Source organism: Myripristis murdjan, chromosome 9 (genome assembly GCF_902150065.1).
Source record: "Myripristis murdjan chromosome 9, fMyrMur1.1, whole genome shotgun sequence".
Classification (NCBI taxonomy): Eukaryota; Metazoa; Chordata; class Actinopteri; order Holocentriformes; family Holocentridae; genus Myripristis; species Myripristis murdjan.
The window spans coordinates 28,309,222-28,381,103 of record NC_043988.1 but is presented as its reverse complement, the minus strand read 5'-3'; the positions used below and the strand labels follow the sequence as shown (position 1 = coordinate 28,381,103).

The window sequence follows — 71,882 nt, the reverse complement described above, 5'->3', positions numbered from 1 at the left end:
TTCGGCAGCATCTTTGTGATTTTTTGAGCATTCGTCCAGAGACAGGGTGACATATTTTAGGCCATTTTCGTCGTGGCGAATGCTGAAGGAGTCGGCCTTTAATTTGCGGTTGCCCTCGTTCGCCCTGCGTCCCATATGAAGCTGCACGTCAAACCAGACTTTACAGACAAGCCCCCAAGGTGTGTCTGAACTTCGTACCTGAAAGTGCTTCATCTTCTGGCAGTCTGCCTCGGTTATGGCTTGGTGGTGGGAAGATTTGTCACGTCCTTCTCGGCGGAGTTTCTTTACCACACCGGCGAAAACATTGTTGCTGGTGGTGAATTCAGCCTCCTTTAACAGACACCAAGCAGCTCCTCCGACCACTCATCCAGGCTCAGGCCACCCAGCAAATCAAAATTCACCACGAAGTCTGACATTTTGTTGGCAAAAGTCTTGAAACAAATGTGACCTAACGAGTAAGTTGAGCGCAGAGTAGTTGGTTGCTAGGCAACGCTATGTCCGTTTACACTGGCGCAGGGATATTTTGTGCTGCGGTCTGCCAGTGGGTTACACTGATTTTACAACGGCATGGAACGCGGCTCAGCCAATCACATTTAAGGATGGGAAGCACCCGTTTTATAATTTCAAATAATAACTCGCTCTCATGACAGTTGTTGCCAGTTGCCAAGTTCAGTTTGTCCAAACAGGGAGGCTGAGAGACAGAGAGAGCTGTTGATGGTGACAGAAGTTTAATGGTAATGTTAAAAAGTTGAAGCTTTTTTCTTTTTTCTCCTGTACCCAGGTTGCTTTTACTGTAAGGAAGCCACAATAAAATTCATTATCAAAATTCAAACCGCTCACTTTGTTTAAATACTTTTACTTTTGCTTCTAATACTTAAGTACAGAAAATATCAGAAAATTACTTTTGATACTTAAGTACGGTAAATGTCAGGTACTTTAAGACTTTTACTCAAATAATATTCTAAAAGGTGACTTTAACTTCTACCAAAGTCATTTTCTGGTAAGATACTTGAACTTTTACTCAAGTATCGCTTTCATATACTTTATACAAGACCGGATGGCGATATTTATATTTATTGTAACTCAATTACTGTTGGCCTGTCTTTTCCTATTCTATTCTCCTGTTTTTCTATTCTTGTCTCATTTCAGACGTATTGTCTATTTGTTTGCATTGTTTTGGACCAGTAGCTAAAGTGGTTAAAATGATCAGTTCCTCACTGCTGTGCTGAGTGTGCAGCTACACAAAAAATGTCCACATTCATCATGTGGGGGTTTTGTGTTTATGGTGAGAGAAGGCTGACTCATTGCGAAACTCAGTGCTGTTCATACTTAGGAGTGTGAATACTTACAGTAATGTTTCAGGGAGAGCAAAATTCCCTTTTGAAGGAATGCGTTCGGCTTTGCTAAAGATGCAGGGTGACACACCTCCAAGCCACCGTTCCCAGGCAGAGAACACCATTCCTTTGTTCCTTAAATATTTGATAATTACTCCACGGAGTGCACTCACTCCCCCGACATACCACACCACGCATTACCTTTACATGCTCTCTCTACTGTGAAAAATATTCCACCCCTTTGAGTCGTGTGGAGTCCGAGTAATCACACACACACAGACACACACACACACACAAAAAAAGCTATTTCATACGAGGAAAACGAGTGGCTGGAGTGTTTATTGGCGGCTCTGTTTTTGAGATGCAAAGCGTTCTGCGGGGGTTTATGTGTCTGGTTTATGTGTCTAGTTTAAATGTTAGCTTCTCAACGTTACACTGAGGCCTTGCCTGAGGTGCAGCCAGGAAAAAGGGCTGAGTTTTAGTGAGTTTGGGAACTATGTGGCCTTTCCCTCATGAGGGTTTCCCAAGGGACTCAGTAATTCCAATTCTCCTCGATTATCCATCCATCTTTCCCTCTCTCCTTCATACTGGGTTTCTTCTTCTCACCACCAGTTCGCTCAAATGTTCTCCTCCCTTTCTCTGTCCTTTCACTTTGCACATACTCTCACTTTTCCTTTCTATACCATCATGATCTCATTCACTGTCCATCCTCCACCGTACACCCTCCCTCGCTCTCTCTTTTCTCTTTCCTTCTGTGCTGTAGGTCTGCAGCTACCAGCCAGGAGTTTTCACTCCCACACACCCAGTGGCTGAGCCATGAGTCAGAGGTCCAGGGCTCGTTTAATTCCCAGTGCAATTTTACCCCGAATCTACTTCTTTTTACTGAAACTTGAAACTTCCCATGAAATATATTAATAGTCTTCACCCGTGTTCATCTCTCGCAAGGCCTAGTTTGTTGCTTAAAGGCTTTTGAGTGAAGAGTTTGTCTAATATAAACCTCGCATAAATCCTCACCAAGATGCCCGGTGAGACTGCCCCGATTACTGTGCTGCTAGTTTTGATCATCAGCCAAAAACAAACAGCCTTAAGTCGCTTAATTCAGGAAACCGGCTAAACAAAAAGGCATTCACCGCTGCCATCGTTTGCGTGATGATGCAATTAAGCGCACAATATTCTCCAACATTGCATCATTTCCCACAGAATAAGGGCCACCACCTAACATTACAGCTTAGGTGCGTCACCTTTTCCCAGTCACAGCCCATTTCGCTCCAATTTTGGCTTTCCCACTCCTTTTCACAGTCCACAAGTTGGCAGTCCAGCCTCTTTTAACCATTCTTGGGGTCTTTTTTATACGTTGCGCTGTGAAGAGGGACAGGAAATGGAGCGAAGAGAGAGACGTAAAAACAAAATATGAGCCAAGATTAAGACACATGTACTCATACTTAATGACTTGCTCACTTACTGGTGAAGGACCAAGCCACTCTGAATGACTGTAATAGCCTTTATGCATCATAATAATGAAACCAAACTTCATTTATAAAGAAAATTTCTTAACAAGGCCACAAAAAACAACAAAAGAATAAAATTAAAGTCAAGAAGAATAAAAACGATGTCAGTGATAGAAGAAAAAAAAGGAATAAGCCTGAGAAAGGATAAAACCCCTCAGAGTCATGTCGAGACCATTAAATTAATGCAGCACCTTTAAATGCCTGTCTTGAATGTGATGTTTTGATGTCAAAAGTCTGCAAAAAGATAAACAATGGAAAGAAATGCTCTTGTATTTTAGGTCATGATGGGGTAAAAGTGTTGCGCTGTCATTATGAGGCATTTCTAATTTCTATTTGTTTGAGAACTGTGAATTTATCTTTCTTCACCACATCATAACAAGGTGGGGTGCCCTCCTCTTGGAAACTGCATAGTCTGCCTTTCTCTTTTGTTTTTTATTTGTAGATATATGCAAATTGCTTGCATTTCACCCCCGTCGTCTTCATCGCACCGTCTCTCGGCCTCAGTTTGGGTCCATTCACTGAGAGATGCTGAACGTGATATTGGTCCTCGCAGCGCTCTCCCCTGACGTTGCAGTGATACTGGAGATGTGATGTGAGAGGCCAGGGATCACTGAGCAGCGGGGACAGGCTGGCTCCACGACCCAGTTGGATTGTGGGTAAATATCTGCAGCCCAGTCATGGGAAAGAAATAGCTACATGTCAAGTCTCCGAGCCGGGGTTAGTGATACAGGCTTAAACACTGGAAGGTCACTGCCGGGACTGAGGGCGACTTTCTCTCATAAGAGGACTTTCTCTGTCTCTTTTGTGTTTCTCTTCCACTTTCTGTTTCTGTCTCTGCACGTAAACACACAAATACTGCCTCGCTTTTCTTCTTTTTTCCCACTCTCTGCCTTAGTAACAAAAATATTTGCTGGAAAATAACCGTTTGCCTGCGACCTTGATGCTCGCTAGTTTATTATTGAAGGATCTAGTGCCTCTTAAAGTCCTTACAGTGTGGACAATTTGATCCTGAGCCTCAGTGCTGTGTGTGTGTGTGTGTGTGTGTGTATGTGCATTGCTTGTTTGTGAGTGTAATCTCATAATTGTAGTTTGCAAGAGGGAAGGAAGGGTGAGGATTAGTACTCCTGTGTGTGCTGCTGTGTAATGTCTGCATGAGAACGGTGTGGGAGCTCGTGACACACAAAGAAAAGGGAAACCGGGCTTTGAGCGGGACAATGAAAACACCTGATGGGGTTTGTGGGACGCCGAGCGCTGCAGAGGATGTGCTGGAAAAATTAATCCACACACATTCCACCCATTTACGGCAATCAAACACAACTTGGATTTTTTTTTTTTTTATAGCGCTTTACTCTGACATGTATCTGTTTTGTGAAGAGCTTTGGAGGATAGATATTTAGTCTATATATAGTCTTTTTGGAAACTTATGACTTTTCCTCCCCCACATTTCAAAGACAAATATTCCTCTTTTGAATCCACTACATTTCTCTACATTACTCGTTACTTTTAAGCACAGCTTTTGTTTTTTTTGTTTTGTTTTTTTTTTTCTTTTCCAAAATGTGATTGGCCACAGGCTGCTTTCCTCACATGAGAGAAACCAGTCACATTTCCTGCTTTCTACTGGGTTTAATGTAAAAGTGGAAATCCGTCATACAGCTCTAGGAAACAAGCGCAAGCCAGAAACCAGCTTAAGTGAGTAAAAGTAAAACGCATCCGTTCCATTTTGTAAGTGACTAACTCGGCAGTGGTGAGTACATTTGTCAAGCGTCAAGCGCTCATCGGGTGGTCTCAGAGATTTACGAGGCTCTGTAAATGCATTGTGAAAACAATACATTGATATTAAGAAGAAAATGTACTTTTGAATACTTGAATGCAGTCTGTGTGAATCACCCAACCATATCTGCATCATCACTGGTCTGTTTTCAGTGTATGACATTTTTATACAAGTAAATTTGTGTTTGGATTCTCTCTGTTTCTCCACTTGGTTTAACATAATATCGATTCAGTCCATAGTTCTTAGTCCAGTTTATGAAAGCTGCTCTAAACACAAATAGTCTGGTTGGTCTTTCCATGGAAAAATCCACTTGCACTCAGGAAATAATGGTTTTTTTTTCTGTTTCTGGCAGCAACAAAAACAGTTTTGCATTGCTTGTGCTTGAAGAGGAGGATGATTAATGTTCTACTGAAGATGCAGTTAAACTTAGTATAGTTACTAGGAACATGCATACACACATTTAGGCAGTGCTGACAAGATGTGAGCAACAAGGCTTAAGTTAAGCGAAGTGTGTGAAAAAGCACTTTGTCCAAAATGTGATGTCCACAGTTTGGAATGGGATGCGTGCCTGTCGCAAACAAACCATTGAAAGCAACCGCAAAAAGCTGCAGCCGCCACGCAAAGCACATCCTGTGTGATCATTGCAGAGATGCACAAAACTTTAAGTATCAACCAGCGAGTCAGTCATGGGGACACTGGACAAAGTAATTAAAGTAAAATCCTTCTTTTCCCTGTCATTTGAAAAATATGGGTCTCTGTGGGCCAAAAATGCAGAAATCTATAGTTTCTATTTCTGCCATATCACTCAGGCCTGTTAGTATGCGCTATTTGTCTTGGGTAAAACTTCCTATACTGATAATCCATTTTAACCTGATACCGATATGATACTAAGACTGATACCTGGTGTCAGTGTCAGTGCATTCCTAGTGACCATGGCTGTGTTAGAGATTACTGTTTGACTGACAGGTGATCACAAAAATGGCCCAGCAATAAACCTCAACCGCTAAAGATTTTGCAAACTAAAACAAAATAAAGTACGAATCTTGTGCTTCACCACATTTTCATCTCAAAAAATACACCACACACACTGAAAAATAACCAGAACAATCCATCGGTCTATAGATGCCATCTGATGAGAACGAAGGGGCGGCATGAGGAATTCCAATCAAAACAATGGCTCTTGCAACAAAATAGACGATAAGCAATAAAGTACACAATCACGGAGGGCATACTTCCTCCTCAGCAGCGCCCAGCGTACAGAAGCACCTACTGCAACACTTTTCCCAGCGGCATGTACACAGCCGAGAGGAAGTAAATGTTTTGTTTGCCGTGATTGCGCTGCCCAGCTTCTTGTGCTAAGAGTCTCTTATCGTGCTGTCCTGCTCGGGGTCTCACCTCGACCTGCCGGATAAAAGATGTCTCTGCCCTTCTGTTTGGCTCTCTGCAGAATTCCCTTTTCACATGCATGAAAATCTGGAGCAATTCACATAAATTATAGAGCTGGCAGCTATTTTGCTCATGTGCTTAATCCTGTTCTTAAATCAAAACAGCTATTTGAGGCTCTAGCTCCCGTGTTGTTCACAGGGTACTTGAATATCCACGCACCCCCGCCTCTGTCCAAACACAGCCAAACACTGTAGTCCACACATATAGACCTGTTTGTGTGTCTGCTGTTATCACTCAAAACCTCCTCATGACAAGACCAGCGGTGGGAAATTCATAGCCCATAATTGGCCGGCAGTAATCTCTAAAGTACACCTGTGAGAAAGCACGGGAGAAACAAAAGGTTTATTACACCTTTTTGACTGCTAATAGCTGTAAATTACCACGTCGTCGCTTATCACGTCTAACCAAACAAGGACTACTGTATTACAAAACAATCCATCACCGAAAAAGGAGTAAGAATTTTCCCATCACCAGCTCAAAGGTATCTTTGATGAGTGATAATGTCTGACTTGTGTCTAATGGGGTGGCTGGAGTTTGCTTCTTAGTCACATGTCTTGGTAAGCTCTCCTTTGTCACTCCTGTCGCTATTTGAGTTTAAACCCACCTGAAACTGATCTCTGTTTCTCCTGTTGCTCTTAGTGAGCTAAAGTTGGCTAGAGTTAAACTAAAGCTGCAATCAAGGATCTTTTTCCAGTAGTAAATCTTAGTATATTCATCATTATCAGAGGTGGAATGGGTATCACAAACTGGTACTCAAGTAGAAGTTCTGCTGTAAAAATCGACTGCAGGAAAAGTAAAAAGTAGCTCATTTAAAATGTAATGGGAGTAAAAGTCACTGAGTTACGTTTTAAAAACAGTAACTGTGTTAGCTGTGATCTTTTCCATGCAGTTAGAAAAGGATGGCAGTACATGGTTCAGAGTAGAGCCTTTTAAAGGTGCATTGCAAGAAATTGTCAAGGGTTAATTGAAGTGAGGACTTCTTAGTCAAATGTGGATTAAGCACCTAAGCAACCCTAAGCACCTATATGATGGTTGAATCTACATGATTCTCACCATCAGGCCAACCCTTACTTATTCCACATTGCTTTCCAGTTGAGCCTAAATGGTCCTTTATCGTGTAGAGTTTATTGGAAATTTGTGGGGGAAAAAAGTAGAATCCACGAAGTAGAAGCCGATTCCTCTTCTCATCTTTTCTGACTGAGGGTTCATTTTATTGAGAAAGGTTCCACAATTTGTAATTGATCATTTGCTCTAACGGATCTGATTTAAAATGTAGTGAAGTACAAAACTCAAACAAAATAAAACTAAAAGTAAAATTACTGACTTCAAATAAGTACAAGTACACACAAAATCTACTTAATTACATGAGTAAATGGAATTAGTTACTTCATGATTGTAGTTAATAGGATCATTATTGATTTGGCAGTATGAGAGACACTCTTCCTCGGCCACTCTTGCAGCAGCGCTCACAATATTATTGACTAATTTCATAACAAAAGTTACAGTCACTTGAACTCAAGTCACCTGGTGTGAGGATGCCATTTTTACTCAAGTATGAACTCTTTACAGATGCCAGTAAGGCAATGGGAACCGAGTCGTACTAGCTAAGAGCTTTTTTTTTTTTATTTTATTATTTTTTTTTTTTTATCGGCGCCACCTGATGACTACTTTATGAATCCCAGATAGAGTTCTGGACAAAATACGCCCACATGGTCAACTTTAGGGTTATGGCTGGGTGTGGGACTTTTTGCTGATGTCATATCAAGACTGTTTTAGCCAACAGGCAACAGGCACAATGAATTTTATGAGCAGTCACAGGAGGATGTGTATTGTGATTCACCAAAGCCATTTTTAGGATAAAACAATACTATCACTTCTGATAATATGATAATGTGTTGTATGATAATACAACACTTTTCCTGTGGTGATCTGAGATGTTCCCAAGTGTAGTTAGTTGACAATTAAAGAGAGTCGAGCATTAAGGAGAGACAGAAAAGACAACCTTGCTGCCTGTAAGCCAGATCATATTTCAGCAGCATAAGAGCAACCTTCTAAGACCACATGGCTTAAAAATCTTATAGACTAGAACAATACGAACCAACATGAAATAAAAAAGTAATAAAAAATAAAGAAATAAAAAAGTAATAAATAAAATAATGCCAAATTAAATAAACCAAAAATGAAAATAATCACTGTCAAAAACCTCATTCATAGATTAAGGGTCTTCATATTGGTACTGAATCTCTGTGGTATTTTCACAGATAAACTAAGTAACCCCCACCCCGTCCCCCATAATCCCTGGGGAAAAGAAGGAACGAAGTGTTTGGTGGAGGATCGACTGAGTTTTAATTTTGGGTGAACTAGTCCTGTACTGTACAACTGTGTTTTGTTCATAGCAGCAGCATGATAATATCGACATTTACAGGACTTGATTGTTGATTGGCTGCGACAATGTTTGAGAAAAAAAAAATCAATCAACATAATTTCACTAATGATACATTGTCATATCATGATATCTCATGTTTGACTGTGGTATCCTGTTATGTTGAATGAGTGACTCTTGTAAATCCCATTACACCTGAAGCAGAAAGGCCTCTCTCACAGCTTATTTATTTGTTGGTCTCGATTTAGTTTCCTACTCATGTTGGCATGCACGAACACGCTGTGTCTCAAGTCTGTGGTCGACTTCAGCTCACATCGCCGTCCAATATCCCCAGAAGGCCTGAGGTGGAAATCAGATGTCTCGAGCACATGTGCAACAGGAAATGGCCCGCTATTCCCAGCAGTGGAGCGCAGAATTAGTGTCGCCACAGAGCTGTGATTCATACAGTGCAATGCCTAAGAGAGTCAAATCATTATTTATGATGTTGCAGGCGCTTAACTGGAACCACACTTTGAACATCGCTTAACTTGGACGATACAGTCAGAGAGGAGTAGATGATTAACAGCATTGTCACTAATATTCATGGCTGATAGTGGAAAGAAAAAAAAAATGGCTGCTGGTTTACTGCCGCCCTCTGACATCCAAACCTCCAACTTCCAAGTCCAGGAAAAGGTAATCGAGAGATTCATATCAGGGCCTATTACAGCCTCACATCTTATCGTACTTTGATCAGTTTCCCACAATGTGACCACTGCACATGAAGTTCCCTCGGTCTTTGTGATTATATTCAAAATGCTGAAACCGTGCGTCGGCCTATGTGGAGCAGAAATTCTTGTTTCCCTGGCCACGGTACCTGCTGCCATCTATCTCTGAGACCATCAGAGTCCTGTTTCATTCATCTGACACCTGTCATCCTGTTTCATCTCAGTCGACGGTTTGTTTCCCCTCTCCATTCCTGCAGCACAAAGGAAAAAGCCTGAAGGCTATTGGCCATTGTTTACCATCCAACCCCATCTCTCTCTCTCTCTCTCTCTCTCTCTCTCTCTCTCTCTCACTGTCTCACTGCGCACAATCATTGATGGGATTTTTTTTTTTTTTTTTTAAAGCAGGAAGAAAATTCCTTTGGAGCCTGGGAAAAACTGTTACGTGTAGAAACAATATTGATGCTTCTGTTTACAGTTTGGCATTCACACAGAGACAGCGGTTTCACTGGCACCTTGTAGAGTTTTGGGTTACACCATGTTTTGGGTCTGAGAGTCAAACTGTTCGTTGCCACCAATACATTTACACTGTTAACGGTGTATGGCAACAAACAAGTATTTTAGAGGAGTAGAAGGCGACAGGCACACGACTTCCTTTGTCCCTTATCAGTTCCCGCAAATATACAGTTCCAAAGAAAAAAAGTCAGTTCAGACTACAACACAGACTAACCACATCTGATTTAATTAAAAAAAGAGTCACCATTTCAGTCACAAGGACTTTTTTCAAGACATGTTTTGACACAAGCAGATATTTACCTCCACACAGGATATGAAACTATCTCTTGGGACATGGGGGGCACGTTAAGACGTTGACACTGTCCAGAGCTGCTTGCATGTGACAGCTGGAGAGAGAAGTGCATCTTACAGGGAAGAAAAATAGTCCAAATAATCGAGGCGGAGACTGTTGATCATATCAGCAAGCAGCTGGTATATTTTTGCATGAACTTGTTTATCCTTGAAACAGAGATTTTGCATACAGATTTTTGTTAAAAAAAAAAAAAAGTTCAGCTGTGCTAAATATTTTGCTCATTGTGTGACTGTGCAGCGGCAACAGCAAGGAAGTCAGCCCCGGATCCCTATTTGTCCGATTTAAGTCAGCCCTGTAACTGCAGGCTAACAGATTCGTAAACAAAGAGGGCTATTTTTACTTGTAATGAGCCCAGTGCTAACCTTCTGTGCAGCCTCTTAGGATCTCAGTCTGCCCGGCCTTTCAGAGTCACTGAACTGTGCTGGAATGCCCAAAAGGGACAGTTAGACTGCCATGTGTCGTCCCTTTCAGAAGTCCCACCAGCCACCAGGGTTCAACCGATATGGCCGTTTGATGATACTGATACTGTTGCTGATGCAGATATTTTTGGACTGAAATTGCCGATAGCCAATATTTCATGAGGAGAGAACACAAGGGGCTTGCAGGAGTGCGTCCTCTGTCCTGGGGGGGCACTAAAGGAGAAGAAAAAGGAAAACTGTCACCACTAAAGAGGTAAAAAAAAGTATACAAATGACCCAGGTTAAGGTACTCAAGAGACCTCCAGAGGGCTGCATCACATGGTTAACAGAATGCGGACGTTTCCTAAAACATGGTCCGCACATGTTACTTTTCAAGATATGAAACTATAGAAAGTCCCGCAACCACATCAGTCGCTTCTTTGTTCTCATTCTGAATGCTGACATTTTCAGTTTCAGTAATCTCACAATTCTTTCTGATGTCTTTTAGAAGCTGAGACACAAAAACTGAGACACAAAAACATAGAGTCAAACACAATGCGCACAAGCCAATAAATGATCAATATACCGAGGCGCCCTGTTAACTCACCTGGTATAGTGCATACCACTTATGAAGGCTGAGTCCTTACGGCAGCGGTTAGGGTTCAAATCCTAGCCCAGGCCACTAAAATAAATGAAAAAAAAGACATTAAGTAAGTATGTAAGTAATAAAAATAATCAACATACTTGTGTCAGAGTGAATGCAAGGGCTAGGATGAGCAGAAGTCATGATAATACACATCAAATAGATTAGTAGCTGTATTATATTATATTGAACACAGGTCATAGGAAGAGGGAAGGCATTACTGAATGATTTGTGCTACTCTTTACACTTTATCCATTTATGAGGATTCACAGCAGTCTTCCTCTGTCTTTTTTGCCAGAATTCTGTATTTTTAAGTTGATCACTTCATGCCAAACACTTTGAATATTTCCATGTTTGAACCTCATCAGAAGTAGTTAAGAAAAATCTACAGTTGAGGGTTTTATAACTCCTAACAACACAGCCGTAGCGATATCACCTCCATAACAGGGGTGAAAAAACCCAACTGTCTGATATCTGATTTTTTGGCAAATGCACTGGTAAATCGGTATATCGGTCTAACCCTACGAGCTGCCCTCCCCCTAAACGGCTCGCAGTGCCAGACATTCTGTGTGGGCTTATGCCGGGCAAGTGCTCCTTTAATATTGAGCCACTGGTTTGGGTGCTCTGGTCAACGCCTCCCTCTATCTCTATGTTTGGGAACAAAGGCTCTCACTGTGCGTGGATGGACAATGTTCTGAAAAAACGCGGCGTCTGGCTCTGACATAGTCAACCCGATGGCGATGCGGGCCACACAGGCTCGCGTCCTTTCATTGCAATTACGCTCAGCTCCTCTCCTAATTGTGGAGAGCCGGTTGGAGTGAGGCGAGGGGAGGGTGGAGGTTCGGACTGAGGGCTTTATTGAACGGAGGGATGGAGGGAGGAAGAGAGGGATGGAGCAGGGTCAGGGAGATGGTCGCTCATTAGGGATTGAACAGCTGCCAATCTCCCAGCTGCCTCTGCTCAACACAGGGATTACTGAGCAGGCAGCAGCAGAGGAATCTGAATGTCTTTCACTATCTTTGCTCTCTTTTTTCTTCGCCTCATTTCGATATCTTTTCCCTAATTCTTCGCCCCACTCTCCATCCTATATTCCCATATTGCTCTCTCTGTCTTCCGGCTTGTCAGTCCCTCTCACTTTCACTCTCTGTCTCCCTCACTTTTCCTGCCTTTGAGGTTCCCTGTTGTGCTTCTCATCCCTTTTATCAATTAGCCTCGCCCTTCCTCCTGCGAGTGGGCAAAGGTCAAGAGGGTCAGCGTTGAGTCCAGCTCAGCAGCGAGATCAACACCGTCTCCCATTAACAGTCATCGATGATGATGTTGTGGATGCAGCCATCTGCGGCGTCATGCCAATTAAAATGTGACACGGCCACGTCTGCCGTTAAAGGGATATTCTGTCAATTTAATTCTCCAGTGGTCGTTATCCGATCACTTCCCGGCAGTTTTGAAAGGACGGCATGGGAAAGGTTGTTCAGCTGCTGCGCTTCCCATCTGAGAGCCTAGGAAAGTACCAGACTTTAATGGGGTGTGTGGTACATCGCATGACAAATTAGAGGTTTATTAGCGTTTGTGCGGCGAGTTAATCGAAGCCACAGGTCCCCCGAGGAAGGCCGCGACAGATGGAGAGAAGCGGCACGGAAGGAGGCTTTTAAGAAGGCTGTGAGGCTTCCCACTCCGCTCGGCCACTCTCCGCTTTCCCGCTACCAGCTCAAAACTTCTGTCACTGTTGTGCTCCTTTTAGATAATGATGCAAGCAAAAGGTCTCAAATTGTCTCTGGCTGTATCTTTAACCCTATAAAGCCATTCGTATCATATATGATACACATTTTCAATTCCGTTTTTCGTTTTTATTTTAATCAACACTTGACCAAAATACTGTTGTATACCTTTGAACACTTCCCCTGTTCACCCTGGACCATACCACTAGCACTTCAAGTACATATCATATTTCATACACCAGAAAGGTTGTGTAATAACATATTTTTTTATATATATATTTTTTATTTTTTTATATATATTTTGTTATAGGACTAAATAAAGGGTTCAATTTTTAAAAAAAACTGAATTTTCTGCCAATTCTTTCATAGTTCAGGCTTTATAGGGTTAACCCTGTATCTGTGTCCTCTCCTTTCAGTTTCTTGATCTCAGCCACACAGATTTAATTTCTCCTGTTTTTTTTTTTTTTTTTTTTTTTTTTTTTTGTGTGCCATTTTTTATCATTTGCATGTGGAAGTAGACTATATCTAAAGGTACAACAACCAGGAAATGCATTGTCAGCATAGGACAAGTTCCCATGTCATTCATGCACAGGCCTAGATGATACACTCGCCCACATGTAACTGCAATGGAAACCCTGCCAAGATGTATTTCCCAAGCACAGTAGTTCAATGCTGCACACAGATTCATGTTGAATCCCTCTAGATAATAGGGATAATATACAGATGATAGATTCATCACCAAAATAAAGATAACAAACAAGGAGAAGCATGAAAATAAAGCGTCATTAAATAATATGTCGTTAACAGAACAAGTTTTATCCTCTGATGTTTCACATATGTTTATTATTTCTCACTCACAGGAAGTGTATGTGTGTGTGTGTGCGGGAGTGTGTGTTTCCCTGTTTGTTGATGCTGGACCAGGTCCTTGCATGTCAGGTGAAATGCATGAGAACATTGTTCTTGCTGTGATAAGGTGTAATTCAGTCTTGCTTGTATGTAAGGGTAAGAATCTACGGAAAGCATAAAGTTTTTCCCTCTGCTGAGTTCCTGCCGTGTCAGGAGGAACTGAAAGTCGATTTCCCTGCAAGACGCTCGACAATAAACAAAACACAAAAAACTGAGTTCAACATGTTAGGAGCTGTGTGGACAGAGTCACGTACATATTCATGAACCGCACTGGGAAATGCAACTTTTATGAGTAATTTGTTATTTTACATTGTGACCCACCATAAAAAGTAACAAATTATTTAGAAAGATTTAGAGTTTTTGCCCATTTCAAATGCATTCTGTAGAAATATGCACTGCCAAATGTTTTTTTTAGATCACAGTTCTGATGCTCTGAAGTTCAATTGCATTTATTATTCTATTTTTAAAACAGAATTTTTTTTTCTTTTGCATTGATTTTGGTGTTTTTCAGTTACCAGTATGCTGTCTGCATGAGATGACTTGGGATATTCAGTTTATCATTAATATAAATTAGTTCAGTGCTTCAAAGTGACAGGTGCTAAGTCTACCAGTAGAAGATGATAAATAAGCAATAAAATAGTATAAACAATAAATCAATGAATAACAATAAATAATATTAAAGTTAAGGTTGTAGTGGTTTGAGGGGGGACATTTTTAACTTGTAGTTGTAGAAAATTTCTTGGGCACATGAAAATATATTTTACAAGTTACCACTTTGCTGTTGTTGTTTACAATTCCAGGGCCAGACGTTTTTACAAATATATTTTCCTCTCACAGAAGCATCTTCTAGGCTTGTGTTCGACCGACAGCGCTTCAAAAATTTTTCTAATTCTAACTCTGGACTAATTCAAATAATTACATTATAGTGGCAGGCTCTTCATGTAAACAGTTATCTCTCTTATAACCACATAGTGCACCTTTAATAAAAACAGCTGTGGGGTTATGTAAACATATGCTCCCCACAACAAGTTAACCAGACAGTAAAAGTGGAGATGAATGGATCACTAACGTTTATGGATTTAGTGCGACGGCTCAAAGCACCAGCCCTCGATAAGTGACATGAATTCAGCCGGGCACCAAATCTGTCAAGAGCACTAAGACTCGGCTTAATGTCTCTCTCAACTGATCGTCTGTCTGACTCCGGCAGAATGTGATGAACGTCTGGCATGTGCGACACAAAGGAGACGAGTGGCCGTGTGTAGGAGTCGGTCAATATCACATTTCAGTGGCCCAGTGGGGGCGCTATACTGAAAGGTTAAAATTTTATACTTAAGAAATTGCAACTGGCCGACCATCTCTGTATGTTCTGGCTCTTCCCTAGACTATCAAATTATTGGAGTGACATTTTTAGGGCTTTTTGATTAACGTTTATCAAGTGAGTCGTGTCCCAACCTCCATTACAGTGTTTTTTAGGTGTGCAGGTTAATTTACTTAAACGCGTACAAGGCGACTAACTCTTCTAAAAACATGCAACCTGTCTTCCTTTAATAGTTGCATGACAGCCATAATCCACCATCTCAAGAAAAAAAAAAAAATACTCTCCAGGGCTCCAATTAAATTCTTTAAAAAAAACTGCAAAATTTTTCTAACATAGAAAAAAATATAAGCATGAACTTGATTTGTACGTGTGTGTGTGTGTGTGTGTGTGTGTGCATGAGAGAGGTGTGTGAGAGTGTATTTGTGTTGTCACCACGTCTTTTGTTTGTTTCTTAACTTTATTTGGATACTGGTTTTTCAGTTTGTGTTGGGTTTTTTTTTTTTTTTGCATTATCTTTACTATTGTTATTGTTTTGTTATGGTTATTGGACTATAAAATGGTGAAAATGATCAGTTAAAAGAGTTTAAAAATACATATTCAGTTGTGGCAGATTAGATGTCATTTGATCTGGTTTTGATAAAACTTAGAGGTTACACACATTTTAGTATACACTTGCCTAATACCCCATTTTATTCCTGCATTGTTTGACACAATTTTCAACAATTAACCACTGATTAAACAGTCACTGTGTCATGCCTGGGGGATGATATGTTTACTGGTTCTGCTTTGCTTTATTCTACACGCCAAAAGTTTCAGGCAACATATGAAAATATCTGAAAGCCAGTCTGATACACTTTCCTCTGATCATCTAACTCTGCAGAAACTCTCCACATCTGGTACTACATGCAGGTCAAAACAAACACTACATTCTTTACAACTGTGTTTTGCCTGTGGTTTGACAGCTTCATACACACATATACACACACACACACACACACACATAGCACCAAACCACACTGTGTGACATGTGTCTGCTGAGATGAGCTGTCTCGCACATCGAGACAGTGCAGGAGCTGTGACAAACCACACGTTGGCATTTGAGGCATCGCTTGTTTATGCCCTACGCTGCAACACAGGCCCGCTTTGTGAAACCTGAGCGGAGACAAGTATGTGTCATCTGCTTGATGTTAACTTGTTTTGGGTCCAACAGGTAACATTATACTCTTATGAAAATTCAGCTGTTGCTGTGTAGCTGGTGGTAGAGAGGAGGGGGTTTTCACACCTTGGCTGTGTTGACCTTCGCTTGTTCACACATTGTTGCAAAAAACAAAGTGATACAGCAATTAAAGAGATTTGAAGTTTCACTTTGAAGTTTCACATCTTTTTTTTACATTTCAACATCCAAAAATTCTTCACTTGCTTTCCGAGCTGATTTGATTTATGATTCAGACACTGAGACACATCAAAAACATGCTAGTTCAGCGCTTGAATACAAGAGTTATTTCCTGTTAAAACGTTTTTGCATTCATAATAAAAACGTGCTCAGCAAATCCGGCCTGCGTGATGTTGAGAAATATCTTAGGCTGAGTGCACAGTCCTGGTCGGGCCTGGGTTGTGCATTGTTGCAAAAATATTGACACGGTACTCAAGTATGGTTGGATTTAGCTTTAACAGTGTGAAGGCAGGCCGGGCCACCCTGAGCTTTAGGAGCAGGAGGCCACTCAGCGCCGGCCAGTGGCTGGCAGACATACACGCTGCCGACAGCTGCTGCAGCATACACACACATTCACGCACACTAACACACACACACACACATACACACAGAATTCACAGAAGTCTTTACACACACAGCATGCCATTGTTAACAGCTGGCAGGGGCTTAACTGCTGTATGAAGCTACTGTAGCAAAAAGGGACAAGCAGTGAGAGAGGAGATGATATGACATGATAACCTTGAATATTAGGGCATAAATGCAACAATGTGACACAAATACCCATTTTGATGCTCAGGCTTATTTCATTTGCAAAAAGAAGTGGATTATAGATGCAATCAGTCACTTTTCTCATAAGAGCAGGGGCGGACTTACCATTAGGCAAAACTAGGCTGTTGCCTAGGGCCCCAAGTTCATGAGGGCCCCATAAAACTCCTCATACACTTATGGTTAATACAGTTATTACTTATTTGCGCACATTAATTATGTTTTTGATTAAAATCCTTTCGCTAAAATGTCCGCAGAATGGTTATCGTATTATGTGTGTCTCGGGGCCCCCCCTTCCTGTTGTTTTGTGTGTCGTCTTCTCATTTCAGAGGACCCCATGCCTGCCTTTGCCTTGGGCGCCAAATTTCTTAAATCTGCCACTGCATAAGAGAGGCCTTTCTCTGCATTGTAAGGGAGTGTTGGCAAGCTGGAGCTGTTTATTCAGATTTTGGAGTTACTCATTTACTTTGGTTCATTTGGGCAGGTGAGAACAATGCCATTTGAATTTGGGTGGGCATTTACATGCAGTTCAGTGACCGTGTTGTTTCCTTCGTACGGGACTTACATGATCAGTCATCACGAGAGGGACTGGAGGCGGTCTGATTACTGAACACATGTAAACTGAGGTTTTGAGAACTCAGACTAAGGCAATACATGTAAACACATTGCCTAATTTCTCCCCTTAACCTGATTACTCACAGTAATCTGGCTTCTTGTGTGCATGTAAACGCAGTCAGTGTGAGTCTCGATCCTCTTCTGAGCAAACCTAATTCAAACAAACTACAGGAAACAGTCCCAAAAACATGCCTTTTCTGGGTATAAGGAGAGAGATGTTGACATATGGAGAGCCTAACATAACAAAATTACCTGCAGGCATTCAGGTATTTCTCCATGTGTTTTTCAATGGTGTGAATTTTACTTCTTTAAATTTGGATGGAGTGGAATTTAATTTGTTTTGTCTCCTGCCAACACGAAAATCTTGAACCCCAAAGGATGACACCTTACCAAACCTGATCAGTGAGGAAGCTGCCTCTAAGTCCATCTGACTTTTGTTTAAAGGCCATGTGAATCGGCAGCGTGAACTTTCCACTGCGGCGGGTGCCAAAGAAAGCGACCCGTAGGTGTTATCATGTTCTTTTAAGAACATAACATCACAGAGTGCTTCGCCACAGAGGTAAGAAGGCTGACAGGGAAACAACCAGCGGTTCTCACCAGGAGCTCCGCTTAGGTCTGTTAGAGATGAAAGCTTCCTCGTGCTCCTTCAATTATCACCTAAAGCCACGCAGGACTGGGAGGAGAAAATGACCCATATGCTCCCACACAAACACACATGAGCACACTTGCACAAATGCATGAAACCACAGACATAACAGCGTAGACCCATAATTAATCTCTGCTAGTACCTTGGCTGGGTTTATCCTTACAAATGCATCCTGCGCAACCAAGCTTTGTTCACACCCACATAAGTTCATGTTTAAGTGTAGATCCCAAAGTTTCCAAAGATACCAAATATACCCTGAATTTCAGGGAATTGTGTATAAAATTATGCACACGACATCAATATATTTTTTATTTGATGTAACAGTGCAGCTTAAAAAACAATGGGATAGGATATACAGAACGTATATGTCATTGTTATATGATATTTTTTCTCCGAAATTTGAAGCTACTTAAGGAGAAGTGGAAATTTGAGTTCATGGGGTTAATCAGAGCTTTGACTTTTCCACTGACATGTACAAATGTGATAATGATTATTATCAGGGGGGTGGTTGATGGTTGATGAGACTGGGGAGGAGGAGAGAAAGAGATAAAGAGGGAAAGGGAATGAAAACAACAACATAAGTGAGAGAGAGCGAAAGCGAGGGAAATGAGTGGGAGAACTTGGGTCCCATCCGGGCAGAGCAGGTCCCAGGCCGATGGGGGAACTGGTTGGAGCACTGGTGGAGTTGGGGGGGTTGGGTGGAGAGGAGCAAGGTTCCCATGCCCTGGAGGCCCCTGGGGAGTAGCGGTGGCAGATGTGACGTCTGGAGCCCTGCCTCCCTCCTTCCATCCCTCCTTCCCTTCCTCCATGGTCTGGCTGGCTGGATGTCCCTCTGTCCCTGTCCTGTCTCGCCTGCTGCCAGTCTACTGAGGAGGGGAAGACTCCAATTCATCACTCTGCCTCCGCTTCTCTATAAATAGATACACAAAAGTCCCAACTCAGACTGTTATTGGCCAATAATAGCTGCTAGTTTGCGGTCGCTCCAATCAGAAGTGGCTTTGTGTTCATGTTTCTGAGAATTCGAGATTCATCATAAGATACCAGAAGTCCCGTGTCAAGAGGCCTTGCACTTTTTCCATTTATCTATTCTGTTTTGGTAGTTTCTATGTCTGAGAAAAATTTGGATGGGACTGTGGCTTTGCAGTGAACCGCATAGTGTTATGAACCAGTACCATGGGGAGAACCCATCATAAAAATGATAAAAGAGATGAGCAAAATAAGAAGGCCTGAGCTCAAGGGTTGAAAAGCAGAGTGAGGCAGCGGAGAGAGAAAGAGACCTGTAGAGGGGATACAGCAAGAGAGAAGGAAGGGATCCTCCCAGATCCACCCCGAGCCAGTTTTTCCAAGAGGCTGTCAGCATGAGACAGCTGTGAGGAGAGGCCTTTATCTCACTAATGCACTGTATTACAGCAGGCCCCTTGGAAAAAGCCCTGTGTCTGTGCGGCTGGATGAAAAAGATCCGGATTGGATCCCCTCCTCTGAACAGATTAGGGCCCTGTGAGCAGTCACACATCTGCAGCCGCCACGCTGCTCTTTGAAGCCCCGCGAGTGGCTGTCGACACCCATCAAACGTGATCAGGGGGACGCGGCCTCCGACACCGTGCCAAGGGAGAGAATCTCAGGGTTTGAAGAGCAGCAGGCAGCCGTCTTTGAGGCCTCTTCCCAAGCTCCCTGATGATCTGTAAATAAACATCTTTAAAGTCCCTGAGTGATAAGTGTCGGGCCGGCCTGTGGTGGGTTTTCTTTGGAAATAAGAAAAAAGGAAAGGAGGTGATGACGGCATAACAAATTAAGCAAGTACTTCCTGGATGGATGGAAAACAACCGCTGGGCTAGTCTGGATGATAGCATCGGGAATAGCACAACAGGAAATGACCTCAGATCCTTTGTGAATAATACCAGAGGACTTCAGGTCCTTACTATAAATTGGTTACTGTAAGGTCCATGGTGACATCCTCATTCTAGGACATGGATGTAGTCTCCAAGGACATTTTCTAAGCTCAGACTGTTGACTAGCCATTATTATCTCTGATAAAGAGCTTATGGTTATTAGTTTGTTTGTCTGTCTGTCTATCAGCAAAAACTTTTAATTAATCTCTCATGTGGTGGACAGGTAAGACCTCAAACCAAGGAAATGAGTAAATTTTCATACTGGTATATGCTCCACATCGAGAATAGATCCAGATCTGGGAATTTCTACCAATCATTTTCTCATAACTATGAAACCAACAAAAACAAACAAATCCTAAAAGTATGACTGCAGGGTCAACAAATCAATTCAACTTAACAGCTTAACTCTGAGGGATAAGAATAATGGATTGGTGTGTGACAGTGTTTGCAAATGTGTTTGCTTCACTGACTGGCCTTCCCTTATCCTTTTGAGGTCATTCAGTAAAGCCACATTGGAGACGCCTTGTCAGTGACTATTCAAGCATCTTCGCTGTGACCGAGGTTAATGTGTTTCAGCGATGGGGGCAGCAGCCAGCAGGACGTTAATGATTAACACCGGGACAGATTAATCAGAGCAGGGGGACGAATCCCCTCGTTTCTCCCGGCGGTTTCGCCTCTCAGCTGTGAAATCAAGAGAACAAGGAGGGGAACCCGCCTGTTGGCACCTTGACTCTTTTTTGACACTTTGACCTCACTGAGTGTTCGAGTCATGAGACGCTTCATTGATTTGTGAGCTTTAGCTACACTTAAATTTCACTCAAATCTCCCCTCTTTCAATTTGTGTTGATATTCTTGATCAAATATACCGTTTAAAATACCATCTTCTTCCTCATGGATGTTGTATTGCAGGTCACAGCAGTGAAAAAACCTGTTTCTGTGTGACCTGAACCAACTTTTTCAAAACTCCTATTTACTTTAATCCTCCATTTTGTTCAGTTTACAGCCATTTAATGTTTATTGTCTATCAGCATATGTGTAGCATTAGCAAAGGACTCTAATGATATTCAGTGCCAACTTCTACTAATGAAGCAACTGCAAAAACATATATACATACAAGTTTTTTCATGCTTGTCTGTTTGACAGTCAGATTGCAACATCGTTCCCGGTTCCCGTAGGAAAACATACTGTGCTTCAAGTTTACTTTACTATAAGAAGTTTACTAATTTTAGGGAACTATGAATGTACTTGTAACCATATGTTTTTGTTATTCTTTAAGCCTAAACTGCTGTATGTTTTAGTTTATAGAACTATAAAAGTACTGAAGGATAGCTAAAAGTCAAACCGGTATGCTTGAGGGGACTGAAATAGTCCACTTGAAATTCACTTACACAAATATGAAAAGTGTTATTCTGGTTAAATTCAAGCACTTACTTCTCTTACACACATTTATTTCCTTTCTTTAACACTTATTTGTACTGAGGGTCAGGAGAGGGTATTCCCGTGCGCAGGAAGGTGGAGAAATCATGCAATTTCCACACAGAGAGCACAACGACATGTTACTGTACTGTACTGCAGGTGTACTTCTGGTATCATTAAAAGTACAAATCTAAACTCAATTATGTTCTCTTCAAGTGTGCTTTTTTGCAAGAGCAACAGTAAAAGAAGTATATTTGCTCATTTGTAAGTACACCCCATTGTATTTCAGCTATGCAGTCAATGTTGTTTTTCGACAGAGGCATGCAGGTTTTATGTACTTTCTGCTGGGTTACACCCGACACCCAGCAGAGACGAGAAGATCCGTCTCTGCTTGAGAGACAACAGGGATCCGTTTGCAGACAACTGTCCATTTATAGTGCTGCACCAGCCTGTTGCATGTATTGTATTGAAGCATCCTCTCTCAGATTTTCTATTCACAGGCATGTAACCTCTGCATGGCGCTGAGCTTACATGCCTTCCCTATTGGTCCTTGGGGAAACCCCTTCCATGCAGCACCTGTTACACTTTGCAATGAGAACATCCTTTTGCAAACCAACCCCCGACCCTCACACAACAATACAGAGGGGTTATACTCCCCTGAAACAGGACCCACGGTGGAGAGTTAAGCGGTCTTAAATATAGATCTGAGACCCCGTGTCCCTGTGGAGGGCCCACCTGATACCATTGTCACTGAGTGCATTAACACCCACGCCCACACAAAGCTGAATGTCTGAGGACGGCTGGAGGACAAGGCACCGGGTAGACAAAGGGTGGTTTCTCCGCCACGATGCCTTCTTCTCCTTATCTGCCTACAGGGCAGGGCTTCCCTGTCACTGAAACTCTAATACACGGACCAGATAGAAAGATACCAGCGGCGTCTCAGAACCAGGATCTGCTCCTGCTGTTGACAAAAGGGTCAGATTTTGGCTTCCTCTGTGGGTTTTGTGTCAGATGTTTGGCTTTGTGAAAGAGATATTGTGAGTGTGCTCTGAGGAATTACAAGTAACTCTCCTCTTGTAGACCAACCTCATCAACCTCAGTTGGTTCAGTGTGAAAGTGAGAGTAATAGCACCACTGCCCCCTTCTGGCCATGACACAAAATCAGACTCACTTACAGAGCATGAACTGACCAGGAGGGCCAAGTTTGACTGTCTTGTACCCTTGCCTGTTTAGCATTAGTGTTAGTGTCTGATCTTGGGAAGTGGATGCTGATGTCACTGTAAATATTAAGTACAATAAGCACTGTGGTATCAGTGTTGGCTCTACAGTGACAAAAGGAAGTGTCTTTACGTCTTTATGTTCTCTGTTGCCAGGCCAGACCTGTGACACAGATGTTTGAAAATGTGGTGATTTATTGACTGTAAGTTCTTTTGGACCTTATTAAAGTCTGACCCAATGCTGACAAAATGTACTTTTTAACCAAAACTGAACTCACTGCCTTTTTCTTTGCAGGTCAGAGAAAGTTAGAACATTCCCTGGACTAATTTTCCCCTTTGGGTGGGAAAAAAAAACTTTCCAGTCTTTGTGTTTTTGTGAGCCTGGCAGGCTGGCAGGCAGGAGTGTGGTGCATCCTGAACACGTTCGTTTACGCCCAGGCTGCAGCTGTGTCAACAACGCGGCGTAAGCCATGAACTTCTCAGATACTGATAATCTGTCACTGTATTCTTGAAGACAGACGCAGGTAAAGCGGACGACAAACACTTTTTAATGCGTATAGAATACATTAAGTCTTGCTCTTTGACTGGTTCAATCGTGTCTCTGCTTATAGAGGCCATTCAATTTATACTCTAAAATTTCCAGGAATAAAAGTACACCGCAAAAGTTTGAACCTTAAGTGTGCAGTAAAAGTATGAACCATGGCCAAATCCGGGATCAAATGATAACTTAGTGGCGAATTGCACATGTACTGTGTAATTTACAATACATTTTAATAACCGCTTTGATCATGTTTGCATCTTCATAAACTCTGGTATGTTCCAGTGATCCAGAGGCCAAGTGACATTTAATGAAATTACTTCACGATGGGCTCCACCAGGCCCTCCTCGGTAAGTCACCATATGGAACTGATCTGTGGAGGCTTTGGTAAAGGCCCCTGGCTCTCAGGACAGAGGTCAGGGGTCACCTAGGGTCATCAGGGCCCCATCAAGCTCTTCAGCAGCACAACAGCCTGAGGTTGACTCTGTAGCGTCAGGCAAAGGTTTGTGTTTGAGATTTATTGGTTGAGGCGGATCCTTTCCCATCGAAATAAAACGCCTGACTTCATGATGGTCCGCACACCGAGCTACTCCTCAATCGCTGAGAAGTTAAAACCGCCGCACCAGAAAACCTCATCAAATGTTGACTTCAGCTGGGACAATTTTTAATAGTATTACTTAAAAGAGATGGTTGAGGATCGGTTCTTAATGTAGGAATCAAGGTTTATTGTGCTATAGCAGCGGTTTTGAAACTTTTTTCTTGTTCCAGACCGCTGAATTTACTGTCATTTGGCCACTAATCCCTTTTTTTAGGTGAACTTTCCCTGCGGACCCTGATAGGAAAAGATCTTTGCCTCATGTTACGGATTAAATTGTTTGCACACTGACAACTGAGTTCAAAGTGGTGAGATTAAAACAAAATGTTAAAATATTAATTTATACTTTTTTTGTTTGTTTCATTCTGACTTACACTGAAGAACAGTGTCTGATAAAGGCATAAAATGTAAAAAAAAATCTAGCCAAATTCATCATCGACATTTCATTATGGTTAGGAAACAATAAAGATAAAAGAGATTAAAGACTGCATACTGGATTTTTTTTTTTTTTTTTAATATTTGATGAGTGAAAATTGTCCGAAAACTGATGTGTTCATCTGTGACACTGACAAAGAAAAAAAAAAAAAAAAACTGAGCCCATCATTTTGACTGACAGCAAATCAACTTTGTCTTGTAACAGCTGTCATAAGTCACTGATATTATTTTCTGTATCAGTACTGGGAGCCACACCTGACCTTTCAGTCTATTATGTCTGCAAGGTCAAAAGCCAGTGGTCAGCGTCTGACCCCTGTAGTGCTGACCGACGCACGGGGGAACACAATGGGACACAAAAGACTCGGCTCTGCCCCATTACCGCCACATCCACTCTCCCTTTACAGCTTCCTGGGTATCTGGTGTTGTGCGCCGACTGGATTCCAGTGTTTGTTTCTTTCCCAAGGCTTCCAACTGCAACAAACAAAGGGAAGAGGCAGGCGAGGACAAACACACGGAGGGAAACACGCAGCGCCAGAGCCCCACATTCCAGCTACAGTGTGCGGTCATTATCAGTGATGGCTGGAAACGGTGGGGGAGATAGTTTAGCGAGGCACGGGAAGCAACAGGAGGGAGCAACTAGCGTGGCTGGTGGTGGGCTGTGATTAGTCTGAGCAGAGGGAGAAGGTTAGACTGATATCAAATCCAAACAAACAGATCGTAAAAAATGATCTAAACTCTCATCTATTTATTTAGTTAAGACAGAGTGGCCATTGTATAGTCATTAAACGCAGGCATGAACCATAAACTCTATATAAACTGTTCTCCTCGGAGCCATGTGAAGATAAGCATTAAAGGAACAGTTCATACAAATACAGAAAATATATATATATTTACCTCTTTCCACAGACAGTGCAATGTATTCATCCATATAGCTTCTGTGTGATTTCAATGAGGTTTCCAGTCTGCTATGGTCATCCCAGTACTTGACTAAAAGGGCATTTGTTTGTGGAGATCAAAACATCAGAAATACAGTGGTGGAAAAAAGTTTTCGGACACCCTTAAAATTTTTTTACACAATCTCACAATCTAAAATATTATCATGAAATATTTGTGGAAAAATCTTTTTTGTGTTTCAAAAGGTGTGGCTGCATTAGACACATACAAACAAATACAAATTATATTTTTTTGTTTATTGTTTACAACAAAAACTAACAAAACTAAATTCTTGACAGTTGAATCTTTATCTTCTGGTGTGTTTCCTGCGTTAGGTTCCTTGTTTTAGCCATTTTTGTGTCTGAAGAACTTTCAAATGTGCTGCTTTATATAGACACGAAGCTTGGCAACAAAAATTGTGTCTTTTAATAAAAAAAACGACCTTCATCACTGGTACCAAAATGACCCAATACTCAAAATTTCGTATTTTATAGAACCAATCAATTTTAAGTTTTTAATGGCTTTTTTGAGATTTGTTTAGTATTTTGGCTGTGACTGTACTAAAAGAAATTGCACTTACAAGACCTAAGAGTGATTCTTAATGCAATATTTCACGAATGCATGGGGTGTTCGAAAACTTTTTTCCACCACTGTATGTGAAAGACTGAACAGCAACAGCTCTTTTCAAGGACAATGACAATGATATCTGACATGATCCACAGTCCTAGTGGGCAAATTGTTTTGTTGGGAACTATTTTCTGCCAAAGAACACAGGTATTTATCCATTTCTGATTCATGTTCACTGAAGGCAGAGAGATACAGTTTACAGTTTAGTGTCCTTCATCAGGAAATAGTCCCCTGAACTGAACTCTTTGCACCCAAGTGTTTTGAATTATGTAGAATATCTGTGTAAAGTACTACTACTGAGTTTTTCACATGTGCAAATATTCATCCAACCCCATTGTCCTGGGATGCCAGAAAACCAGCAAACTGGAAACATCACAGAAACTACCTTAATGGATAGATTGTATGCTATATTGGGCATTTTAGGTTAACTGTTCCTTTAAAGTGGAAATGCATGCATGTGTGTGTTTCTGAGTGTCTATTCCCATTTGATTGTGTGAGCACACCTGTGTCGTTCTGTGTGCATAGGTGTTTGTGTGTGTCTGACATGGCCGGCTGCAATCATTCATTTAGCCCGGTGCTCCAGAGCCTCAGGCCTCTAACGTGTGCCTGCTGTCTGTCTGCTGGAGATGCTATCATGTGTGATTAGTGTACAGCACATTTGCCAGCACATGCTCTCTATGATAGCTGTTACAGACATACACACACATATATACACACAAACACAGGCGCACAAGCCTGCGAGCATGCCCTGAGGGGGAAAACCCTGCACCTGCCCCTATCTTTGCCTGCTGTAAACAGCTAAAAAACAAGTGGGTGGTTGCTTGAGATGGATGGGATGGGAAAACAGGATATAAATATGGTGATTTGCACAGACAAGTTCAAGTTGTCAGGGCACATCGGGGCCTTCATACCTGAGGAGAAGAACTACAGTGCCCTAATTAGAAACACTGATGTCTGAACAGAGATTAGCAGGTTGAAGGGGCTGGACCTTTGCCTGCCCTCACACCACCTCGGGGAGCGCAGACCTGCAGGATAACCGATGTAAATGAGCTGTGTGTGAAATGAGGCAGGAGATTGGTGTGGATTACGCCCAGCAGGTTGGAGCAAAATATCACCACTGGGAAGATTCAGCCTCCGTGGTTAACCTCCGCAGGCTCTCAAACCGGCGTTGGTCAGCCCACAAGACATAAGCTTGCTCAGTCAGAACAATGCGGTTCATTTATTTCAGAAACACAATTTTATATTGCTGATAAGTTTAAAATAACAAAAATTAGTCATTGTGACTGCCTCCTTCTTAATAGATAGATAGATAGATAGATACTTTATTCATCCCGCAGGAAATTCGCAGTTTTTCAGCAGTATCCACAGATTACAGATTAAATAAATCAATAAAAAAAGATAAAAAATAAAGAATAAGATCTAAGTACAACAGAATAAGATCTAAGTACAACCCAGTGTGCAAAAAGCAATGTGCAACAAAAAAACCCCCAGAAAAAAACGTGTGCATGGGTGTATAAAATGTGCATTTTATATGGTAATACGGTTTTGTGAAAAAAGTTGCTGCTGTTTATTTTTGATAGATACAACTTTATGCCTGCTCAAATAGAAAATTAATCTCAGAACATATCTCATGTTTCAATGGAAAGAAATTATGTACATTTGCTCTGAAGTACCGTAGTTTTTAGGTGCTGACACTTTTACTCAAATATTTCCATTTTCTGAGACTTTATACTTTTACTGTACAACATTTGAGAGGGAAATATTGTACAGCGCTACATTTATCTGACACCTGTAGTTACTAGTTACTTTGTGGAATACACTTTTACATGCAAAATCTAAATTATGATGACTTGTTAGCGTCGGAAATAGCAAACAATATAAAGAGCAGTTAGATATAGCACCACGATAGGGTTAATGCCTCAGTGATTTAACACTCAGGGACCATTCTTCACAACAAATGCTTTTACTTTGATACTCAACCACATTTTATAGCTAATAGTTTGTAAATTGTAATTGTTGATTGCAGGAAAGTTGCAGCAGCCTTATGGTATTGCTGCCTAAGGGAAAGATTTGAGTGCTTTTTACACCACTATTTGTTTATGATGAGGTTGAGGTGCGGTGGTGTTTGATGATATGAAATTGCAAATGAGGCCAACACTGTGAAACAGGCAGTTGAGGAGTTGTGTGTCAATGTGCAACACGTAAGTGAGGGTGCAGGTAGGAGCCATGGGAAAGAAATGCAGGCCTCCAAGCTTTGACGCTGACGTTGTTGTGACTCGTTGCACGTTAAAAAACAACTTTCCCTGAGGTTCTGCCAGACAAACTGTGAGCAGAAACTCCAACGAACCCTCATCTATTTTGCAGCATCAAACATTAACACCATTCTTCACAACCAAATTGAAGAAATAGTCTTGTTTTTTTTTGTTTTTTTTGGTTTGTTTGTTTTTTCATCTTAGACTTCAGATTTGCTATGTGCAATGATTTTCTGGGTCTCCAAAGGATGAGATCTAGGGAAAATGGAAACCTGCCAGAAAGGGAGCTCTGATGCTATGAATCCTCCCTCAGGTTAAAAGACAATGAACTACACAAAGCTTTGATCTGCGTTCATATCCAGGCAGAATAACGATGGCTCCCTTGACCAGAGCTAATCATGTCTGTGGTGCATTAGTATACTGCAGAGGGAGATGTTTTAGCCACATAGGCACCTTTAATGAGTTTTATTTAGTTACGTTTTATCCCCCTCCACCCCTCACTCACCTCAGCACACCAACTAATACAGAGGGAGGGGCACTACAGGCGAAGAATCAAGCTTCTCCACACCTTCGTGGGGCTAATTATCCAGCCCTCGCAAGGATCATCTCACAGCTTCACCTAAAGAAAAAGAGATTTCTCTCCCTCTCCCAACATATCATTCCATATTAACCTCCTTTGTTAGTGTAAACTGAAGCCCATCTGTCTGCCTGAGTGTTCTTGTTGTGGATGGGGCTGATTTTGCACCGCATTTTGCTGCTGCCTGTTCCCATCCACTTGGCTTACCCTCACGCTACTTGACCGATGCATCTGAAGGAGTAGAGGGGAGACATTTGAGGAGATGAGCAAACATAATGTAAACACCTGTCTTGCATTTCAGTGCCCACACCTGCTAAGTGGAGCTATTTGAGCAAACTTTTAAGTATAATTTGCTGTTAAAAGTAATACTCCACCATTTCTGGAGCTGAGCAGTCGCCACTCTGGTGATTCTGTGCTGCACTTCCCAGAGATCACCTGTCAATCAAACAGTGTGGCCGGTGCTGTGGTGTCTTTTTCCTTGAATTTTCAGTTCGTTTCTCCAGGTGGCACTTTTTTTCTCTTCTATTCAGCCGTGGTGATTATTGGAATTGGGCCTAAAGACGCAGGATTTGTAGTATCCTTGTACCTCCTTGGAAAATCCTGCATTGTATGTGTTGTGTCTGGGCTGGTTGAGGAAGCATTTGGCGCCGAAATTCATTGGGATGGAAAAAAAGCCATTCATTACTATAATTTGTGTCCTTTGGAGGGTTGTGTGATGAAACTCGGGCTTCCTGACAGCCAACAGCCGTCCAGTGTTTTCTCAAAATTCTCACTGTCAGCTTGTAAGACCCACAACAAAATGAACGCCAGGTTTTCTTCTGCTTACAACGTGAGCCGTGCATAAAGGAGACGAATGACCATATAGCTGCGACATCACAAAGCTTTTGATACTTTCCCAGTGTTTATATAGCGCTTATAATCAAATTAGGGAGGGAAATCTGAAGAGACATCTCTATAAAGACTTCTTGTACCGTCTACCATCTATTTGTAGGCTAAATTAGGTCCGTATCAGATGGACTAAACACAATCCAGACTATTTTTGGCCCAAATTAAGATGGACCGACCATGATTTAGCCCAAAAAACAACATCCAAATGATGTCTGGTGTTTGGTGGGCTTCCCGTGCATCTGATGATTTTTCCCAGGAATAATCTCCTTGATCCTGCTGTGTGGAAGAGCCGATTTTCTATAATTTTGATGCTGAAATATATGCTAAATCTAAGCAATAGAGCATCAAAATTACAATCCCACTGAAGGATCCTGAATGAAATGTCACTTATTAATACTCTAAAGAGAACTAGAGGTGGAACAGCCTGGTTTTTTAAGAAGATTTGTGTTTACCCACAGAGAACCATGAAATCACTCAGCCAAAGTGAAAGATAAGCTATAATTTGGTGAATGTCAATGGGTATTCCGACCTGAAACTTCCCTAACTTGTGTGTCAGCGCCGGGTTAACATGAAACACACAGACTCGGTCGCTCTGCAGGGCTCCTCATTAAACTTTAATCCATCTGTCCCACTTCAGAACAATTCCACACTTTCAGAAGTCATCATCACTGACATTGACGTCGTCTGGAACGTGTGTCCTTTAACGGTATCAGTCACGGCCACTTTACCCAAACAATACCGTGCCTATCTCTGCGTCGGACGGCGAGTCCCAGTCCATCTCTTACTCATTAAGCATATGTCTCATTTTCCATTTCAGACGGGAGATAGCAAAGAAGTGCACACAAAAGCACTATTTTCAGGCCCTTCGGCTCATCTCGTCTAAAAGTCTAATGAGAGGGGATCAAATATAACTGACACCGAGGGGAGACAAAGGGAGACGTAGCCCTGGGTGAGGGATGAGGCGAGGCAGAACAATGGGCCTGAATGTGCCGTCACTGCGGCGGTATGCAGCAGGGCCAGTGAATGCAGATGATTCTGTAATGAGGGATTAAGTGGTGGATTACGGGTCTTTATTAAGATGTTTCTGATCCTCATTAGGCTGAATCTCATATCAGTGCATCGATTCCCCCTCGCTCACTGGATTGGCCACTCTCTGGAGGAAGGGAAGGAAAGAGAAATAGAGAGAGAGAGAAAGAGAGAGAGAGAATGAGAGGGACAATAAAATTAGAAAACAGAGAATGAAAGATGTGCTTTGACAATGTCCCAGTGCTCGTCTGAGGCTTTTAACAGAAAACATTTGTCTTTTTCAGACTGTAGGATGAATTTTGACAGTTTTGGTCAGCATATTTGCGGCATAAATTGACAGTAACTCATACAAATGCATGTTTTGGAGACAAATCGCCTTTTGATATATTTGGCATCTGAAGTTACTCAAAGTGAATGATGTTTTTTGACAGACCAATCAAAAAGAGAGAACATAAGGTTGTAGAAATTATAATATACTGATTTAGAAATGATTAGCCTACATTCATCGTTTAAAATATAATTTTGTCATTATTTATGTGGTGGCTCACTAGTGTAATCCCGGGCTAATGACTTTATTATTATCATTATTATCATTGCTGTTATTTTAATTTTTGAATTTGGTACATATGATAGACTACAGCCTCCACAAGGTGCAGTAATTGAACCACAGTGAGTTAAACAGCAGGTGGCAGTGTTTTGAAGCTTTGTGATGTGTCTGCACTGAACTGCAGCTGCATCACCTGGAGTCAAACAACTCAGACCTGGAAAATAAACCTATAACACAGCAAAATGGGACACTTGACAAGCCACTCTGAGCAGACTGCATGATCTGACTGTTTTCTCGACTGTTACTGTTTCAAAAAAAAAAAAAAAAAAAAATGCATTGGAAATAACAGAAATAAATTTGGGTTAAGTAAATACAGTGTGCTGTGACCAGATATGGATAATTTATAATTTCATTGTCGGCACATGTGTTTGTGCCTCTCTGGGTGTGTGTGTGTGGGTGTGTGTGTGTGGGTGTCTAGTCTGTTATTGTGTTCCTAATGGAAACAGAGCTAAAGGAAAGTACAAAATCAATATTTACAATTCATAACAACTCAAACTATGAAGCCAAAGTGTCAATACAACCAGAGAATTTCAACTATTTCAGTATTTATGTGAAGACGTCCAAGTTTACTATGCAAGACGTCAGACACAACAGTTTAAATCCCAATTAGAATCAGTCTAAACTTCCTCTGCGGGTCCCAGTCCAGAACGTCATTTTGAATCTGCTATGAGTTTCAGTGGCACAAGGATGGCATTAAAAGGATAAGGACAGGGACGGCTCCGTTCAGTTTGAGCTCTGTTTATCTCCACTTTAGCTGCTTATGCAAAGACTTCACAGAGTTTATACAGGCCTTATGAGAATCAGACCTGTTGCACACACCTGCCAGCCATTCTGACCTCCTTGTTGGTGCTTGTTCACTGAATGCAAGCAGCTGTTACTCTGCACGCAGACGAGCAGTGTGTGAGTGTGTGTGTGTGTGTGTGTGTGTGTGTGTGTGTGTGTGTGTGTGTGTGTGTGTGTGTGTGTGTGTGTGTGAGTATCAGAACAAGTCTCAGCACATCTCTTAAAAGACTTCACAGAGCAATGATGCTGCCCTCCATTATTTGCTCTTGTAAGGATTTTCTCATTAAATCCATACAACAACAATCTGACTCATCGCAGAAAACAACTTATGACGGATTCAAATGTGTGTAAAGCCAAATGATCTAGCAGTGGTGGGATCCTAAAGGTTTTTTGACCAGAGGGTTGTGCGTACTTTGTGTAAGTTTGGGTGGCAAAAGTGATGAGAAACACTTTCCCATCTATTAAGAAATACATTTACTTTACACTCATTTTTTTTTTTCAGTTTTTGTTTTTTCAGCTTTCTGCCTATTGTAGAGTAATTTGGCACAAACTTGTGCTCAATTAAACATTTATAAATAATGTGTAAACAGTTAACAAAGGCTTTCCAATTCACTGAAACATTACAGTAAGCACAAATAATTATAACTTAAACATTTATAGACAATTAAAGTCACAGTTTATGGAGAGCATTGTTTGGCTTTCTCTCCAAATTTGTAAATTCACCATTTAAAATTAATGATGATTAATGATAGCCTTATATATGTGCTTACTACCCTGTTATAGTGTGTTAGAAACCATTTGTTAACTGTATATTTGCTTTTTATATAGGCTATATAAATGTGAATGTGCGCAAATGCATGAATGTTAAGCGAAAAAGGATAAATAAAAGTATATAAAAAAAGACATGAACACACCAGCAGCTTAGGTTAGGACAGTTTTATTCAGTGCAAAGAGAGTCTAGTAGCAGGAGTCCATGATGCGCCTCATGCTCATGAACCTCATGCCGCTCATGCCCATGTTCATGAAGTTCCTGTACTCGCCGGGCCTGAAGTACATCATCCTGCCTCTGTAGTGGGGCTGCTCGTACATCAGCCAGTGGCCCTCCATCACGTTGCAGGACATGCAGTTGGACATACGGTAGCGGTCCATGATGTTGTCACAGTCGTCCATCAGCTCGTACATCTGGCCACCGAAGTTCTCCCTCTCGTAGATCCTCATCCTGTAGGAACCTCTGTACTGTTGGGCGAAAAAAAACAACACAGGGTTTCACTTCAGAGTACATTTTCTGAGGCAAATGAGACTGAAACCACTTGAGTAAACAGTAGCAGCCTCTACAGCCAGTCTAAACCGGTCTGAGCTCTTACCATGGGGATCATGCGGCAGGACCTGATGCAGTCGCTCATGCCCATCATGCTCATGTAGTCGGCGTACTCGCCCCTCCTCATGAAGTACTGGTTGCCCATGAAGTTGGTGCGGTCGTAGACCATGAAGCAACCCCTCTCCACCCTGCAGGAGTGGCACCTGCTCAGGTAGGAGGACATGTCTGGACAGTCGCTCATGCACTCATAGGAGCGGCCCTGGAAGTTCCTCTCCTCGTAGAAGATGATCTGGGAGAGAGAGAGGCAAAGGCTGCGGTTAGGGTTTATCGGAAAATAATGTTGCTCTAACGTATTCTGGCCAAAAAAAGAGCATGAGTGAATGTGTTTCAGGCCATAAGGGCAAATACATCCCAGCTGAAGGCCTCACAGGTTCATACTCTGGTCATAAAACCAGGGTACACTCTGTTTGCCAGTAAAAATGCCAGTAAAAACGATCAGAGAGAGAAAGCTTACCTTGCTCATCATGTTCATGCCGGTGGAGGTCATTTTGTTGGTCAGTGGGCTGCTGCTGCTGCTGCTGGTGGAACTGCTGCTGCTCTTGCTCCTGAACTGAACTGTACCCCTACCTTGTTAACCCTTTCCTTTTATACCCAAACCGGCAGACAGGCCCATTGTGTAAACCCCCTGAGCCAGCAACATGCCATAGAAATCCATCGAGCACCGAGGGCTGGTCCCGGGGGCCTCAAAGGTCCAGTCAGCGGCCGTTTCTTGTGCAACACAGGGTCACACAAAGCCCGCTTTGAAAGGGTTAACAATCGCCGGTCACACCTTGACATTGTGCACTCGGTGGCGCGCTGTTTTGTCAGCAATAATCTTTTCACTGTTGTTGAGAGGGGCGGCTGGTGAATAGGGCGCCGTTGGTCAAATGAGAGAGTTCAGTATGTTGTAAAGTTATAATTTTTGGTGGTAAAGTTAACCTACATGCTCCAAGTGTCTCATAAAAACATTTATATGTAACTGTATTGTAAAAATCTTTTGTGAAGGAGTATCAGTGGTTTTTGATCCAGAGAGACACATTTAGTCAGACATAATTAAGGTTTGTGTCTTGCAATGACCAAACATGTTGGATTTTTTAATGATTTATCCACTACATAGAGGAATCTTAGAATACATTATGTTAATGAAATTGTTTCATGGTACTTATTATTGACCTGATAACAGAGTTTTCTGGGATATTGCAGTGGAAATGTATTTGTGAAATCCATTTCAAAACAAAGATAAACTTTTTAGTTTGAGTTTACCCTCAGTTGCAACTGTCATGTCTTTGTTTCTTTCAAAATATGTTGATGTCTGTCACTTACAATGTGTATTCTTTAATATAAAAACCTGTGTGAGGCATTTTGTAATGAATGACCAACGTTAATTAATTTTTGGTGAATTTTCAAGCTATTGTCATGTAATATTCAATGGATACTTGAATGACACAGCTGCAATGTTTTTTGTTTGTTTGTTTGTTTGTTTTGTTTTGTTTTTTCATGAGATTTCTGTGACCGTTAAAAAGTTCACTTGTCTTACTGTTTAACACATTTCCTCATTCACCCCGACTGTCTGTCATTTAGCTATTGTCACTACAGATTTACCTATGATTAACTGATTATCTGCTTAAAACACAATGCCTTCTGAAAAAGATAATCCACCTTAACCCTTATAACCCTTATTTGCTTCTTAATCCATTTATATATATCAAATATTTGGCTAAAAATGTAAAAGTGTCACTATTCACTATTTGCTCTATTTGTTGTAGGTAAGCGCCTTTTCAAGGAATACAAGGAAGTTTATTCATCATTATACAACAGGTTATATAACGAAATTAAATTCTCTGTGCTTGTTCTCTTTTGAGTATGTTTTTTTTTTTAAGGTCAGTAATTTTACTTCTACTGTAATTTCATTTTTGCAGAAATGTTGTTCTTAGCTACTCTTAAATCACAGCCATCACAGAAAACAACTTTTGGATAAATATAAGAGACCAAATTTGAGTTGTCCCTTCACACTGGACAGTCAGTCAGTAAAGAGGAAAAAGTGATATGGCTTTACTACCTAAAAAGTAACTCAGAAACTGTAGCTCTGGGTACGTTTTAAATTAACTGTAGTATGCTTTTGCTTAAGTCGATTTTACACCTGTAATTTTTCATTTCTTCTCACAATTACATGACAGTGACAGTAAAACTTGTTTAGTGAGATGCTTTCATGCTCTTTCAACAGATGGATGATGTTAGCTGATATGTTGATATAAGGGCCTAATCCCTATTTTGCCATTTTGATCACTGTAAGTCACTCTAAATACCAGCAAAGGCAAAATGAACAAAATTGTAAAATGTAAATTTAACTCCTACAAATAACTTTCCTTTCCTGAAATAGAAAATATTATAAATCCCTGGTTTATAGACCTGATTCAGACGAGTTAACCAAGATCTTATTCATATTCACAACAGCGAGCTAGGGGAGTAATTGGAGGAGGAGGAAAAAGGGTTGTACACACACACACACACACACACACACACACACACACACACACAGATAAGAGTCAGCACAGGCTTGTCTGGATCAGAATTTCAAGCACAAATTGCTTTGATCCTTTTGGAGAGGAATAGTGTGACCAGAAACCATAATATACCGTCTCTTTTAGATTTGGACTGGACTGGTGATCACACACAACCCCCAAGTAATACTATCAGAACATGAATTAGTGACTGAATAATATGAGATATCTATACATATATACACACAAACACACACTCACACACACATAAGAGCAAATTAATCACAATCTTGAAAAAATGACACTGAAAATAGTTTATTTTTTATCAATGCAATATTGTTTATCAAGGTATGCAATTACATGACAATTACATTACAATACATACATTACATTATAATTTTTATTTTAATTATCAGTGCTATACTGTATCTACACTTTATCAAAGTAGCCGTGTTGTGGTATTGGACATTGGCGGTGGCTGCCAGCCATCAGCGTCACGATGTTGAGGACTTGGAAACACTGAACATACTGACGTGTAACAGGATGAGAGATCAGGACAGGGTCAAAGACAGTGCAAACACACACATATTCTCTACAAATACACCATCTTTTGTTGTGACACATCTTGATTATTGCCTAGAAATTTGAATTAATGCAAGACAGAAGCTGAGGAAGATGCAGTTACCTAATTATTTCAGGCACATTTTAATTTTTTTTTTTTTTTTTTTTTTTTTTTTGAGCTCCATAACATTTGTTTTTCCTACAGTTGTGACAAAACCAGAGGCGCAGTTACTAAAGTACATGACAAACAATCACAAAGCTCTGTAGTGTCACTACCATGGTCAAATGCACTCTGTTCTGGTGTAGTACACACAGCTATATGTGCAGCATGACTTTGTTTATCACAAACGGAAATTTACTTTAAAAGACAAACAAGAGTGTGAGTAAACAAGCAGAAAACTGCATTGCATGGGGTTGCTGTAAATGTTCTTGCTTCAGCTTGAAAGATTAAAATGTTATATTTATTTAAGTTAAATGATTCAAAGATAGTACCATCTACTCCCTACTATAATTTTTTATGGGGATAAAACCGTAGAGACAGGCATGAAAATGTTGCCTTTTGTCCAGAATGGCAAGTTTTTATTGTGGATAATTTTATTTTCTGGTCACATTAATAAACAAACAACTCTTTTGCTGCTCCATGTGTTGTGTAGTGCACCTGGAGTCCCCGACACAAGGGGGCGCTGTGACTCCTGTTCCGCTCACTGACATGACTCTCTTGGTAACAAAAACTATGTTGACAAACGTTGCTAAGGAAGTTGCTTCTCATCGAGCTAACGTTAGCGCTAAACATCGGCAAATGTGGAAATAATGAAATAGCAAAGTCTACCGCTGCTTTTCTCTCTTTCTGCGTGTCTGTTTCAGGTGAGCGGTTGATAACGTTACGTTTAATTGCCACGTATAAACAAATAAAAAACGATGATGCAGTGGCAGCTAGCAGGATGTTAAATGACGCGCTAACGTTAGCATAGCCGCTCGCTAACTTTACCAACAGTAGCTCCGTGTAGCGTGTGTGTTTTGTCAGCTAAGCTAATGTTTAGCTTTGGATACACATGTAAACTACTGTAATTTCACTAAAAGAGAGAAAAGGGGCATTGACGGCTTTGCTTTAATTTTCTCTCATGTTTGTCAGGTTGCTGGCATTAGATGTTGTAATGATTGTTTGATGTTGTATTTTACAGTAAAAACGCGACGCTAATTAAACTATTAAATTACTATCCAGTTACTATTATTACTAGCTAATGAGAAATGGTAACACTATATTAGTTAAGTGTGTTGTCATGCCTGATGTTCACTGAGCAGTTAACATTAACCCATGAAGCAATTAGTTACTTCATTAGTGAACTTAGACTTGAAATGTTAACGTTTGTCAACTCTTTTCAACGAGTTGTGTTTTAAGGTGAACCCTTTTTCTTCAGGTTGTTGTCAGCTAGCGATGAGAAACCGGAGTCCGGCTGACCCCAGCAGGTTGACGTGAGGATGACTGAGGATGGGGAGGACAGCAGCCCCTCTCAGTCATGTGGAATTGAAAAAGGGGATTCAACTGTCAATGACAGCAGGCCACTCAAACCCCCTTCAGCAGGCCTCAAAACCCACAAGGACCTGAACGAGGCGCTCAAACCCCACCAGGTCGTCAAGGACCCTGAGGGTAACATCAGTCCTTACCAGCCTCGCCCACCCTCATTACCCAGGCTGTCCAAAGCCAACAAGAATGGCTCAGTGGATGAGACGGTGAGAGGCAGGAGACTGAGGAGCAGCCAGGAGAGTCTGAGTGACCCAGCTGAGACTGGCTCATCCACAGACTCCCTTAAAGAGGACCAGACGGCTCCAGCTCCAGGTGGGTGTGTTCTCAGCAGTGCTGCCACCTTCAGGAACGGCCACGGCTCCAACATGGCACCGCTCCCTGCTGCTGTGACAGGATCCCCTGTTTTCCAGGACAGGGGGAGCAGCCTCTCTGAGTATGAGAAGGGGCCCTGCAACCAGAAAAGTGACCCCACAGAGCAGCGAGTGAGGTCCTCCAAGGTGCGTCTGTCTCCGGTGCAGCCCACAGGGCCACTGCCTGCACTGGAGAAGAGCTTTGCGTCTGTCACCTTAAGAGCATCTAATCGGATTGACAGGGATTGTGTGGATTATGGCATGTCAGCCAGAGGGGCGCACGGGGAGAGGCTGCACAGGAACCTGAGCGACAGCAGGCTCCTGGAGAACATGGTGTTGGACAGTGCCTCTGTCAACTCCATGAAGTCCACCTTCAGCGTGCTCAACCCCATCAGACCCCAGGATGTGAGGAACAGGTACGGTAAGCTCAGGAGGTAGTTGTCGAAAAGACCCTGTACCGTGGGTCATCCTCAGATTAGACAAGCCCGTATGTATGCTTGACTCGTGCTGGTGTCTGAGTACAAAAGAAGCCTGGTCAGGCTCTTTAGGATATCTGTGTTGGATATCTTTGTAGGATATAGATACTGGCCACTCGAGTAGCAAGGTGGAGATAGCCAAAGCTAGATCTGTATGTGTGTTCCCACCACCTTTGCAACATTAATACACTCATGTAATAATATAATACCATAAATATTTTGCATGGTAGGTGTATTCTCTGTTAAGCTTCAGAGTGAGAGCTCTACTCAGGGCTGCAGCCACATTTCCTTACTCGCTTATGAGTGAAGTAGTTAAGATCCGTGCTGAAACACTGAGCAGTCTCACCACCACTACTTAAACCCTCTGGCTCTGACTAGCGGTTCTGTCTCGCGGGCTAGGCTAATTATCATAGCACAGCTGCACGAGCAGTGGCGTGTGTTTTAGCAACACTGATTTAAGTTTTCCCTTTAACCGAAGCTTCAGAGATTTGCTCTTTGTATGTGTACAGTGCTCACTCCTGTCAGAGAGAAGGGCAAGGTGGAAGAGTGGAGGAGGGATTAACATGGGATCAGAGAAGATGCTTGTTCAGCACAGCGTTTGACAGTGGTAAAGGAGAAAGAGTGGGTCTCAGTACATAATCAGCGCTTTAGTGAGGAAAGGCTCAAGTAATTTCTTTTTCAAATAGTCAACATCACATCTCAGACAGAGGCCTTGCTCTCTCTTTTAACGGCACATCCTGATTCAGGTCAACAGCCTATTCAGTTGTAGTTGTAGAGGCCTGCTGAAACCCAAGAGCGGTAGGAATAATTAACTTTCACTTTCAACGTGTGTTTCACTCTGTATTTTCCAGGAGCTTTCTGGAAGGCAGCGTGCTGGGAAACGGTGCCCTGCTGGGGGCAGAGGAGCTGGACCGCTACTTCCCCGACAGGAGAGTGGGCATCTTCATAGCTACGTGGAATATGCAGGGGGAGAAGGTACTAGAGTAGCCCAGCTTTGCAGCAGTGAATATTTATTACCACCTGCCACATGTTGGGCACCAAATCAGCCGTAAACATGTTTGTTATTTCCAGGGACTTCCAGCTAACTTAGATGATCTGCTGCTTCCGACTGACTCTGAATTTGCACAAGACTTTTACATTATTGGAATTCAGGAGGGCTGTCCTGACAGGTATGGCATGACTTAAGGATCACTGATAACAAGGAAGTGGAGTCTTTTCCACTTATATGTATATGTGTATATGTGTGTGTGTTTGTGTCTGCACACAGGAGGGAGTGGGAGATCCGTCTTCAGGAGACTCTGGGGCCATACTATGTGATGCTGTATGCAGCATCACATGGCGTTTTGTATCTTACTGTCTTTGTCAGAAGGGACCTCATCTGGTTCTGCTCAGGTCAGTGATTCTCAGTCAATATAACACAGACATCTGTTTCATTTCATTTTACTGGATCTGTTTTGTTTAGTGTAGATGTCAGAAAATGATCTGAAAATGCCCTCCCGTTTTGTTGTTTCTCCCCAGGAAACTCTCATAATTAGCATGATCCTGAAGTGTTGTTATGAAAACTCGTCATGCATAGTTGTTGTTTTTACCGGTGTAGAATATTAGCATGACAGTAACATGTCTGACTGTGAAATTTGTTGCATCGTCTCACACAGAGGTAGAACACGCCACAGTCACAACCAGGATCATCTCTCAGATCAAGACCAAAGGGGCTGTAGGGATCGGCTTTACCTTCTTTGGCACCTCCTTCCTCTTCATTACATCCCATTTTACCTGTGAGTAAGAGGATCCTGTGGTCAGGAGGGCTGTGAGCTCTCAGGATGGCCTACACAGGAATGGCTGGAGGGTGGTTACTGATAAGGGACATGTCACAATATTGGAGAAGTATCTTCAAAGGTCTATTGTTAGTGAGAGACTGTAATGTTGCAGTCCACAGTGTCACTCCAACACAGTGGCTTGTCTCTAATAACGCCTTCACACATTCTGTAACAGGAAACTGTGGGGGATTTCACTCCCTATTTCTGCTCTTATGCCTGCCAACAGTATTTCAGAATTACAATACAGCTATATGATAGTTTTGGTAAAGCTACATAATATCACTTATTTCAGTCACGGATGCTAAGGTCACTCTGTTGTTTTTCTAGCTGGAGACACTAAAGTTTACGAGAGGATACTCGATTACAACAAGATCATCGAAGCCCTAGCTCTTCCAAAAGGCCTCCCAGACACAAACCCTTACCGCTCCATCGCCTGTAAGTCTCAACGTTTATTAGTTTGAATAAAAAGAAAGCACCAAGATGGTGCTGCTTCAGATCCCAGAGCTGAAGTAACATGTTGCCCCAACTTTGCTGCAAAAAGTGTTCATCTTAGATTCCTATTCTTGAAATCAGTTTTTTCTAACATTTCAAAAAGGATGCTAGTGGGGTTAGATAAGTTCAGTTGTTTCCAGTAATGAGACAAGAACATGTAAATGTATTGAAAGAAGATACAACATAAAACATGAAGATACATAATACAACATAGCACTCCACTAGTATCAAATGACCACTTGATTCAAGAAAACTCTTGAAAAAAATGTATTTGCACACTTTTTTTGCACAAGCTATTCTAGTATTTGATTACAGTTTGAAAAAAAAAAAATCTATTTTTAATAATTTCACATTTTCTAGAGTATGGCTGTTCCACTGAAATACTGTAGAGGAAACAGTAGATCATAGGAATTGATGGGCACTGGATTTATAAACTTTAGTATATGTATCAGACTTGCATCCTACTGATACATGCACCCTTCCTGAACAGGATATTTCCATTTTATATTTTAGTCATTTAAATGATTTAATTTGCTTCTGTACAGAGCAATTTAAAATGAGAGCAACAGTAAAATATGCTTAGATTTGTAGATAACAAATGCCAATCATCTTTTCATATCACCTTGTATTATTTACTGAAAAAGCTGACGTCACCACGAGATTTGATGAGGTCTTCTGGTTTGGGGACTTTAACTTTCGGCTGAGTAAGGACCGGCTCGGCGTGGAGAGCATCATGAACCAGACAGCAGCCGGTGACATGGGTCCACTGCTGCAGCATGATCAGCTCTCCAAGGAAATGAAAGATGGTATGCTTGCATAAAAGATTCCACTATAAAATGTAGAGAAATTTACATATGAATTAGTCACGCTGAACGTTGCATTTTATTTTATTATTTTCCTCCCAGGTTCAATCTTCAAAGGCTTCCAGGAGGCACCCATTCACTTCCTCCCCACGTACAAGTTTGACATCGGCTGTGATATTTATGACACTACTTCCAAACAGAGAACACCTTCATACACTGTAAGCCATCAGTCTTTCTCTGTATAATGTTTTGCGTTTCTGGGAATCCAAATAGAAATTTCCATGTTTGTATCTATCCAAGATATAATGCAAGCAAGACTGTTACTGAAAAAATGCTGTGACACCTGATTTGAGTGTTTTTACTCAAGTCATTTTTCTATTTTGTTTGTGTTCTGCATCCTGTTGTCAGCTTGCAAAAATTCTCACTCAAGGACATAAAACCTTTTCCATGCATTTTAAATTTGTCCTACATTTTACTCGTAAGTCTTCCTACAGGTGACAAGTGATAGTCGTTGCTGTGATAAAGATATAAACTGTCCAGGACAGTAGGATTCAGGGTGTTGTGGCTCTCAGCAGTGTGAACCCTCTGTTTGTGTGTGCAGGACCGAATCCTGTTCAGGAACAGGCAGGTAGATGACATCAAGGTGGTCAAGTACACCAGCTGCTCCAGCATCAAGACCTCAGACCACCGCCCTGTCATCGGCGTCTTCCAGGTCAAACTGAGGCCAGGCAGAGACAAGTGAGTACCACTGTCTTCAGACAGGTTCACCTTGACCACTGAGGTTCTATCTGCGACTAGCAGGAGCAGCAAAAACATCCAGAGGGACTCACTCCTCTCACCCCTTTGACTTCACAGTGGTTTTGATTATGTTTGTAACTTGAAAGCAGAAGATCTGCATTCTACAGCAGAGTTTCTAGTGAACCTGAGTGGCATTATGTAGACTGATTTTATACAGAATTACATTGAGCTTAAGGACATGTACAGGCAAATGTTTTTAATGTCTGTATCACTTTAAAACAGTGTTATTAACCTTCTCCAGTGTGAAAATGCAACTTCATTGTTTCTGCAAGTTCCAAGAATAGCTGGAACATGCAGCAGAGTCTATTTTTCAGATTCCTGAAGTATTTTGATTTTCATGTTTGTAATAAATAGGGTCTTGTCATTTTTCTTGTCATGAGACCAAGATGATTGATGTTTTTTTAGTCTTCGTTGCTGAAATATCTGAAATGCCAGTTGCCAGTGTGGCATTCTTTTGCTATCCTCCATCATTATGGAGGAAGTGTTGACATTCCAGTGGGCAGGGAGGTATTTTTTCCCCCAAACAGAGCACTGGCCAGAGGGTTAGTTTCAAAAGCCAGAAATCTCAGCACCTGGTGGAGTAATTGTTGAGTTGTATTTTCCTGCTTGTGGATCTCAGAAAGCCAAGTGAACTACATGTCTGTGTGTATCCATCAGTATTCCCCTCGGAGCGGGACAGTTTGACCGGAGCCTGTACCTGGAAGGCATCAAGAGGAGGATCACCAGAGAGCTGAAGAGGAGGGAGGCCATGAAGAACCAAAGCAGCAGCACCATCTGCTCCATCTCCTAAACCTCGGCTGGTCTCAGCAGACTGGATCAAATTGCACCAGAAACTGCACTAATTCGCCATGTCAGAACAACCAGGTAGGGACCAAAGGGAGACCAGAGTTGTCTTGCAAGCACAGAACCCAGTGACCTGGCATTGCATGCCCTCTATTGGACATTGTTGGGAACTGTATATGCGTGCATATACGTGTGTGTGTCCTGGTGAGTTGTAGAAGGGGAAGAGGCTGTCTGCACTTGAGGGCAGGGACCTTGAGGTCAGACAGTCAAAGGTCTGCAGACACAGCAGTCTGGCCTTCATACAGTCCACTCTACCCAAACATAATGGGTGAGAGAGAAGAGGAGGACTGTCGTCGTGGCTTATTCTTCAGTCACGTGCTTGTAATTCATTTGTTTTCTAATCATTTTGTACGTATTTAACAAGAACGGTTTATTATGAACCACAATGTTACGTTCTACTCGTTGCTCTAAGTTGCTCAGTTTTAAAATGCCTTGTGAATTTATTTCCATCAAGCAGCACACCAAACAATGCAGTAAAAATAAAGTCAAGGTGCAATTTTTTTTTTAATGTCACTGATGTGTGGGTGGTTTTCACTTGCACAGAATTTAGTTCCCAGCTGAATGTTTTGTTGGTGAGATGGGAGCTGTGGCAGCGTATTAGTGTACCTACCCATTTCACACACAGAGGTGCTACAGCAGAAAGTCATCAGTTAATGTATGTATATGATTTCAAGAACATGACTCTAAAAAGTAATGTGATCATTACTGATTTGGTTATACACTTGTGTCAAATTTCAGGGAATTCAGATTTTTTAAGGCTTGTTAAACAAATGTAATAGCTTGTTAAACTGTTAAACTTATTTGCAACTGACTGATTTAATTCAATGCCTTACCTCTCAAGTAATTGCAATGTAACCTCATCACAGGTGAAGTGTTCACGTACTGTAGTACACTAACAAGCTTAAAGAGCTTCGGCTGTCGTCGTGTTCCCTGCATGAAGAGCGATGGCTCTGGTGTATCTGCTCATGATGAGGTGTCATTCATTCCTCTGCTCCTCAAAGTGCCTGTGGGTCTTGTTTCGATTTCCTCAGGACCTCTTATCTGTGTGACTTTTTTTCCATAACACCTTCTGTGACGTAACATCCCATAATAAATGTTTTCAAACAATTCTAAAATTCAAAAGACTTCTTCATTGGCTAAACTGTTTGCATCAAGAGAACCGACTGTTGTCAAAAGCATAAGACCTTTTTAAAATATATTTCTTTTATTTATGATAATAATTACATTTACCGGCTGGCTTGCACAAGTTGACAGACATGAAGGTTCTCGGCCAATATAATCACTGTGGTAAGGGGCCATTGAAATGACATGAAATACACATGTATGCAAGGACATCAACAGAACCACGTGGTAACACAAATACAGAAACACAACAGGATGTAAGGTTTGACCTGAGGATAGAACCTCCTTCTATTGCATGTGAGAGAAACACAGATAACAGAAACCACATTGCTTCACTTTTGATAAGTAAAGACAAATGGGCAATAGTTGCAAGGTTGGTCAGTCCAAACAAACATTCCCTGTGGTTCCTGTACTAATATTTGGTTGCAGTGCAGGATGTAAAATGCGCCTCCTCTGCCTAGAAGAGAGGCGCTGAAGTGCTGTCATTTGAATAACATCAGCTGAGGGTCTAACAACTGAGGAAAAAAATGGGTCAATAAATGGTGCAAACACATCTGCGTCTTCAAACACACAAAAACAAGCCTGCTGACCAGAAGTAAGAGGGAACCCAAACTGCTGATTCCCTTTGAAGATCATTTCACATTTTAGTATCACATTCATCCCTGTATACAAACCAAACTGCTGTGGTTGGAGATTGTTTCTGTGAAATGAATACTTTTGGGTTTCAACTATCCCTTTAAAACCAAATTTGTGCAAACCATTCCAGCAGGAAATGATGCGGGTGTTCCCGCAAGAGAACCGGAAATACAGATACTCCAACTGAAAATATCAAGGCTAGTACACAGTAAAATGTAATTTTCTTTAAAATCACCAATCTCAGCGAGTTCAGCTGAAATCCTGGACATAGTCCCCTCCGAAAGCCTTGTGAAGCTCTGCATCAGGAGGGAACACTAGTGTAAGCTTCAGTGTCTGTCTCAGTCCAGTTTATTTACAGTGATGTTTGTCAGTGCTGACTGGTTAAATAAGAGGAAAAGGGGCGTGGAGGTCTATCGGAACAGGCGATACATGCGGGGCAGACGTCCGTCCTTGCTGGACAAGGCAGCCTGGATGTGTTCGTACGAGGGCAGCTCTGTCAGGTCGCCCAGAGCCGCTACTGCAGGCTTGCTGCGCAGCATCTTGGTGGTGACCCTCTTGATGTCACTGGCTGTCACGTTGCCTAGGAAACACAAAATGGAAATGTAAGAATAAGCAACTACAGCAGAATCAAAAGCATTTGAATGTAACTCATCATCACTATTGGCTGCAAGATGCATAAAGAGTGTAGAATTATTATTTAGGCGCTGTTGAATGACAAACAAAAAAATCAGTCAGTCCCACTTGGTCCTGTGGTGGAGCTGGCAGTATCCAAAAAAAAGAAAAAAGAAAAAAAAGAATCCAGCAGACAAAGAGTTAAATGAACAAAAGAAACTTTTTCCAGGGGGCATTAGTCTAATTTTTTCTGGCATTGGAAATTAAACAGTAAAATAATAAATTTGCACATAATGACAAAAGATTGCATACTGGCAAATATGCCAGTATGCAGGCTAATAACTAAAAATGGTTTTATTTTAAATCAATCACATTTCACCACACATTAACTGGCAGAGCTACAAAAGAAAACAATGCTATTTTTCCTCTCAGTTTTTCATGTAACTGGCCACAGGGTGCTTACTCAGATGGTTTATAATTTTAAAAAACACAAAACCTCTATTCCTCAGAATTCACTGCAAAGAATCACCCAGTCTTAGCCCCACACAGATCACCTACAATGGCCCATAGGGAACAGAATACTTGACAATTTGATGAAAAAACAAGCTTGGTAACAGCCTGTTTGACATTACCAATACCAATTGCCATGTCAAAGTCACTCAAAACCACCACAAAATATAGTTTTGGTCCAGTACTCACTGATGAGTGTGCAGAGTTCATGTGGCAGTTTTCTTTTTCCTGTGGAGAGAACCTGGCGGCCAACATCTTCAAAGATGACCGGCCGCGACTCCAAGTTCATCATCAGCATAGACTTAAGCTGCGTCTTGGCCCTTTCCAACTCCATCTGCACACACACAGAATACAAATGACCAATTAGTTCAATGAAAATGCCATGTTACCCAAAATTTTTTACTGTTTTAGTGTTCTGCATCAGCTATCAAACAATCAAAACAAATTTGTGATTATTCTCTGTTATAGTGTGCTACTTTTAATGACCAATCAATTACCTCTCCTGCTGTGCCAGCCATCTGAATGAACTCTCTGGTTATTATCTCCACCATTTCCCGCACCTGGAGAGGAAGGCATGTGGTGAGAACTCTTGGATATGCATCAAGAAAAGAAAAAAACATTAATCATTTACAAGTGTAGTTCTGGAAGGATACTGACGCTCCTGTAGATGAATGATTGATTTGCAAAATGTCTATGTAAACACCAAGTTACAAAGAGTTGTGAGCCTGCACCAACCTGTCTGGGGTCTGCACTGGCATGGATACACAGCAGACCGCTATCCTCATAACTATGATGGTAGGAGGTTGCGTTGTACATCCAGTGATGTCTAGAAGAAGAAAGAAAATTGCTAAAACTTGCCAATTGGTGCGTTTAGGTAACAACACATGGATAGGTTAATTTGAACAACGTGGAAATATGCATGTGAGATGTTCACCTGTTGAGTACGTTCAGGTACAGGCGGGTGAACATGCCCTTCCCTGGTCCTCCTGCAGAGAAGGACCCGCCTCCACCCATCATCATGTTGAGCACAGCGAACGGGATGAAGTCATCCTCCTGCGACAAGGAAACAAAATATTCCTTTTGAGTTAGGCACTCATCAGGGAAGTAAATGGAGATTCCTGAGGTGGCCAGTCGCTTTGAACAACACCCACCAAGAAGGAGCAGCTCTCCAGGCCAATCATGATGTGGGTGAGCTCTGGGATGGGCGTCGGGCCGAGGCTCACGTCTGACATGTCCTTCTCCATCTAACAGGATGATAAATGACCATTATCAGCCTTATTAAAATGATTAAAAGATACACTCTGAAATGTGTTATTTCTGAATAATAGACCATTTTGTCACATAATAGAGAACCGTTTTACATGCATGTGCACAGTCAAGAGGTCTGTCTGGTCTCTTGATGATTTCTAATAAAATTAATTAGTGACATCTTGTTCCAAAAAGACATTTCTCCTTAATTACTAAAGCAAAAGATTTGGTTAACGTAAGATTCAGGTAATATTCTTCCAGCAATTGTCTTTACTCAAATAGCAAAAAGATTTAATTGCTGGTTAGAGGCTGGATAATACTTGTTTACATGAGTATAGTTGCAATTCACCTACAGTGTAAGTCAAGATCTTACAAAAATAAGAGTAGCTAGTAATTTCTGTGTGCAGGCCTGCTTAACTATTATTTTTTAAGTGGAAGAGGTGGCTGCTGTATGTTATCCCTTTTTTTCTTTTTTACTAATTTACCACTGAAAGATCAACTGGATAAATTCACTCTCAGAATGCGGTAGGGGGGTGGGGGTGGGGGGTGGGGGGGGGGGGATTATGTGAAGAGAGAGACACAATGTGAAACTCACCTTTATGATCCCACCAGTGTACTGTGCCACAGAGAGGTCAACGTTGGTGGGTGTGCTCTCTCCCCACACTGGTCTGACATCCAGCAGGTGCTTCCTAGCACACTCCACCAGCTGCTCATGCTCGATGCCCACTCCTGCCAGCACCATGCGCTCGGGACAGTAATAGCTTCGCAGGTAGTTGTGAAGCACCTTCTTGTCAATCTTGTCCACGTTGTCCCCGGGGCAGAAACGGGGCAGCCCGACCGTGTTGCCTCGATACGCTGCCTGGAAACAGAAAATGAACTGTCACAATAACGTTCAAGAAAAAAGCTCTTATACTCAAGTGTAAGCACTTTACAAAGTAGGGTTTAGTTCTATGGGACGAGTACGATTTTATACTATTCCACTGCACAAAATGGCCATAATTATATGCAGCGGTATGATAGGTAATCAATAAACAACAAGGGAAGAAACTTGTAGGAGGTGATAAGTTAGATTGATGCTGTTGCAGTTCTTACTGGTGACCAATAAAGTTCATAAATTACTTTATGCTCTATTAATAATTAGCTAACATTGGAGTGTGAAAACTAATGGTGTCACTCACAGCATGGATCATCTCTGTTAGTAAAGGCTCAGGGTCCGGCCTCATGTTTAGGTCCTCTAACTCAAAACGCACCGCCATTCTGGTCATCTCAATCTCTTCATCTACATGCAAACAGACAGAGAGCGTCCCGGTGAGGCAGTCGCAATCAGTGGAGACTGCGAAATTCCTGTTTGTGGCTGAAAGTATAATATGGACTGACCTAGCAGGCGAGGCTGCAACACGGCGTCAGAGAGAAGGCTGACCACCGTGTCTAGGCCCTTCACCTCAGCAGACACAGCATACATGGTGGTATCTCTGTAAAGCAATATACACACTGGATGATATCATACAGGAAACAGCTGTATTACACCCTATTGCACACAGTGGAAAAGCCTATTTTGCGTGTGTGAAATGTGAAATGACACTGGAAAAACAGCATACCTTGAGGTTTGGCAGTCACATATGCCACCGTGCTTTTCAAGTGTGAGGAGAATTTCATCTTTACTCCCGTACTGAGCTGTGGACTAAAGACGCAAACGACTACTGTTAACATCAGGGGACAACAAAGCAGCTGACTGATGCTGCTGACTGTACAACACACACGCAGGAAAGTCATTACTTTCATTTCAGTACTGGAGTTAGATGCCTTTCATGCCATGCACATAAATACGCTGTCACTTCCTTCAATCTCCAAATTCCTGGTTGTTGCTACTGGTTACAACTCTCCTTCAGCTCTGTCGCAGTGTGTTAATTTAAACAAGGCACTGCAATAGAGTGTGCCAATCATAGTCTTTTCAACTGTGAGCACAACACTGAAAAACAGATGGCGCACACTGTGCAGTGGCCTACTTGAACAATACAGCCAGGCTAAATGAGCAACACACTGCTGAGTATCTTCATAATGAGTTTCTGTGTCAGGTGTCATGCATTCATCTCCATATGATGCATACGGCTCACCGGCCTTTTGATTTTTGATTTCTCTCCTTGCATGCTTCTGTTTATTTTTTCCCAATGTGAGCATGTTACGTTTTACACCTTGATGCATATCAGACTACTGATACAGGACGTCTTGGACATGAACTTCCAGATGCATTTCTGTGCAAGCTCAGTATTTAATAAATAGCTCTCACCTCAACACACCTGCAGCGTAGCTAATGGGAATATTATTGTCAGCCACCATGACCAAGAACATCAACCATTAAAAATCCAAAACCTGCCGTGAGTATAACCTTCAGTAATCCAGCAAAAGCAAGGACTCTAATGTTTACAATGACAACAATCACTTGTAGACGGCCAATGCAGCAGAAATCATCACTGTCTTTATACAGCCGTGCAAGAAGAAGCTAAAGGGGGGAAAAAAATAATACATTTGTTCTCTACAGTTTGTTAAGTCTCATATCTTAATACTTACAGAAAAGGCGAGTTTCTCTAGGAAGTGTGCAATTCCACTCGGATACTTTGTTTCATGCCTGGATCCAGAATTTACTAACACTAAAAGGAGAGAGGGGAAAAAAAGAAGCAAAAATTAACTAATCACCTGCTTGAGTTCAATCCAAAACACCACATAAACATATCGCAGCGCATATAACTCACCTCCAACTGTGCAGAACTGACCGAACTTGTTTTGGGAGGCAACTTTAAGGCCATTTTCCAGAGTAGTTATCTTGGTCTCGTATTTCTCCTGGCCGTCCACGGAGGCAAACACCGGCTTGGGGATGCCGGGCAGCGGCGAGGAGAGGGAGATGTTTGGGTACCCGCTGCCGCTGCTGTACCTCCTGTAAGCCGCGATGCCAAACCTTCCACAACAAGAGAAAGACGCTTAAAAACAGCCTGTCTACTAAATATCTCCATCATTAGGTACGAGTAGGTGATTTAACTGGCGGATTTGAGGTGTTAGCAGTCTACTTTAGAAAGGTGTAAGCCTCCCAAAGCTGCTGCAGTGCTCGTTTGACAGCTAGCTAACTCAACATCATGCTAACCGAGTGAGCTAACCCTCCTGTGATGAAGGTTAAAAATGCGCGTAAAAAACAGTAAACACACATGTGGCCGTGTTTCTCTCCGTGCACATTTGTGCCGGCGTCAGTTTTAAGCGCATTTAGTCGACATGTTTCTTACCTTTGAACGCGACTCCAGGTTCTACACCTCGACATGTGCGCCGCCATCTTGGCTCCTCCGTGACCAGATGCCAACCCGGAAGCTGATGAAACCGCAGAGAAACACTTCCAACGCAGCTGTTTGGAAATTGTCTCACGTTTCTCTTTTTTCATATATATATTTTTTTATTAAACATATTTATAAGCATGCAAATACCTCCAGAGGACAAATACAAACAATGCATCACATCGTTAATCAACTAAATAAAAATAATTAAAATAAATAAAAATGGTGAGGTTTTTATACACAAAATATAAATAGAAATATGTAACTGAACAGTCCTTTCTCACAACTTCACATAAGAGGCATACATCAAAATAACAAGATATATATCAAAGATATATCCTTGCATATCTCTCTTGCTTTTTTACTCATTTTATTTAGTGCATTTTTTTTTTAAGTGATTGACAAATAATTTGACAGAATTTATACAGCAAGCAAATGAAAATGGAAATTGTTTCGCATTTTCTGGACATTTTTAAAATATTTTTTCGTCTTTTTCTTCTTCTTCTTTTTAAGTCCAATTGTTTTGACATTTAGTTAAGCTATTAAATGTCATGATAAACAATATATAAGCTAACATCCTTTGATGGTGTCCATGTAATAAGATCATGCAGTTGTAATGCAGGGATGGCCCTATAACTTAATTGCCATACACTGCGACTAAAATATTTATTTATACATTATATTAAGCATCATAAGGCTCGATGTCACCAGAAACAACTGAAAAACCTTGTTTTATATATGGATAAATATCATAGCCTTCTGTCTAATTTAAAGATCATGACAAATACAAGTGTTAAAATTGTACTTATTAATTATTAACAATATTCATAACGTTTGCAGAGGCAAAAAAAGGAACGTAGCTTCCTGGGCTGCAAGGTATCGGCGGTAGTAAAGTGAAAACACACATTTATGACAAGGCATGCATTCATGTGGCAGTTATATGTGCTCCTAGTTTTATTCCAGCTCATTTGACGCCATGCAAACATTTGCCAAGTGACGTCTGTTACAGCATTTATTTATTTAACCACCAGAGATAATGATTACCTGCAAATGGATTTCATGTCTGTTCTGAGGTTTCAACCATAGTTATATTCTGTCCTCTGGTCAGTTTGGTGCGGGCCTGTCTGAAAGAAGTGCAGACGCTGAAGGCTCGATCTCTCTCTGCTTCCGTCTGAGGTGACCTTTGACCTCTCCTCTGACCTTTGCATTTCCCCTTTGAGCCTCAAAATTTGTATTTTAGCAGTTTTTTACAAGCTCTCATCTGCTCTTGATTCATATTAAGCTTTGCTCCTCATCTCTTCCATAATACAGATTGTATTTATTAATCCGTTGTTGGTTCGTTTGTTAAACTGGAACAATTAAGGCCTGCTCACTGAAAAGGGATGAAAAACAGAACAATTGATCATTGAGAGTGGTCTAGTAGCCAGGAGCTACCGGTTACTCATCACTGTATTGATCCTGGCCCACAAATAGGCCCACTGCTGATTGACTTTACCATTTCAATCAGATTTCAACTCATTGTGGAGCAGCAGAGGCATTTAGAGGGATGTTTGCTGCAGAAAAGGTGACGAGCAGCAGCTTTGGAGAGCAGGGCTGACCGAGTGAGTGGAAGCCATCCAGGCGTATATTTCTGTTCACCACCATGGCCTTGACAGATAAGAGCACGCTCCTAATTTTGCACGTCGCTGCAGCGTTTTGGCTGATTTTGTTGATTTCAGACCGCAGCTCGGCCTACGAGCTCCTGGACACCATACGCACTCTGAAGGCGGAAAACATCCATCTGCAGTACCGACTGGACAACCTCACCTGGGCTCTGAGAGATTTGAAACACCTGATCCTAGATTACTCCAGAGGTAAGAAAGCATGGGAACAAGGATTATAATGGGATTACATTGGAATCGTCTACTACCCGGATTAAAACTGAGTGAATTTTCTGAATATTTGTGCTAAATGACTGTTTCTGTACATGTCACACAGTCCCCAGCAGGGAGTTTGACGCTGAATACATACATGCCTGGAGACAATGGTCACAATACGGTAAAGTCATGTTTATGCCCTCAAATGTTATTTATTTATTTATTATTTACAAGGTTTGACATTACAAAACAACTCCTATTTTGTAGATATCTGCTTCCAACAGTGTTCTTGTGTTTCCCAGGCATCAGTGCTGATACCCACCAAACGCTGAGGCAAACTTTGTGCTTTCCCAACCGGAGCCCAGCTACCCGGCCCGACTTCATCAGCCATGTCCTCCTCATCCTCCTCTCACCTCTCGTCTGCTTCAGCACCGTGCCACTGTAACGGCCTAACCTACTCACCTTCACAGCTTGACAGACAGCACCTTGGAATCAGTTATTAGCGGATTAGCTGATGATTTGTAAATTGTAAATGTTTCCACTGTCTCTGCTATCTTTAATGGTGAATTTGGCCTAGCAGCAAATCGTACTGTGGTTATTGAAATCATGTCAATAGGTAGCTGTACATTTATTCAAAAGGTAGCTAAGAATGCAACATTTTTGATATTCATATATTGTTATGTGAATTTGAATACTTAATTTCTAAAAAAATCTGCAAAAGAAAAATGCTACAAAAAAAAACTACAATATGACACTGTTTTTTTTTTGTTGTTGTTTTTTTTAAATCTTGAATCCAAAAAGCCAAGCAAGAAAGTCCCATTGTTTCAATAATAAAACCAACGTCACTGACATTTGTCAGTGTTTCAGTGGCTATTCATGACTAATATTTTGTTGATTGTGCCATGGGGCTGCAGACCTGACTGACTCACGTGCTTCACAGTGGTTTGCAGTAACCTCACTGATTGTTCTGGTTGACCAGAGGAGTAGGGGTGATGGTTTGAATGGAACCACTTTAAACCACCCACACCCTCTTCGACAGAAAGGAAACAGCTCTCACCTCTCACATCACTGCTATCCCACTTGCCGTGGCTAAATATTTATAGATCTAAATACTTAATCGTTTTGCCGAGGCAGCATCACAAGTAGCACAGTTAGATTTATTACTCTTTTAGTGCAAACAATTGATTATCGTTTAGAACAATAGCCACAAGGAAGACTTGAAATGTAGTCAATCTTAGAGGTGAAGGCAGATATCTGAGATCTGTTCAAACAAGGTCAATATAGTTCATCCTGTCTTGAAGTTCAAGTCATGTAATCACAGCTACCATCTCCGAGGGCTTTGCAGGGCCACTTTTGATAGGAAAAGATGAACCCACCTGGCCTAAATTCTCATAGTGGGCGGAATGGAATGGAAGCCCCTCTCAGGCTGGTCAGGGTGCAACAGGAGCCCAGTGGACAATTATTACCACTAATTAAGTTAAATAAAAGTATTAACACCAATCAAAGAGAGTCAAATACTTAAGCCAAAATGAATCAAGACAAAACTAGAGGAGTGCGTTAAGTAGAGTGCAGACCTCTCCTTCTCCAGTGCTTGGACACAGGTGAAAGGCCAACTGAGGAGTTCACACTCAACTGCAGCATAAAACAGGTTTTTCAAAGGTTTTGAATCACAGCAACCACGAGGGGTCCTTGATCATGCAGTCATAACTGTGCAGAAAATAAAGTATTAAGCTGATTGGCCCACTAGTATGAGAGATTAGCTGCCAACAGACATGCAGAAGGATGTTTATAGCCTCTGGAAAGATACACGACCAAGCAATATCATAACTAAATACAATAAACATAATTTTTGTTTAAGTTCATGCTGATACTCAAATGCAAAAGAAACAGAATATTGTGGGCTATGTGAACAGTATAATCAATACTTAGTGGGATAAGTCAATGAGTCTTCAACACAAACGCCATTTCAATATTTGCGTTAATCTGTATTTTTATCAAGCTCTGTCACACAAACTGTTGGGGAGAATTGCTATGCTACACCTCCTTTGGTGGGTTTATGTGTTTGATGTCGTCCTGAACCAACAATGTGAGATTTTGCCTGCTAAATCAGTCTTTGTCTGCTTAATTAAAATGACCCTTCCTGCATAGATTATAAATCGGTCCATTTGTACTTTAATTTCCATTTGATTATGCTGAATGGATTGGGAAAATAAGTCAATTTACATTTGCAAAGACTTCCCCAGACCAGGTAGACGTGTGGCAAGACGATGTTCTGCTACCCACAGGGACAGAGATGTACTGTTATGTGCTCTTTAACATTAAGAGCCAGTCGAGATAATCACACTTATATCCAATGTAAATCAGCTTGGTTCAACTTTTTTTGGGGATCAGGTGGCGTTATCTTGACATTAGTGGTGTGATCCAACTTATTTTGAGATACTATCACTATGGCTATCCCTCAAAATCCCTTTTCTCTTTTCCTTCAGTTTTTGTTTTGTTTCTATGCACCTGCATCTAGATTTATTTTGTTATAAGTATGCAGAAGTATTTTCTAGCTCTGTATTCCTCAAAATCCCGAAATAGGTGAAACTGCATTGGATGAGAGTGAAATTTTCTTATCCTGCTGGCAGGCTTTTTCCCCCATTTGTTTTAAAGAATGTAAAATTATATGACTCAATACCAGAATAAATGACTTTAACATGGATGATACTGTAGGTGGGTGAACTAGAGGTTAGAGAGAGAGTGTCTCATATCCAAAAAATCCATGGGCCCTTGAGCAAGACTATGAACACTCACATGCTCCAGCTACTCAACCAGATGCCTGAAGTGCAAATGTTAATTTTAATAAATTTGAGACTGTCATGACTATACTGCAATGGGGTGCACAGGCAATGTTACAATACTTTGACTGCCAAAAAATTCAAATTTTATTCAACAAACTTGTCAGATTGCACTGCAGAATCCCTTAGAAGCTTGTTAAACGACTGAGCTGAGAGCCATCATTAAAATAAAAGCCAACAACTGTCATATAACTCTGACGTCATATTGACTGGAAAGATTTCTCGCTATATTGAGCTCTGACACATTTACACAATTTGCAGTGTTTACCTATTTACAAATTTACACTTCAGAGCGAGTGCAAACACACGAAATGTGCAAATGCATATTGTTGTATGTTCACCATATTGACATTTCAGATCTCTCGTTATTCACTGAGTGAGTGTCACTGTTATTTACATCCACAGATTTACAAATTGAAGTAATAATTGTGGAGTGTGCATCAACGGCAATTCATTTTTACAAGGTATTTAATTTGTAACAGTTATCTAAAAATGATCACAGTAGACAAGTAATATTTACCACTATTAATGAAGTCTTTGAAAAGCTTTTCTTTCATATTTCCCAAGCTGATGTTTCCTTGTTCACTTGGCATTACATTTTAATCATGTTGGTTGTTTTTAGGTGAGTGTTTCATGTAGTGGATCATTTTGCTGTTCTATTCACTGTGTCAAAGTGATTTCTTCACACTTCACATTAATGGTTCTCTGCACCATTACAGCCGCCGGCCTGGCTATTAGAGAGTGTGCGCTGTTTGCAGGTGTGTGTGTGTATGTGTGTGTGTGTGTCCAGCACATGTAAGCGGCAGTTGCTTGTTGTTCTCATCCAGCTGAAAGCTAAGCATATGCATCAGGAGAGCAGAGGTTCTGCACAGGCTGCAGACGAATGGGCTTACTGCAAACCAGCATTGAAACAATCCCTGGACACACAAACAGTAAGTATCACTACTCTCAGTTGTATTTTACCAAGCTTGATTTTGACAATGTACAACTAATACTTTGCATTATGAAGACCTTGCACAAATTGCATGCATGTATTTTTCCACTTGATGAGTCTGGCAGAATATAGTGATCTCTGCGAGTATTTAGTGCTGCAATTCCAGAAAGCAGTTTTGTTTCTTAAAATGCATGTCGCTAAAACTCAATGTAATGTGCTGTGTATTCCTGCTGGTAATGTGTTCCACGTTCAGTCATATGCAAATGTAGCCCTGGTCCAGCTGCTGAGAGCACTGTTGCTGCACAACATGCACTAAATTTGAACACGCGCTGAATTTGTATTCCATTTTGCATACCTGTTCTATGCATACATTTTTACAATGCTTTCATCACTTTTGGTGCTGTGTAAATGGTGCTGGTTCTGGGGATGGTGATCACCGTGATGGTCAGGAGGAGGTGGAGAAGCAAAGACATAGAAACTGCATTATTTTCAAATTTTTGTTGCATAACAGTAAAATTTTAAAAAGAAGACAAATTACAGTATTTGGGTGGGAGTGATGAAACAACATGTTAGTTAAGCACTCTGTGGGCTGCTCACCAATAAAAATTCCAAGTTGTAAAGCCAATTTTTTTTTCTACAGTAAAGTATGCCAGAAAAAAGGAAAAATCTGTGGCTCATCAATTACGGGTAAATTACATCCTCATATGAATTAAGCTTAGGGGAAAAAATAGTCATCAGTCATCATCGGAGTTGTGAAGGAGCTAGTAGTAGTTGTACTAACAGTATTTTATGTCTCAGATGGGAAATTATTTAGTCATAGAAATCATCACCTGCAACACAAAACAGAGTGCAGAGTGCAAGCTCAAACAGGCCAAACACAGAGTAAAATTAATACACACACAATATACAAACATGTCAGAAGCCCATTAATGACCATAATTGGTAGAAACTCCTATCCACGCCTCATGCTTGCACACGATGACATAATCTGAATGGCATAATCTGAATATCTGATTTAGGAGGTAGCACACCAGCAATAGTATGGGTTAAAACCAAAGATCCTAATGACATGCTAAACAGTGTAAATTATCTGTTGTGAGCCTCATGCAAACACACACCCACAGGCTCTTAGCATTATGTTAGTATGCCCAGCCACTAGCCCTGCTGAACCGGGCTAGATGATTCACCACACACTCAGATGAAGCCAATCAAGCACTTCCTCAATGCATGTGGTTCTGCAGTCATGTCTAATGTGGAAATGTCTGCTATTACTGTAAGGGCTGATGCTGCTGAAGCCATGGCACCATCATGTTACGACTGCTGGGCGTATGATTTCATCATTTCCACCATATTCTTTTCCATAGCTAATACTGCGGTGTGCCTACATTCGCTGATTTGACTAAATGTGATAGCTGTAAGCATGCCACAACCATGCATATGACTTGTGAAGAAATTTTAGTCATCATTAGTTCATTTACTGATTGTTTATCTTGCCTCAATATGCACGCTGAATCAGAAAGTGCTCAAATATCAAATTATACATTTCATGCAACATGCCTCTTTATACTACTCTCTTTGCAAGGTCCACAAGCTGGCGATGCAAACCAAATCCTCGAACCCTCACGGTTATTTTACACTGAATTTTCTTTAATGATTTCATCATAAATTTGCTTAGATCAATGGGCCTCTTGAGATCAAATTATACCTTGGACATATCTCCCTTAGATAGTCTCCCCTCAGTCCTGTGATATTTACTTACACAAATTCAGGTTTTCATGAGCAAAAAGTGTGTCACTCAGACCGTGAGGGATCTGTCCTTACAAGGCCATATTGAGGATCATGAAAGCCTATATATCATCAGACGGCTAGCTTTCCTTCCAGGGAGCGATAACTGATCTTCACAGTACAAAGCTCCGCAGGCTCTTTTCATGTCACTTTCATTGAGTGGAGGGCCACAGCGTGAGCTCTATAAAGTGGCTGGCCCCATTCAGTCGACTAAAGAGGACAAAGCAGAGCTGCGATTGCAGAGGTGCCACAGAATCACAACCAAAATAGGAATGAAGCGGAGGGTGAGGGGAGGTGGGGGGGTTCTAGAGAGCAAAGGAGAGAGACACAGAGACCAATGTTAAATTCATCTGCTGAGTGCATTTGCTGGCAAATGATTACAAATGAAGCTATGCACAGACGACCTGTAGTATTGCTGTGGTGCAAAAAATTTATATGCACGCCTACCTAGTTTTAATAGTGTGCGTATTTGCATTTGTTGTCAACAGAAATTTGTTGTCGGAGAAAAATTCAAGCCAAACTCTGATGAAGATCCTATTTTTCTCCAACTTCTTCTTTTTTTTTTTTTTTTTTTTTTTTTTAACTCAGTTGCTCTATTTGAATACTGCACATGTCTGCTTGGCTGTGTTCATAGCTCTCCAGCAGAGTCCTATAGGGCCAACGGACGCTACAACAATCAACCCCAAAAGCATCTGCATGTCCAGATCTGCTATAAATATATAATATATAATATATAATTATACATGTCTTTATACAGAGTGCCACTATTTTGAAAAAGGCACAGTTCAGGTGTTTTTGGGCTAATTAGCCTGTTCGTATTGGCATATTTATGTTAGAGCCACACAACCTGTTGAGCAAGATGTAGAGAAATAACTGACAAAGTTTTGGGTAGAATCAAACTGTATGATTGAAAATGCAAGAATAAAAGCGTCGAGGTTGAAAATGTCCAGACTTATGTTTTACATTGTCCATGTTTACCCAGATGTTCTCAGCTGGTAGCATGGATGAAGCTGTGTGGGCGTCTCCTCTCAGCTCCCAGGGAGCTCTGCAGTAGGATGCACCGCTCTGTCTCCATCTGCACTCTCCCACTGATGACTTCCCACCTCTGCATATTCTTCCTGTCTGGCCTGTTTTCTGTACTGCCAGTCTCATCCAAACTGGGTGAGTGAAGGCTAAACTCAATGCTATGTATCTCTGACTCATGTCTGGTAAGGCTAAGTGTCTCAAATCCAGCCAAAAAGGACAGAATGGTACTGAGAATTATTGTGATACACTCAGTTTAAAGCATTGAAATGACACTAAAAAAAGACAGACCAACTTAAGATGTGGATATAAGAACCAATGTCCACTGCAAGTCGTTCTAAAAAATCATTTTTTTTTTTTATTATATATCTGTGGTTGCAGTTAGTAAAACTGCAAGTCAAGATTGTTTATACTGTACATCCAAATGCAATGTATGAAGAAGGTTGTAAATGTTTATGTCAGCTGACTGTCCCTGCATTTCTTTTAAAGGCCCAGTTTCACTACTAACTTGGCAATATAAAGTTTTTATTAAGTTCTGATAAAGGTGCTATGTAACTTAACTTTGGTACCACTGAGATGGATCTCACTGGGAGAACCGTGCGCAATGAGCTGTTCTACTGAGAGAAAATGGATATTTATGACCAGTGCAGGCATACCGGCCTGCACTGATCTGCATAAGATTTATTGTGGTTTTAGTTTAACATATTCATGTGATATAATGTCACGAGCCTCAGCAAAAAAGGTCAAAGCAAAAAAAAAAAAAAAAAAAAAGGTCACAATGCATATTCATATCTTGTCACATGACTGATATGTCATTCTCCTTCAGGAGTTCTACATGTTCATCGAACCATGTAAGGAGGCGGTTTGGCCCCTTCCCTCCTTGTTTCAGTGATTGTCAAGCATGGATTATGCAATGTCGATGGGTTTGATGACAGGTTTTCTTTTTCTTTTTTATACGTTGTTGCTGTTCCACTGTAACATTAACTTTTTTTTTTTTTTAGTTAAAATCTTCAAGGACAAGCCGCCCCCACTCACAGCAGCCATCATAAAACCCTAAGTGCTAAATTACTGAGTGAATATAAGAGCAGTAATTGTAAAGCGTCACTTAAAGATGAGCTATAACAACAACAACAACAACAACAATAACAATAACAATTATTATTATTATTATTATTGTTGTTGTTGTTGTTATAATGAAGACTAGCAGGAACTTGTTCAAAGTGTCCTACAGTTCTTGAAGCCCAACTGAATTTTTCTCACTTTTGAATTTTGACATAATGCATTAATCAGTTTAATCATTTAATCATTTTCAGTCGATTGGCTCTTTCCCACAGTCTTCCCCAGACTGTATCATGTTGAGCGGCTGTATTTCTGCAGCAGTGTATTACCAGTAACACCGAGGGGAAGCATGTGTGTCTCCCTCGCCGCTTGGCAGTGCCACAGGCCGGGTCTGCTGAGAGCCTCTCCGTCTCCTCACGCAGTGTTCTCCACCCGGCCAGAGGATGGGGTGGCTGTGCTGGGAGCGCCCCTCACTCTGCGCTGTGCAGTGTACGACTCCCGGCAGCAGAGGGCGCTGTCTGTGCTGTGGGAGAGAGCCAGGAGTGAGTCTGTGGACCACGGGGGTTTTATAGCAGATCTGGACATCCACCAGCTGGCCGACGGCTCCCTGGTTTTCCCCCGGCTGAGAGAGAGACAGCTGGGGAAATATGTGTGCAGCGCCGGAGCTGGAGCAGAGCGCATCAGCGCTGCGGTGCGAGTGGAAAAAGCTGGTCTGTGCCCCGTAGTGGTTCTTAGAAAAGTGTTTCTCAGCCCAATCCTCAAAGTTCACTCTTCTTACAAGGCTTGGTTCCAGGTTTACTACAACCCCGATTCAGCTGTAATGAAAATCTGTAGTGTTTTTCTGTTGGGCGAAAACTTGCAGGACTGGGTTGATAAACACTGCCTTTGAGAACAGGCTGCATCATGGTTTGTATAATGAATATTTTTGAATCTATATGGAGATGCACTACTTTTTGCATATGTTCATAACTTGAATGTGTGTGTTTGTGTGTGTGTATTTTAGGTTTGGAGGATGTTTTCTTCAGTCCCCAGGCCCAGACGGTCAGGGAGGGAGAGGCAGTTTTCCTCCAGTGTGTGTCAGGGGAGAGCTCACCTCCTGCACACATCACCTGGCTCAAAGATGGGAGCCTGGCCACAAGAGGTAGACAGATCCAGGTCAGTGCTGTGCAACCCATTCATGATTTTTTTTTTTTTTTGTGCTAATATTTAATGTCTTTGAACTGAACCATTTTCATGCCACAAATTTACAAAATGTTTATTTTATCATTTTATCCTTGAAAAGGGTGGAAAAGCCACCGAAACAGCATTTAAAGTGTCATATAACCTTAACATCCTCTGCTGCAACCATGCAAGTTGTAAGTAATGAAATGAGTAAATAATGTGCAACACCAAAAATAGTAAAGTTTAATGCCTGACTATTATGATGCACCTGTGATCAGGAAATTCAGCATGACTAGCGAACACCTGGTTTTTAATAGAAGGCCAGTATTGGTCTGCTATCATTGGACCATGTGGGTAGCCTTGTATTAGCACTGCCATGAATGGTACCGCAAAGTGCTTTGGATGAAAATCGTGGGTAGCATTAGGACAAATGAAGCACGTAAAAGGGTGTGCTGATGTTTGTCTGAATGCATTCTCACCTCACACACATGTGCCATATGCAAACTGTATAGACTCTAAAACTGTGTTTCCTTGTTCAGGGTCAGTATGGAGGTGGTAGCCAGAGGAAGACCTCCGGCACGCTCCACCTTGCCAACGTAACACTAGAAGACGATGGGATATACATTTGTGTCACACACAATCCTTTGCAGAATATCAGCCGGGAGAGCAAGCCAGCTAAATTAACTGTCCTGGGTGAGTCACTACACAAGTTTGTCTTTAGTCTCACATTTGTTTATCCTGATCAGCACACAGCGGGAAGCTGATTTGAAATATATCTGTAAGACTGTCTAGATTTTGTTCTGCAAGTGGCTGCCACGTCTGTCATAATCATGCATTTATGAGCATATAAGGGCATCACAGAAATGCCAAATTTAAAAGTCAAATTAAGTCTTAATTTATTATTTTTTTCAAACCCATATAATTAGAAATGTTTGCAATGCACTTTCATTTCTTTAAGATAAAAAACAAGTGTCTTGTCAGTATCTTGAAACAAGGCAGAATAAGCTAGATGACTTCACAATTATTAAGAAAATGATGGTTTCATTAAAAAAAAAAAAAAACAGTGCAGATATGCATTAGATAAAGGCCTAATTACCTTACTCCCACTCCCATTTTTTCTCACTTATTAAATGAAAAGTGCAATTTTAAGACTCAGTAATACGTGGCTTGCTGCAGTGGATATATTTGGTAGTGGATGCCACATCTTCAAGTGTTGGGCCTGTGTGTGTCACCATCACTCTTGCAGGACTCCCTAAAAGGCTGCAGATCACGGAGGGTCCTGACAACATCACTGTCGCCATGGGAACCGAGGCCTTCATGTGCTGCGCTGTCCGCGGCTTCCCTGTTCCCATGGTGCACTGGTTCAAAGACGGCTGCCTCCTGACCAACTGCTCCGCCTCATTCAGCCTCCAGGACAATGGACAGCTGCTCGTATTCAGGTCGAAAACTGGACAGAAAAAAGGGACATTTGTTCTTTATTGTTTTATTGCTGTTTTTATACCTCATGATGAGCTGAGGACTGTTAGCAACGACAAAATTACTTGTATTTCTTCTTATTTCTTTTGATTCAATGGTTATGAAAGAGATTAGATTTAATATTAGTCTTAGTGAGGTGCATTGTGTGTGTTACACCCCATTTACACAGACTTTTAAAATCAGCAGCAATCTCAACTTCACTAAATTTCAGCATGGTGTTCGAATGTGTCTTGTGCACCGATTTGGCCTGGGCCCCAAGAACAGAATTCATGTCTCTGAAAAAAAAAAAAAAAAATCGTCAGCCACTTAATCGGCGCTCATTAAATGTGAGTGAGCAACCTTGCTGTAAACTCAGCCTCACACAGAGGCTCTTGTGTGGGATTGGCTGTACTGGTTGCTCCACACTGCACTCAAATCTTTGATACTGTAGAGATGTGGTTATAGTTTCCTGCCAGGCAGAGATAAAAGTGAATTTTGTGGTTTTATACTCCAGGAATGTGTCCAAGGAGGATGAGGGTTCCTATCACTGTGAAGCGTCCAACCAGAGGGAGACAATCAAGTCTCAGTCAGCCTTCCTCCTTCCAGCTGGTACTACCTATCATTTTCATTTTAACTGTAATGCGCTTGTATAATTACTGTAAACACATCAGAGACCATGGGCGAGACGATTTGTAGCCTCTATCTCATGCCACTGACATTGCTAGAGCAGCTCAGTAGAGAGGCTGGTATGGTCGGAGCTAGTGTTCAAAAAGAAACGAGAAACGAAAAGAGAAACACTTTTCTGCATGCCAAGAGAATTTGAATCCCCTAATTGAACTCCCTACTGTGTGATAGTTAAGGTACAAATCATGTAACAGGGAAAGCGAGTCTGGCTCAAATGCAGACAGTAGCTGGAGGTAATGAGAAGATATGGTAGGAAAGATTCTCATATCCAGTATCTCATTATCCTCCAAGCTATTTTATCCCATGTGAGGAATGTTGGTAACGTCCAGTCATCCAATTATCCAATCATTGCATTCCATTTGGCTATATCACCAACTTTATTGATATCCTTCCTCCTCCTACATCACATCAATATCACATCGATGTCAGTGCCAAAGACGTTGCATGTTTTTCTATCTCCAACTAGTGAAATTATTAACTGAACGAGATTAAATGAAGTCATAGTGTCACAAATTCACACAACTACAGTGTGGCTAAAATAGAGCATAGATAATAAAACCCATGTACACACTTGGATTTCTCAGCTTGGCAGTCGCTTCATTTTCAAGTAAACCTGGAGTATTTATCTTGTGGAGGGAGTTAAAAACACAGGGAGGAGAGGTGTATTCTAAGTCAGAATCGAGTACTAAGTTAACACTAAGAATGAAAAGCAACACAGTTATTTTACAGGAATATTAAAATCCCATGGCACACCAATCAAACTTTCTCCAATAGCAGTGAACACTCTTTGGCAAAAACACCCTGAGGAAGCCTCTTGGAGCTGAAATACACTGATCAGCAGCCTAACCCTTTTTAAATTGTACTCAGCCATGTAATAATAAAGGCTTTTAAAATATTTTTTTCCTATGGAACATTGTGCCTTGGCTGTTCTTTAAGTTTGCCGGTCTTATTCTACACAGGATGTTTATTTAAAAAGGAGATGAACTTTAACACATTTTCCAGGGAACAGTCCATGTCGGCAGGTGTCTTAGGATGTCTTATAATGTTTTTTTAATATTAACTCTCATGGCACACCAAGCAAACACTGTGTGTCTGTGTTTCTTAGGATCTATTTGATTGGTTTGCCATGGCCCTTATTAAAGGCAATGGCACACCAGTTAATTATGTGGTCTCAACTGTCTGAGGAGGTACATACTCAGTGTGAATGGCCATTATGACAGATGGAGACTTTGTTTGCAGCACAAAACCACATATTGGTTCACACATTTCATTGATGCCTTGTTCTCTTTCCAGTGATGGGTTGGCGTTTTGTCCAGCAGCCCACAAACCTGACAGTGAAGAGAGGAGAGAACGCCACTGTCATCTGCAGGCCTCCCTACAGCCGACCCACAGCCGATATCTCCTGGTTCAAAAACAACCGACTCCTCCTCCCCAAAGCTCACTTTGCTGTCATGCCCAGTGGAGACCTTTTCTTTCACAGGTGTGCTTTGCTTACGTGTACAGTCAGGGGCGCCGTAAATGGGGGAAAAGTTAGGACAATTCCAAGGGCCCTTGCCTGACAGGGGCCCCAAAAAATAGGTAAAAACTAATATAAAATTATTAAACCATCATCGAGTAAATTATAATTATTTTTTTTCATGGGGCCCAAAATTCCTGGCGGCACCCCTGTGTACAGTAAATATCTGTAAAAGCACACAGCAGTTGGTGTCAGTTCATGTGCTTTGGTTTGTGCATATGTGTATTTGTGTATCTGAGCACATAAGGACAGACACAGTTGTTCAGCTCTTAAAGTCTGCAACACATTAGTGTCAGTTTGTGTGTTTGTTTTGTGGATGCATGTGTGTGCATATGCATAAATGAAATGTCATTAATGTCTTTCACAAACCTTGAATCAGAACAAAAGATCACCGCACACTGTCCACTTCACTTGCAGTCAAAGATATTTAATAACAATGTTTCGGTACAGAGTGTGTAAATGTGTGTGTGTGTCTCTCTGAGCTTTGTTTGAATGTTCTCCGCTCCCCAGTGTCCAGGAGTCGGACAGCGGGGCCTACTTCTGCCGGGCCTCCAGCGCCCACCTTCACAGATCTGTCACCTCCAGAAGGGTAACCCTAACTGTGCTGGGTATGTCGTGACAGCAGACCTGACGTACGATGTCATGTAGATCCATCAAAACTGACACACTTCATGCAATTATTATTCATTAAGGCAAATCTTTACTGATAATTACATGGTATTACTCAAACTTCTGGAACTGAGTAGCTTCTTGTGTACTTGCACTTCTCTTCAAGTATTTTTTTAAGTCATTCACAGCCATTCACAGTGAACAGAGAGTCAGTAAAAATATAACCCACCTTCACTGTATTTGTACACTTTCTTCTGCTATTTCAGATTTTTCCATTTAAAAGAATGTAGATTGAACTGAAAATTAGTAATTTTTCTATGTGTACATTTTAAATGGGCTCATTTTCCTGCAACGTATGTCGATTTTTACACCAGTACAGCTACTTCTACCTGAGTAGAAAGGATTTCCGCACACGTAATACTTGCAATAAACTTTATTTAGAGCACAACATTTTGGTCCTCAGACCTTCATGAGCTGAAACACCTGAGAACACCTGAAAAAATGTATTGCAAGTATTTAGACAGTGTGCAGGAATCCTCTTGTATCTTGCCTATTTGGACATTTCTTCCTACACGCAAGAAACTGAAGGTGTGCATCAGCCTTCACAGTCACGATTTGAGCTCACTTCTACATGAGTAACAAAGAAACAATAATTTAACATATTCTTGCACCCCTTCCTTGACTGACTGTAACATTAAAACCTGCATATAAAATGGCTTCATCTGTTTTTGTATCATAAAGCTCTCCAACCTCGATCGGCCTCAACAGTCCCACTCACTGTCTTTCCTTTGGCAGCCCCTCCATTGGTGAAGCTGCGGCCTCAGGCGGTGACGGTGCCAGTCGGTGCCCAGGTAGTGCTGGAGTGTCAGGTGAAGGGTCACCCTCCACCGTCCATCAGCTGGCTCAAGAGGGGTCACTCCGTGCAGACTGGTGGCAAGATTATCATGGGGTATGTTCACATAGAATACATAGGAAATTAAACATTGGCTTTCCTTTGTTATATCTTTATTCGAAGGGACTGACCGTGCTTTGCTGTAAACATTAATGTAAGTGTAATGCTCCACCACAGTGACTTGCACAGGGAAAGTCGAGGTAATTGTTACTGGAATTACACTCAAGACGTGAGAATATCTTCTGCCTTGTATCTTCTTGGCACACCAGCAAAACCACAGGAAGTACTGCAGTAACAACATGGTCTTACTGTGTCACCATCTTCCTCATGCAGAGTGAGAAACGCCACCCTCTACATCCTGTCAGTCAGGAGCTACGACGAGGGAATCTACACATGTGAGGCCTCCAACCTGCTGGGCCGAGATCACAGCACAGCTACACTACGAGTCGCTGGTAACTCACACACACCAACTTTCTGCAAAACAATGCAGTCACAAGTTGAGACTTTGTTGAACGTCAGCACAAATACTACCAAGCAACTCATGCTGGGCCACTGTGACGTGTAAAGTCAAGACCAAGTCCAAAGACTGACACTAAGTGCAAACAAAGAGAAAAGCAAATTCACTTGTGTACAAAACCAAGCTCAATAAACAGTGTGTATTCTGTTCCAAATGCACAAATAATGACACATTTTAATAAAGAGCAGAATACAGGGTGTCTATCTGCAATCTGCTCTGCATTATACCCTTAAATATTCAACTAATCAGTGTATATAACTGTGAGGACCCATTACATATGCATGCTTCTACAGCTGACACTCCCTAACAGGTTTGTATTGCGGGGGAGAAAACAAACCGAACATCAATAAAATTGTGCAATTTTTTTTTACACATTTAGTCAAAAAAATAAACAGTCAAGTCCCCATCCGAGCATGGCCTAGACCAAGAAAAGTCCAAGTCAAAACAGACCGAAAAGAGTGACAAGTCAAAGATGCCAAGAAAAAAAAAAAAAGAACGGACTTGAGCGCAACAGCCACAAAAGCAGGTTTAGTGAAAACAAAACTGAGTTTGTTTACCCCAAGATGAGAAATAAAAAAAAATCCAGATGAGATGAGATGAGATTAGTAATTAATTAGAAATGAGAAAGATCCAGAAATAGAGATAACTTAAAGTCTGGGTCCTTAACCATGGTAACTGACTCTGTTAGCCTTCAGTTTCTCCGCCTCCTCCCTCTTACAGGACCAGACAGACTGTTTCATTTCCTCATTGACTCAGTCCATATCAAAGCACATATCAAAGCGCATTAATTAGCGGAAGTTAATGAATGTCAGAATCCAAATCTTGGTTGTCGGGATGGAAAGTTACTCTAATCTAATTTGATAGTGATTTTTTTTAGTGACTTGTTTTTTAATGTGAAATTTAGGCTACTCTATTTTAACCTCAAGGCTTTTTCAAGTGCAAATCACCAACACATCTTTACTGGATCACATTGCAAGCTTACAGTCATTTCTCTGTGTCTCTGATCTGTTTTTTTTTTTTTTTTTTTTTTAATTTTTAACTATATTCTTCATCTTCATTCACTGGCCCCTGTGTTTTATCCCCTGTCAGATTGAAGTTGAACAAATATATTTAAAATGTCAGATTCCACCACTTTATCATCCTCGAGGGGAAATGTAAGTTTGGTAAATGATGAATTGGTGGACAACACGGAGTAAAAGTTTATTGTGTCAACCTACTGACACTTTTCTCACGTTGATTCAGGCTTATTCATTCACCATGATTTGAGTTGATTGAACTGACTGATTGGCTGTTCTGTAACCGATCTTCATCAAGTCAGAGTTCGGGGTTAGGATCAGAGCTTGTTAAACCTGCTCTCTGGAATGGGTATGTTAGGGTTAGGGTATTGAACTCTTAATTTGTGAAGGATGTATAAACTGTATTTTGAAGCTCCTTGTGTCTCTTTCCTCCTCTTCCTTTGTCCCAGTGAGCCCCATCATCGTGTCTTTCGCAGGCCAGGTGAGCTGCAGGACGGGGGAGTCTGTCGTTCTGCCGTGCAGGGCTGTAGGGATTCCCCCCATCACATACACCTGGACCAGAGGCAGAGCACACACACACACCTCCATCAGCCCCAGCGAGGACAGACACATTGCAGGTGAGTCCTTCAAAACATACAAATGACACTTTGACACTCCCTGAATACTTTGTAAACTGTGTTTGTTAATAGTATAATCCATATAAGAAGTGTTCTGTCTCTTGTAAACGACTTTTAAGCAATTGTGTTTCTTGTTGGGATTAAAGTTGTCCATTTTTTTAGTTTAGGTTTCTTTAAGTATTACTTTAAATTATCTTGTAGACAAAGAGAGGCACCACTCTTACTCTCATTAGAAAAATAGAATCATTATATTTCATTATAGGCTCATGTTTCTGTTCACCAGGGCCTGCATCATGTGTTTTAGTATGTGCCCCATAATAAAATAAATAAGAGTAAATAAGAGTGGCATCTGTCTCTGTCTACAGTTTGCTGCCCAACTTGGGCTGCACCATCTTACAAATGACCGTGTTGTTCATTTTAGTTCATGGTTCATGATTTAGTATTATCTCCTTCACAGCTTCCAGGGAATTTTGTTGACTTTGTTTTGTCGTCTCTAGTAAAGCAAAAAAGAAAGAAAGAAAGAAAGAAACAAGCCAGTTTCCTGAGGAAGGAGTGGTTTGACTGTGCATTTTGATAGACAGCATCTACAGACAGCTATTCGTGGTTAAGAAGGGATTGAAACCAACCCTAAAGACTGGTCCAGCAAATATCAGTAATTTGTTGTATGTCCTACTTCAGTTTAAATGTGACTTTATTGAGCTTTTCCAGGAACAGTACTCATGATTAGGCTGTATTATGAGTGTGTTGCGTTCTTAAGAAACTTGAAAAAAAAAATATTCAAAGAAATGTCGCTGGAGTAAAATATCATCTGTGAGATTTTGACACAATACACAGACCTTCAAAGTTTAAACTCGCCACAATAACTAATAGATTTTCGCACTACAACTTGCGAACTGGTCATAAATACTTACAATAGCCTGTGTCTTTAACTAACTAGAACTTGTTGGCTAGCCTGTCTAATGAATGAATTAAAGTATTAAATGAATTAAATTGTGAATTAAATTGTCATTCAGTTTTAAATTTGTATTCTGAGCTTTTTTTTTTTTTTTTTTTTTTGTAGCTCAAGTTTTTTAGTTGGTTAACTTGGAAAAATTTGGCTCCACCCATTACAGAGGTCCTGTCTAGATGGTAACCCTAGATTTGTGAATCAGAATTCTATTTGGACTCTTGGAAGTGTGGTTAAAGTTAAGGTAAGACTAGGTTAAGGTTAAGGTGTTACAGTTAAGGTTTGGGCAGAGTCAAGCGTTACCGTTCGGAATAAAGTATGTATTTGTATGAGTTTCACAAACCTAAGGTTACCATCAAGACACAAGCCGTTCAGACACATCCTAGTGACTTTATTTCTCAAAAAATGTTTAGCCACAAATCTCACAACTTTCTTTAACCATTGGTAACAATGTCAATGTGTCGACTCCTAAAGCAACATCTGTGTGACTGATGTTGACGTGCTTCTCTAATCCAAAGATTGCTGCTGTAGAAAAATATATTACTACTGTATAATACTACAACTGTAACAAATATATTAATGTGTAAATTAGTGACTTCATGAGCAGCCAAGATCTATTTTCCTGGGAAGAGTTGGCAACACTGCTGAGAAATGTTTGTGTAACTAAAACCTAAATTAGACTTCTTGTTATCTTTCTCCCCGTGTAGACGATGGTGCTCTGCATATTTCCAATGTGCAGTGGCGTGATGCAGGGGTGTACTTCTGCACTGCGGAGAACCGAGCAGGACGCCAGCAGAGGCAAACCACCCTCACTATCACTGGTATGTTAGATTCTAATCAACATCCATCCATCTTCATAATGGCAAAGCTACCAATAAATAATCAGAGACACAGACATAAACACGCACACATTGTGGTCTATCACAGTGAAAGGAGTGTGTGTATGTGGGTGCATGCTTGCATGTGGGAGTGCATGTGTGTGCGTGTATGTATGTACATGGCATGATACTACTACTGTGCCGGGCATACACACACTCTTATTTTAAGTTTTGCAGAAAATCTACTTGTAAGGGCTTGTTGGACTCCCACTGATCATCATACCTGCACACACGCGCACAGTCTAGTGTTGCTCACCATGGCATTTACTTAACAGCACATGCATAAGTTTATTTTTCTTGCTGACCGTTATTTCCTCTATCCTAAGCTGAAGATCACCCAGCTGATAGAGACAAGCAGACAAGACAGATTTTGTCTGCCGTGAGTAAGGATGTTGTGGATATCTCTGCTATGGCTTGTGTGCTGTGGGTAGAAACGCAACATCAAAAAATGACACCATTCCTCCGATGTCTGTGTCCCATTACTTGCTTATTACCTGTTTTGTGGCTCATTTTGAGTGCCTTTCTGACTGTGTCATTTTTCTTTACAAGCACTGTGCCTACCTGGCATCATGGTCTGAGACTGAGAGGCTCATTTCATATTTTGTAGAGCACCAACATTGACAAAGAGCTGCCAGTCTACCAATCCAGTGATTCCTGGGTTATGCAACATTCAGAGACAACCGATTATCCACATGTACAGGCACAGCACAAGGCGACCATATGTATGTACTCAAATCACAGATTATATTGTATTGCATATGCAAGATGAAGGATTAAGTGATGACTTTTTTCCCCACAATTTTCAGGCCCTGCGACAAATTGCGATCCCACCACAAAAATGCCATCCACTTTTTCAACTTCGCCAAGGGGAACTATGTTTGGACTAAAGGGGCCTCCAGGATCACCAGATCCCGATTCACAACTCCCACTGAGTCAGCCCGCAACCAATCCAACACATCCCATAATCACACAGATGCAGCCTCCTCTGTTGCCACCTCCTCCTTACTTGAACTTCAAGTCGGCAAAACTCCACACGCAACCGCCTGTGACCAGAACCCCCTTTTTCATCTCAAACACTGAACCACCAATAACTTACAGACAACCATCAGTGGT

General features: G+C 41.3%; 3 protein-coding genes across 5 annotated transcripts; 1 reads left to right on the top strand and 2 right to left on the bottom strand.

The window, feature by feature from the left end:
• Window positions 1–32,970: 32,970 nt before the first annotated feature.
• On the bottom strand, window positions 32,971–33,928 carry LOC115365276 (gamma-crystallin M2-like). Its single transcript, XM_030060196.1, has 3 exons — window positions 33,846–33,928; window positions 33,378–33,620; window positions 32,971–33,249 (listed from the first exon to the last, which is right to left on the bottom strand). The coding sequence occupies exons 1-3, from the start codon at window positions 33,876–33,878 to the stop codon at window positions 32,971–32,973; spliced, it is 555 nt and encodes a 184-aa protein (XP_029916056.1). The 5' UTR covers window positions 33,879–33,928.
• Window positions 33,929–37,131: 3,203 nt separating this feature from the next.
• inpp5e (inositol polyphosphate-5-phosphatase E) lies at window positions 37,132–44,651 on the top strand. Its single transcript, XM_030060172.1, has 11 exons — window positions 37,132–37,296; window positions 37,851–38,723; window positions 39,635–39,758; window positions 39,855–39,952; window positions 40,051–40,175; window positions 40,439–40,558; window positions 40,928–41,035; window positions 41,737–41,898; window positions 41,998–42,113; window positions 42,497–42,633; window positions 43,351–44,651. Exons 2-11 carry the CDS (start codon window positions 37,912–37,914, stop codon window positions 43,481–43,483), a joined length of 1,935 nt encoding a protein of 644 aa, XP_029916032.1. The 5' UTR covers window positions 37,132–37,296; window positions 37,851–37,911; the 3' UTR covers window positions 43,484–44,651.
• Window positions 44,652–44,718: 67 nt separating this feature from the next.
• On the bottom strand, window positions 44,719–52,120 carry pmpca (peptidase, mitochondrial processing subunit alpha). 3 transcript variants are annotated; one of them, XM_030060178.1, is made up of 14 exons: window positions 52,026–52,120; window positions 50,937–51,052; window positions 50,415–50,617; window positions 50,233–50,312; window positions 49,263–49,345; window positions 49,042–49,136; window positions 48,843–48,943; window positions 48,260–48,523; window positions 47,568–47,660; window positions 47,351–47,469; window positions 47,152–47,242; window positions 46,914–46,976; window positions 46,606–46,750; window positions 45,705–45,874 (listed from the first exon to the last, which is right to left on the bottom strand). In XM_030060178.1, exons 2-14 carry the CDS (start codon window positions 50,981–50,983, stop codon window positions 45,705–45,707), a joined length of 1,554 nt encoding a protein of 517 aa, XP_029916038.1. In that variant the 5' UTR covers window positions 50,984–51,052; window positions 52,026–52,120. The 3 variants fall into 3 exon arrangements, with proteins under 3 accessions (XP_029916040.1, XP_029916038.1, XP_029916039.1); XM_030060179.1 differs by having other exon boundaries at window positions 50,937–51,018; window positions 52,026–52,074; XM_030060180.1 differs by lacking the exon at window positions 52,026–52,120 and having other exon boundaries at window positions 44,719–45,874; window positions 50,937–50,983.
• Window positions 52,121–71,882: the final 19,762 nt, after the last annotated feature.

Coding starts and splice junctions, on each gene's coding strand:
- inpp5e (XM_030060172.1), top strand. CDS start 37,912: ATGACTGAGGATGGGGAGGACAGCAGCCCCTCTCAGTCATGTGGAATT. Junction 38,724..39,634: donor CCCCAGGATGTGAGGAACAG/GTACGGTAAGCT, acceptor TGTATTTTCCAG/GAGCTTTCTGGAAGGCAGCG. Junction 41,036..41,736: donor CCCTTACCGCTCCATCGCCT/GTAAGTCTCAAC, acceptor TTACTGAAAAAG/CTGACGTCACCACGAGATTT.
- pmpca (XM_030060178.1), bottom strand. CDS start 50,983: ATGGCGGCGCACATGTCGAGGTGTAGAACCTGGAGTCGCGTTCAAAG. Junction 48,524..48,842: donor TAACAGAGATGATCCATGCT/GTGAGTGACACC, acceptor TTCTGTTTCCAG/GCAGCGTATCGAGGCAACAC. Junction 47,470..47,567: donor TGGAGAGCTGCTCCTTCTTG/GTGGGTGTTGTT, acceptor TCCTTGTCGCAG/GAGGATGACTTCATCCCGTT.
- LOC115365276 (XM_030060196.1), bottom strand. CDS start 33,878: ATGACCTCCACCGGCATGAACATGATGAGCAAG. Junction 33,621..33,845: donor GCATGAACATGATGAGCAAG/GTAAGCTTTCTC, acceptor TCTCTCTCCCAG/ATCATCTTCTACGAGGAGAG. Junction 33,250..33,377: donor CCTGCCGCATGATCCCCATG/GTAAGAGCTCAG, acceptor TTCGCCCAACAG/TACAGAGGTTCCTACAGGAT.